A 72,089-nucleotide genomic window follows, 5' to 3' on the forward strand; every position below is an offset into this window, starting at 1 on the left:
AAATGTGTTGCTGTCTAAAAAAAAAAAATGACCTGCTTTACCTCCCTAAAAGTCACTATTTTGACACTTAGCTACTTAATTCAACCTGTGGTTTAAGAGCACCAGGATCATAAAGCGTGTGTGTGTGTGTGTGTGTGTGTGTACATGTGGTGATTACAGCCACTTTCAATCTGATTAGTGGAAACTGTTGGACATGAGAGACTGATCTCCTGCCTTAAAAACAGCACGGAGAGAGGAAGGAAGGTGACTCGCAAGATGGAAAAAGAAAGACAGAGTAAGAGACGGAGGATAGTTAGCATCGATGGTCATCCATAGCAACGTCTCGTCGTGTTAGCAGACGTGGTAATGGACCCTGAAAACTGAGCACGAGCGTGGTGTGTGGACACACACATCAGTCTGATGTATTTTTCATTAGTGCGTTATTAGTTTTGAAAGCCGTGCCGGGTTTTGGTGCTCCTTCTCCAGAGGCTCACACAGAGACGTGGAAAAGTCTGTTCGTCAGCAGTAATTGTTATTTAATTATCCTCCTGAAAGCAGCGCAAATATTTAAGTTCATCTGGCCTGTTTGATTAACAAGCTTGAGGAGAGACTTTGTCAGGCATTAAAAATCACTTTCCACTGGGTTGTTTACAAAGAAGAGGTTTTTATCTTTCTCAACTATATACGTGCGTGTGTGTGTGTGTGTGTGTGTGTGTGTGTGTAGGTTAAACAATCCAGAGGTGGCTTAACGGATCTGAACTAGCAATTTAATAGGCTGTGAGTTTAATTCCTGCCAGAAACATCACTTTTTCCAGATCAAGTCCAGTTGCATAAAATTCTTTGCTTTGAAAGCTCCAAATAATCAACTAACACGACACAATAGAGATAACAGTTACCTTTTAACTTAATGCTTATCTATTAGTGATTTGTTTCTCTAAACTATTGAGTTTAGCAGTTACGTCGTGTTTGTCAGTTAAAACTTTTGACTCACACCACTGACTCATCGACACTGGACAGACGAGACACAAGGGATTTGGATGTTATATGGAAAGAATAATCACATTCTTCTCTGATTATCTGTCTTTAAATATTGTTTTCATTGTCGAAAAGTCATGTCTTCAGACCAGATAGGGTAAATAAAGTAATAAATCTACGAAAGTCTGTAAAGACCTCACTTTCTGACCTAATGTCTCTAGCCCTGACAGAAAGAGGGAACACATATGAGAAAAAATATTCCAATGTTAATGATTTTAAAAAAAGTCAAATATTCTGCTTACTTAAAAAAAATTCCTTTGGTTAAAATGTATAAATATATATTTTTTAAAAAATAGGTCAACATGTCTGTTTACTTGTGATGGTGCAAACAGAGGGAAGGAGGATTAAAATGTCAAAATGGCTGTAATGTTGAAATGTAAATGGCTTGGCTATATCTGCTTGAGAAGAAGATCAGAAAATCTCTCTCCTAATATCTAGTCTTAACAGTTCTGTATTTCCACACTAACATTTCCCTGCGTTGAATACAGAATTCATTAATGCTCTCTCGGACCTAATGAGCAGCGCAGCCTATCTCTCCTGTCCACGCTGTCTCTGCAGTAAAAGCTCACTGACAGTGTCGTGTGGATATATGTGCCTGTGTGTGTAGAAAAAAACCTCGTTACCTCTGTGACTGCCCCTGTCTCCGTGCGTTACGGTTAAGAGGGGAAAATATCTACATGGAAGCCACAAAGGCACATTCTTTGACGTCTATTTCATATGATAATGCGCAGCTTTCGGGACTTCATTGTGAAGAAACGGTGTCTGTTCGGTCTCATTGTTTAAAAATGTTCGTCTATGTCCGTCTGCTCAGATGGAGATAAGCCCTTACTGTCCGCCAGCTGTTGAGCCGTCAATCAAACAGCCCAACGGTATGCTAATGCTAATGCCATAGTGATGAGTCATAGCTCCAGCATAATAAACAAAAGACATATTTCTTCCAAAACGTCACTAAAATTGGCAATATTGTAAGTACCTATATGAAGTACCTGTATGAGTTTTAATGTCTTTTTTTTAAATAAGCACTCGGAACCATTGTGTGTGCATACCCATTAACCTCTCTGTGTGAGACTGATTCTTGTGGAGCCATCAGTCTAAGCACGGCACCAGGCATAACTAATCAACCATCATGAAATTAGCCAAACACCACAAGCAACAAACAACCAATCAGCCAGTTCAAAGACAAACAGCAGGACATCCTCTCTACAAGTGTGCATTTGCATGTGTATGTTCTGAATAAACCAGCATGGTGTCAACACACCAGGCGAGTCTATTAGCCCATGTGGCCCTCTTCACGATTCATCCCATTAAACACCATTTACCACTCTCCCTACTGCTAGACCATAATAAGTGTGCGTGTGTGTGTGTCTGTACACATGTGTACCTGTATTTACCACTTTGCAAGGACCAAAAGTGACCAAATACGCTTAAAAAAATATAGGATAGTGTAAAGCATTGTCACAATGATAGGACATTGTTATAAGGACATTATCCAAATAATCCTGTCACTGTGAGGACACTGGACACTATGTGACACACATCCCAATGATAGAATACTATCAAAAGTCCCCACAATGATAGGATAGTATCAAATGACCTCACAAGGTTATGATGGAATCAAATGTCCTCACAATAACAGAACAGCTCCAAATGTTTTAAAAATGAAGGAATATTGTCCAGAGAAAGAGTGATACAATGATAGAGTGTGATACAAGGATAAAGTAGCATTCAATGTCCTCACAAATGATACCATCAAATGTCCTTACAATGACAGGATTGTGTCCAATGTCCTCACAATGTCCCGGTTCTTACAGTGATAGGAGAGTGTCCAATGTCCTCACAATGTCCCGGTTCTTACAGTGATAGGAGAGTGTCCAATGTCCTCACAATGACAGGATAATGTCCAATGTCCTCACAATAATAAGGCAGATTGCAATGTCCTCACAATGATAGGATAATGTCCAATGTCCTCACAATGACAGGATAGTGTCCAATGTCCTCACAACAATAAGGCAGAGTGCAATGTCCTCACAATGATAGGATAATGTCCAATGTCCTCACAGTGATAGGATAATGTCCAATGTCCTCACAATGATAGGATAATGTCCAATGTCCTCACAGTGATAGGATAATGTCCAATGTCCTCACAATAATAAGGCAGATTGCAATGTCCTCACAATGATAGGATAATGTCCAATGTCCTCACAATGACAGGATAGTGTCCAATGTCCTCACAATAATAAGGCAGAGTGCAATGTCCTCACAGTGATAGGATAATGTCCAATGTCCTCACAGTGATAGGATAATGTCCAATGTCCTCACAATGATAGGATAATGTCCAATGTCCTCACAGTGATAGGATAATGTCCAATGTCCTCACAATGATAGGATACTGTCCAATGTCCTCACAATAATAAGGCAGAGTGCAATGTCCTCACAATGATAGGATAATGTCCAATGTCCTCACAGTGATAGGATACTGTCCAATGTCCTCACAGTGATAGGATAATGTCCAATGTCCTCACAGTGATAGGATACTGTCCAATGTCCTCACAATGATAGGATAGTGTCCAATGTCCTCACAATGATAGAATAGAGTGCAATGTCCTCACAATGACAGGATAGTGTCCAATGTCCTCACAATGACAGGATAGTGTCCAATGTCCTCACAATGACAGGATAGTGTCCAATGTCCTCACAATGATAGGATTGTGTCCAATGTCCTTACAATGATAGGATTGTGTCCAATGTCCTCACAATGACAGGATAGTGTCCAATGTCTTCACAATCACCCAGTGCACGCAATGATACACTGGTGTCACATGATAACACAATGATAGGATGGCGCTAAATCTCCTCACAATGATAGGACAGTATCAAATGTCCTCACAATAATATGAAAGTCTTAAATGTCCTCACAATTAAAGCAAAGTGTCAAATGTCCTCATAATAGGATAGTGCCACATGTCCTCAAAAATGATATGGGAGTGTCAAATGTTCACAATGATAGGACAGGGTCATATGTCTTCACATTCACGTGGTTCTCACAATAGCTACGATGGTATTTACAGCTTTTATTTAAAAAAAGAAAAAAGCTGAAACAAAATATTTCCTTCGGGTTACTGAGGTTAAGGTTAGATAATAATTATGTGAAGAGAAGGTCCTCACAAAAATAGAAAAACTAACATCTGTGGGAGTGTTTATATGTGTGCGTGAGAGTAATAATGCTTAAAATGTTTATATAATATACTATAATATTCATAGTAAACCAAATGGGAATAATGCCTTCAGTTAAATATAATTCAATACAGCCTGCACATTAAGTTAATTTCATCAACAGTACTGCATACTATTAGCCAGGAAAACGCATTAGAGAAATGAACCGGTTCAAATGGAGAATTCTGCATTTATATCTCCATTTAAGTTCATTTGAGCAGTCATTTAAAAAGTCACACTTCTCCTGCACCATGCTGCAAGACAAAATGAGCTGTACTATCGACTGGATTAATAAAACCACATTAAGGCTTTCCATTTTGTATTCTTCTTAAGGCATTTCTGCATGGACAGCTAATAGCAAGTGAACACCAGGGAGTCTAATTAGCACTATGTCTATCTATAGCATGTGTACATATCTAACAGCCTAGAGGACTAACATTACAACTATAACAATGATTTCATGGGTAATGTTTATTTTTCTAGAGTTCAGGGTTTTCTGTCCAATTCGCTAGATGAACTATTGAAACAGAATGGGTCAATTAAACAGGTTCACAACACCGAGTAATATGCAAATGACAGGACAGAGCCTGAGACAAGATAGGATCACAACACAAGACAGATGTCAGACATAATCACATGACATAAACAAAACCACATGATATGAACTCAAAACAAAACAGAAATGCAGTGCTGAGAGTGCTGTGAACCGCATCACGCAGAGGCGAAATCCACGACAGGACCCCCTCCTTAAAGTGTGGCTCCCAACAGGCAGCACTATAGTTCAAAAGGAGGTGAAATGGAAACATTCTCAAATGGCGCAGAAGAAATGATGCCCACTGTGGAGACAGGAGGCAGAGCGATGTCTTCTGTGAGGCCAGGAGGTGGACACACGTCAACCAGGCAGGATGGCTTGGCAAATCAGGACAAGGAGTCATCATCCATCCACAAAGGCGGGTGACATAGTGACAATGTCCTCTGTGGCTCCAGGAGGCCATCACCAGGGTCATGAGGCAGAGCAATGACATCCTCGCTGGGTCCAAGAGGAAGATCAGCAACATCCTTGCCAGGGTCAAGAGGAGGAGCGACGATGTCCTCGGCGAGGTCAGAAGAGGCCTCAGCATAGGTCTCGGGCTTGGCTGGGGAGGCTGTTCCGTCTATCATCCCTGTCTCCAGAACAAGAAAAAGTGACTCAGACCTTAAACAATACAAATGCGTAATAAGTCTTCACATTCAGTCCCAGACAGGATGTGGTATAAATGGGCAAACTAATCAAGAACTAACTTTGTGTTGGGTAATATGCCAATGACAGGACAGGAGCAGAAACAGAAATGAGACAGAAAGATGGAGAGATGAGTGTGAAAAGACATGAATATAACTGTGGCAATGTCGAGCTACAGTAACTCATCACCAGTCATACAATTTGAAGTCTATCAATCAAGATTCACATTAGCAAATTTCCTCCAAGTCCAAAAAGAATGGGACGCACCCTTTCTGTTGGTATGGTGCAGTTTAAGTGTCTTGGGATCTTATTCATGATGGAATAAGAGAGTGTGAGGTTAACAAATTGACAAATTCCACTGCGGTGTTCCTGGGCTTACCCCCAGAATGTTTTTGTCACTGAAGCAATCCATTAAAACAAACCCATCAGAGACATCGCAAAAACACTGGGCGTGGCCAAATCAACTATTTGGTAAGAAAGAATGCACTGGTGAACTCAGGAACATAAAAAGACCCCGAAGACTGCAGAAAACAACTGTGGTAGATGACAGAAGAAGTCTTTCACTGGTGAAGAAAAACCTCTTCACAACAGATGGCTGGATTAAGAACACCCTCCAGGAGTGTGTCAAAGTCAACAATCAAGAGAAGATTTCACCAGAGTAAACACAGAGGGATTACCACAAGATGTAAATTATTGGTAAACCTCGAAAACAGATTAGAATTTGCCAAAAAATGCATCTAAAAAGAGGCCATGAGGCCACAGATGAGACGAAGACATCCAATAATGGTAAAAGCATCCAATATACTGTGGTAGACAGCTGAAATAACAATAACTTGGTCAGGTATATGTTGTATATATACTATACTTGACTGTATATATTGCATATACTATACTGTACATAGCATTGTATGGGATACAAAGTTTCCAGAGAAAAAAAGCCTGACAAAAGGCCTTCATCAGCTGTCCAAGCAAATTGCTTTTATTTTTTTTTATCATTATTAAGAGTGGCAGCTTTTAATCTGAAAGAGTCACCTCATCACATGAACTGCTGTCAAATCACCCATCCCCATTCACACTCACCTACTACTGGAACTCATCTGTTATCTATCTGTTTGCAGTAGTCCATTTTTTTCCCTTACCCGTACAAATAACCTGGAAAATATGTAGAACGTGATAAAAAATAATTCCCGTGGCCTCAGCAGATAATGCAAATAAGCCATGGCCTCAGCACAAGTGTATTATTATGTGGCTGAGAAAACCTGTTAACTGTGTGATGGTCTGTAGTTTTTTTTTGTGTGTGTGTGTGTGTGTGTGTGTGTGTGTTTGCGTAGGCCACTTGTCAGTTATTTTACAGACACTCCTCAGTGCTGCGTGGTATGTAAACACAATCTGTAAAGCTTTGAATCGTTCATATGGCCAGTTTTTTCATAACGAATCAAATAGATATGTTTTTTCTTCATTACAAACACAAACAGGACAGATAAGGCACTGATCATTCTCATAAATCAGCACGAGCCGAATTTAGCGTTATAACTTTTATTTCAAGTGGGTGAATTGTGTAGTTTACACTGCTAACAGTGCTGAAGTTGTTAATACCAGAGCGTAAAAACTCATAAACCTCATTACAAAGAAAAACAGGACAGCGAAGGCACTCTTGACCATTCTCATAAATCATGAAAATGAGTGGAATTTCGTCTGCTTATAGTGTTATAACTAAGCCATTTGCCTGCCATGTTTATGAGTGTCTCCTACCCCTTTTTGGTTTTTATTGCCACACTGGTTAAAAAAAAAAAAAAACAGAAAAACTTCACTTCTTCACAGAAAACTTCACAGAAAAACTTCACTGTCTGTCTTCTTCGTTTTATTTGTTTCATGCATCTGGCCTTTTTCTTTTTATAACCAATATAGGACTTGATTCAGATGACATAGCAGCTTTGTTGAGCCTACATTTTAAGTGTGTGTGTGTGTGTGTGTGTGTGTGTGTTTGGTCACAGTGTCACATGGAAAGTGTCAGTAGAAGCTGATTCTGGCACTGTAGCTGGGTTCGTTAGGGTTATATTTGACTCACTGAAATATCTCTGGTTGAGCTGAGTGTGGATGCGCATCAGTAGGCGCTGATTGTGAGCGAGGCGGCGTATAAGTGTGTGTGAGTGTGTGTGTGTGTGTGTGTATGTGGTCATGTTTGTCAATAGGCGATAATTCTGATGGCAGGTGCTCTTTTCTCTTTTCCCTGCCTCACTGAGTCACTTCTGAATACCACTGATTCTGCACCTCGCTTTTTAGATACGACTCACATAGAGACGCACATCGCGCCAGTCGCATGCACACTCATACACACACGTACCTTGGATTCAAGTTGTTTGTGTGATAAAGCCGTGAGAGTGTGGACCGAGAAATGTGTTGATTTAAAAAATTTTATGCACCTTTATTGTAGGCGCAGAATCATACACGGTCTGTGAAACTTCAAAGGTCAGCGATGAAGTGTATTATTTATTTTTTTTCATTTAATTATGTAAAATAGACTGAATGAGATGATGAGTGACACTCTAGCTATGATAGGAGATGAGCGCGAGAGGATGAGAGAGCGTGACAGACAAAGACGAGTGGAGAAAAAAAGATAATGAAGAGATAAAAAGGTTTGATTTCAGTTTGAGAAATGGATCATCCTTACCATTACTCACACAAAATGTCTGCAGTGTATTTTTTATTTTTTTTCCAATTAGCCAGCAGATTTCTGAAGGGTGAGTCAGGATCATGATAATGATAATGATGATGATGAATTGAGGATTGACATATTTAGTTCCAGCTTCTCAGATTGTTTTATACAAGATGTCTATACAAGTACAGTATCAGAGGTGAAAAAAAAAAAGAGATGAATTGAAAGTGTGGTTAAAGATCCGTATAATAAAAAAATACGCACAGGTTTTGCACTGTGACAGTTGAATGTTACACTGTTATCCAGACCAGAGTTTGTGTAATATCTTTTCACTTCTCTCTCTGTTGTATAATACTGGAGATAACCTCAAAAGGCTATGAATGACAGGAAATATGAGATAGAATGATAGATGTGGGATTCATGGGAATACTGCGCTCTAAGCTCATAATTACTCTTCGTCAAAAGTAATGTAAAGTAATAATTGTTGTTCCTTGTCTAAGACTTAGCCAGATGGTGATCAATCAGGTAATGAGTTGGTCATCAGAGACACCTGTCTCTCACACACACACACACACACACACACACACACACATAGCTATCATGCTTCTATCATCTGCAGAGATGCTCATCCTTCACCTTCATCCATATTTAGAGTAATGTTAAGCACATGTACTGAGAACATTTGTATTCAGACCTACAGAACTACAGACTTGTAGCGCTATTCAGAAGTTCTGTGAGAGTCACGATGGCATGATGGAGTTGGATGTAAAACAGAGACGCGTCTCAGCTATGCACATTTTTCCGAACTTAAACGTCACTCATTAGTTTTGTGTGAGGAGCAATTTTTTTCGATGTATAAAGTTATAAAATAACTTATATAAATAATAATGCACTGTACGTGTAGTAGATGAGTGCTTAGTCAGCTTATCCTTCAAACCATCAGCACATTGGCTTCTCTACATCCTGCAGATGCGTAAGGATTTCATGACCTGCTTTTAAAACAGGTCTACAAAACAAAAGTCTATTTAGTGCGCCAATAAAGTTTAATGACCACAACTGAGTTCTTGTTTAGCTGATCAGTCCTGGAGAGAATTACTGTTATTCATATAATAAATTATGTCATAATATTAGATTATTATATTGCTGTTGAATGGCATTTCATACTTTTGTGTGTATATATATATATATATATATGCTTTCCTAAAATGGTGTCTGCTTGCTCTTCAACAGAGTAGATAAACAGTATAGGCTTATATAAGCAGGCTTTCATTATTGTAATTATTCATGTATGGATCAATGTCCAATCATCCTGTTGGGAAGCTCTTTGCCTGGCACAATAAATATTTGTGTGAATCTTCTACATTAAAAATACCCTAATAATCCATTATACTTGCATTTTATACATGCAGTTTAGGGAAATTTTTCATTTTTGGGAGGTTTTGCTCTAATAAAGTTCATAGTAAATTGTCTTGACAGCTACTGTGTTTCACTTTTTCATATTTTTAACAGTTCTTTACAAGCCTCATTAAGTTAGATTTGAGAAAACACAGACTATGCATCCACGATGTCCTGGAAAAAAAATGTGCCATGAGAAACACAATGCAGAAATGCAAAATTCCACACAGACAATAACACAAGCTCCGGATTGAATACATATATATATATATATATATATATATATATATATATATATATATATATATATATATATATATATATATATATATATATATCAAGAAAATGTACTATGAACTTTATTAGATTAAAAAAATGATTATTTCCCTAAACCCCATGGAATAGCAGTTACAAGACCAAACTCAACTTACTGTAAAGCACTCTAAGGAAGTGTAGATCCTTTCATTGGATATTCATACACTTTAATATTTCCCATCCTGCTCTCTGGCTTCGGAGTCGGTCGTCCAATCAGAGTCCATTTACTTCCACTTCAATCCCTTTTCTCATTAAATCTAGGAGACATGTCAATTCATCAGCTTATCAAATCACTACAATGGCTCCTCAGGCCTAGCTTTAAGCACTTTAAACTGACCAGAAGATCTGTGTGTGTGTGTGTTTATGTGTGTGTGTGTGTGTGTGTGTGTTATTTTATTGTCTAACCCCAGATACACATAACTCACTCCACTAAGGTAGTTAGTTAGCTTTTTTAAGCATTAACCTCCAATTAGCGATAAAATATCTATGCATCTTAAACACTTAACACTGCAGCAAACATTATAAGAGGTTCACAGAGGAACAAGAACTCTACAATCTGACACGCATATAAACATTCCACATTACACGCACCCACACACACGCACACACACATTACACAATACACACAACCCTCCCAACTCTGGTTTAATAGTTTAAATCCTTCCTTTCTGTACCCTACACTATAGCTTTGCCTGCTCTTTGTCCAAGCTTCAGCTGTCCAGTTTGTACTCACTGTAGCCTCAGGTTCCTGTTCTTGGTCTTCTGCCTCAAGGTTCGACATGTTGCGATGCTTTTCTGCTCGGCACGGCTGTAAAGAGTGGTTATTTGAGTTGTCAGCTCAAACCAGTTCTCCTCTGCCCTCTCATCAACAAGGTGTTTCTGCCCACAGAACTGGATGAGGTTTTGTGTGTATGTTTTCACACCATTCTGTGTGAACTCTGTGTGAATCCCACAGGATCAGCAGTTCCTGAAATACTCAAAGCACCACCAGTCATCTCCCAGTCAAAGTCACTGAGATCACATTTTTCCCCCATTCTGACATGATTTCATGCATCGTGCTGCTGCCGCCACGTGATTGGCTGATTGGATAATAGCATGAATGAGCAGGGGTTCCTAATAAAACTGATGATCATTTTTCATTGCTCATCCCTCCATTGCTCAGAACTGATGCATCAAGCTGTAGACGATTGCTCATGCTTCATTCTGATGCTGATTCCAATCTATGGTCATGCTCTATTCTGACACAAAAACTACCTTGGTGTTCTTTGCTTCCATGCTGCCATCACTGTGGTCCCGGCTGCATCCCCCGTAGCTCCCTCCATCCTCTGTTCCCATCTTTGAAACTCAGTTCTGTTGGAATAATATGCTCACACAACTTGAGCATCACTAATGTCCCCCATCCAAATCCATCAGGGCAAAACACACCACTTGCCTTTCTGCCATTCCTTAAATACACAAGGGATTACGAATGTGCACAAAGCTTTAATAATTCACACGAGTTATAAATGTATGGGCTTGTTCATTAAAATTATTCACGCTGATACATGCTAACTCAAACAACAGACCACCTGTCACACCAGAATCTGAAACACAAAAGTACAATTTTTTTTTAAATAATGAAAAGAAACACTAATATGATTACATATAAATGAGATGTCAAGCATTGAAATACACATCTAATAAAAGTCTAGTATATCGGCAAAAAATAAAAGGCCTAATCCTAGTAATTATCACATTAATCACTGCAAATTTGTCTTAATTCAACAATATGGCTTCCGAACTTCATTATTCAGCGGCTTACAAATGAATGTTTCTTCTCTCCTGTTTGCAAAGTCCTGTAATCTGTCTTTTTAATGACATGAAAAGGCAATATTCAGAGTGCTCTTCTTTTTTTTTTTTTTTTTTTTTTTTTGCAGAATGCTTTTTGAATACTTCTTCCCTAATTGCAGAAGTAATCTCTTTAAAAGAAACACCACTAATACCAGTTGATTGACTATTTAAAAAAAAAAAAAAAAAAAACACCACACGCACCTTCTTGAGAGCAGCATTAAGCGGCGACGAGGCGAACACACACAAGCGTGTCAGACATCGGTGCCTTGGTTCTCGGTGTCAGATTCACGTTACCTCTCAGTATGGCTCAATATGAAGATGTAGATATGTGCAGTAGATTGGATTTCCCACTTATCTGACAGAATGTTAGACATTGATTCATGCACAGAATGTCTGTTTTTATGTGATTTAAGAAGATTTGAGAAGCCTTATGTAAAGTAATGTAAGCATACTGTACACTGTGTCATTTTGATTTTTTTTTATATGTTCGATACAAATCTAATGATCTGATATGAATTAGACTAGAACACGCTGAAGTTCTTACATCTCCATTCCATTTATGTTGATCTCTGTGACTATTCAATGTCTCACATGAGTGAAATATGAGCTGGCCAGAGAGGATTTTTGATCATGTTTCTAAATATACATGATTTTTTTTACTGCTAATAAGTTATTTGGTAACATGAGTTAATCTGTCTTAGAGAACTGAAAGGATTTTTATGCTATATAACATATCAAATACAAATTATTCCAAGGCATTACCTAACATCGGACAGATCAGGTGATGCACTATTGTGTTACACGTCCCTACTCTGTAAACTGCACATAGGCTGCGAGTCTTACAGCTCGATCAGGTGATTCTGAGTTGATTGCATGTGGCAGGTCAGTAAAACGACGCTGTGATGAAGATGAGCTTAAAGCCAGGAACAGGCTACTCCCTGAAATCAGAGTAAAGGCATGAAATTACTGACTGTTATGCAGATTTAGCATAAAACAAAATTACAAAAAAAAAAAAAACAATCCAGAGTTCTGTGCTACGTGTTGTTTTACTTCACTGAATCATTTATTAAACAGCACTCTTTGCTCCGTCGCCATGGAAAGCCTAAATCCTGATTTATTTCCCTTTTTTCATTTATATTGTGAGTGCAGTCTTTGGTGCCATGCAAGCAACACAGCAGCATCGCATTAATACACTCCCAATGGACTATTCAGGTCATGCTGTGTTTAAAAAAAATATATATATATATCTAAGCTTTCATGACATGAACAAAACAAAATACACCAGCACATGAATCATTTCTAGAATCCTCAAGCAAAAAGAGTTAAAAACACCATTTTTAATGATGTTTGGTCATTTGGGACACTTTTTTGTTTTATTAAGTTAGGCTTTTACTTTTTTATCCTCAGTGATATGTTTAAAACATGAATGATTTATGGTGTCAATAACAAGACTTGGAAAAAAATCTCCGAAATTCATCATTAGCATATTTGAATATTGTCAGAACACAGGGGACTGAGTAAAATTGACTGCATAGTAAGATGATGGCTTGTGTAACATTCTATAATTCATCAAATTCATAAAATCTTTAATATTTTCCAAATTCATAGCCAATCTTTTCTAAAAAAAAAAAAAAAAAATTACTTGAATCAAAAAGGAAATTACAGAAGAGTACACGAATCATGTACATTATTTGAGCTACCTTTAAATGCAGTAGTATATTATATATATATATATATATATGTGTGTGTGTGTGTGTGTGTATGTGTGTGTGTGTGTGTGTGTGTGTGCATGCATCATAATGATGTGTAATATATTAGTCATGACAATTTTATAACCCAGTGCAACCTTTTATAACACACTGGCTTGAATCAACAAGGAAATTACCAAAGAGTAAATAAATAAGTCGCTTGCTGAAAAACTACTTGAGCAATTACTTTAGAAATGATTTTTTCATGTGACTATAATGGACTCCTTGCGTTTAGTGCTATGACACGTTTTGAATTAACATGGCTCTTATAGTGCGGTGTATAATTATCCAGCTTTAACTGAAGACACTCCTTGTGTGGGCTAACATTAGCATGGAGGCTGTATTTGTTATACACTGTAAAATAACTGACCTGTAAATTTTACAGTAATTTACTGTCAACAGGTTTGGCAATAAAGTACGATAAAAAAAAAACGATAAACAACTGTGCATACATTACACAGTACAAAATAAGATAATCCATGAACGCAGGATATAATCGAGCACAAGGTTACTTAAGGGTCTTACACAAGGACCCAGACAAACCTTAGAAGTTTGACCTTCTGGTCTGTAAATCAAAGCCGTAACCACTGAACCACCACAACTAGCTCAACTAGCTTGCATGGATTTTAGTGCGTGTTTAGTTTGTTTAGTGTAAAACATTTACAGTACTTTATTCGCACTAACTTACTGTAAAATTTACGGGAAATATTTTACAGTGTGTATTTTCTTTCTTTTGTAGTTGTATGATGAGGCGCACAGTTTCTCCAGCTTGCTAAAAGAGGCTTTTCGAGTATTCTTACATATCTGATGAACGTTCATCTGTATCACTCGACTGTAAAACACCGCTACTGCGTTTACTGAGTGTCACGACAGACCCGAATACGCAGGAGCGGTAGTAAGAACAAGAACACGGACGAGTTCGTCCATTCCTCCAGGGTGAAATGCATTATTGTTTCTTTTTCACTGTGTAAAAGTGATGAAAAAAATAAATGTAGTAAAAGTGCAATGATAATTATATTAAAAAAGGACTGGTACAGTGGACCATGTACTCAGGTACTGTAACAAGAGTACTTCATTACCTTAACTTGTTCATTATCTTAAACTTCTGACTTTGTGGGAAAAAACTAGCTTAAGCATTTCATTTCATTTTCTTTCTTAAGTTCCTGTTTGATGCTGGCCACGCCCACCTTATATGATCCTGTTCTTTTCCATCAAGCACTTCCACTGCTTATCAAACCAGAATAGATGCTGCTAAGCTAAACTGTGCTAATATCTCCGAATTCATCCTATTACCCAGGAGATATAAATACCGTGTCACCTGAGTGGGTCCGTATGTTCTGTTCCCTTTTCTCCTCATCTTAAACTACGTCATAACTTTCCACTCTGGCTGTGCTGGTGGTGTTAGCTATCAACACGGCTGACCTCCTCCATCTTCCAAACCCTTCTGACTCGGAACAGGAGCACAGCAGTCCGCCAGTGTGCGTGACTCTGCGTGGTCGGGGATCTATCAGCATTCATCATAAAGCGTGAAAAATAGCAGCTCGTGCGCGCTGTCAGCGGGTCCATGGCACAGCGGATGTGACGCACTAATCAACGAGTTTTCCTCAAACATCTCCAACACCACCGGATCACCAGCGTCTGTCTGCTGGCTGGTGACGCGCAAAACCGGAACACGAGACCCCCTGCTGCGGGACGCACTCAACCCGCGAGCGCTCGAGGCACTTCCCAGAACAGTGACATCAACGCACGTGCACTCACTCCCTCACTCACTCACTCACTCACTCCCTCACTCACTCCCTCACTCACTCCCTCACTCACTCCCTCACTCACTCACTCCCTCACTCACTCACTCACTCACTCACTCCCTCACTCCCTCCCTCACTCACTCCCTCACTCCCTCACCCACTCCCTCACTCCTTCCCTCACTCAATCACCCACTCACTCCCTCACTCACTCACTCACTCCCTCACTCACTCCCTCCCTCACTCACTCACTCACTCCCTCACTCACTCACTCACTCCCTCACTCACTCACTCACTCCCTCACTCCCTCACTCCCTCCCTCACTCACTCCCTCACTCCCTCACCCACTCCCTCACTCCTTCCCTCACTCAATCACCCACTCACTCACTCACTCACTCCCTCACTCCCTCCCTCCCTCACTCACTCACTCACTCACTCCTTCCCTCACTCCCTCACTCACTCCCTCACTCACTCCCTCACTCACTCCTTCCCTCACTCACTCCCTCCCTCACTCCCTCACTCACTCACTCCTTCCCTCACTCACTCACTCCCTCCCTCACTCACTCACTCCTTCCCTCCCTCACTCACTCACTCCTTCCCTCACTCCCTCACTCACTCACTCACTCCCTCACTCACCCACTCACTCACTCATTCACTCCCTCGCTCACTCACTCACTCCCTCACTCCCTCACTCATCTCCTTGAACTAGAATCTGTTCCTTATAGTTTCCACGTAGTGAAAAGGTGATCTGGCAATTCATTTCCAGAATTTAAATCCTACACGTACACGTATTCACGCAAGCACTGAGAAGCCTGTCACGCGCAATAAGTTGGAGGAGTTTTGGTCACGCACTGTGCGTAAATCCTCTTATAGGCTTTTAGTGGGATTTTAAAGACGTGAATTATGTGCAGTACAGTATCACACACACACACACACACACACACACACACACATATAAATATATATAAATATATATATTAAAGGAGTGCAGGTAAGCTATCATTTGTCCATGTCAGTTCCCACGCGCGCGAAGGAAACCCCCCTCTCCTCTGACGTCAGACTGAGAGTTTAAAAAGGTGCGTTTCAGGGGTGGGGGAAGACCTGCGGCAACTCACAGCAGAAGTAGCCTCAGCAACGACAGCACTGAGAACTGACGCTCCTGGGCTTTTCTTTTGCTTTTGTTTTTCCTCCATCACCACATTTTTTCCAGCAAATCCAGATTTGTGAAGATGGCCTCCACGCGGATCCAGTGCGCTCTGGCTCTCCTGGCCGTCGCGCTCGCCGTCTGCAGCGTCTCCGGCGCGCCGTCTGACGCCAAACTGCGCCAGTTTCTTCAGAGGTCGATTCTCGCACCGTCCGGAAAACAGGTGAGGGGGAATTTTTTTATAAAAGAAAAAGAAAAGAAAAGAAAAAGAAAGAAAGAGGTGCATGCGATATAGGAAAGAACGATTTCTAGAGCTGTCCAAGGTGCTGGAATCTGAGCCGCGCGCGCGCACGCACGAAAGTCCTATCATTGGATTTTTGGTTTGAAAATATGCTCACACACACACACACACACGCACACACACACACAGAATCACACACTTCGAGGTCAGTTATAGGAACTGAAGCCCACACTGAAGATGTAATGCATATCTGCGTTTAGAATTGCTCTTTTAAATTGCATAAAAATTATTATTATTATTATTTTTTTTTTTTTTGCATTTTTTTTTTCCTACGCAGGAGCTCACCAGGTACACGCTCGCAGAGCTGCTCGCAGAGCTCGCGCAAGCCGAAAACGAGGTGCTGGACTCGGACGAGGTGTCTCGCGGCGCGGAGAGCGAGGGCGCGCGCCTGGAGATGGAGCGAGCCGCCGGTCCCATGCTGGCTCCTCGCGAGCGCAAAGCGGGCTGCAAGAATTTCTTCTGGAAAACATTCACGTCGTGTTAATCGTCTAGTCGAGATAAAATCCTCAAAGTCTACATATATTTTCTTTCTTTTCCCCCCACATACACACACACACACACACACATACACACATACATATATATTTGTTTTTTTCATTGGTTTTCATGCTCACACCATCATGTCGATAAAATGTAAATAAGAAGAAAATAAAAAAAAAACAGATGTTCCATTTATTGTGTTTAAAGTCAATTTAAAGTTTTATGAAGGAATGTTTTCTGGATGTATGGAAATTCTGTTCGAGATCTGTGCTTTAGATGGAAGAAACATATTTTTAATTGTTTGAATAAAATCTATGTTTCACAGCCAATGAATAATGCAGTTTTATTATTATTATTATTATTATTATTATTATTATTATTATTAAATGTCTTTTCTATCCACAGAAAGAGAGATTAAATTTTTTTAAAAAAAGTGTAGCTTTAGTCCAGGTCTTGGTGTGATTTTGTCTGGAGAAGCAGCCTGTAATGATGAGAATGAACATCTGATTAAGTAAAAGTAAGAGAAAGAGAGTGAGAAGAAAGGATTTGGGGTTTGGAGAGCTGGTAAACTAGCAAGCGAACTGATTTTATGAGGTTAAACTATACATCATCGTGACTGATTATGACAGTTTAGTTGTATGGCTCTTCTCCTGACAAAGATTTATCTATTTTTCTCAACACAAAAGTTCCAATGAAGAGTCATCAGTGCTGTGATCATTAATCATTAACCAACATCACACATGCTCCTGGAGAAGGGACTTGTTTTTCAGACAGATACTGACTGATGGTTTATGAGATGATGATGATGATGATGATGATGCAAGGCTTGAATGAAGAGGATATAAGGAAAAGTCTGAACCTGGTTACAGACTAGAAAACGGCTGTGTGTTATACTAACACTCGCATAATGTAACACTAAACTAACACTTCTGCATTACAACCTGATCTCCACTGTAGCTGTAGCTGTACTAATTTGGTCCAGAGAGTTTGCTGAGTACATACCGTACAAATGGCGGACTTGGAAAACGGAGCAATATTCTGGAAAAATCAGGTTTTGACCAAAAGTGAGGATTTCTGCTCATGTAGTTTGCTATCTCTACTTTAATACAACATAAATACTTTTCATTTCCATTACTTTCTACTTTCTGACTGTCTTCCTGCAAAGATCATGTTGTCTAAGAAGCCAGTTTATAAAAAGAGTCAGAGTGCCTAAAGATGTCTAAAAACTCATGAGTGCTTGACTCATGATTTAATCACGTTTTGGATAGTTACACGCCGTAACGAAACAGACATAAATCGAGTCAGTTCCATTTGTGATCAGATACCAGCTGTCAAAATGTGCACTGTCACATCATCATCATCATCATCATCTTCAAAATATGAGACCCACTCTATATACACAAGGTTGTTGAATGACCTAAGTGAATGAATCAGCAATTATTTGAGAGAGAGATCAGTGGAGTGAAGAGATGCTGGTGTTTAAAGTTTCACAGACACTGATGTGGATGATGCTGATAATCAAAGTGAGAACTGATTTCGTTTGTAAACTTATAATTGGCAGTAGTGTTGTTTTTTCCGTAATTAGATTAGGTTTTAAATGTAGAGATGAGCACATAAAGCAGTCAAGAAGAACTTTTCTTAAAGATGTAGAACAGCTGAAAACAATGGATGCAGAGTAGAACCTGGACTTGATGCTAAGCAGTTTGTGCAACGTGCCATGTGAACTAATAAAAGACACAGATATAAATGTGGCTTTTGCATAAGATGGCATTTTCACTCAACATCACTACAGCTCTTAAAGATGACAATGTGCCAATGCCAGCCCTGTTCCCACTGAGAGCGCTCAGGCACGATGTGGAAGTGACTGCCAGCTGGCAGGTCACTGACAAGCTGTTTTAGGGAGAACTAGAAACGAGCTCTGCTGTCTGAAAGTAGGTTAGCCTACTGGGCAAAGGAAGTGATTGTGGAAGTATACTTGAATGCAGGACAAGCGTACCTTCTTACATTAAATGCTATTTGATTCGTGCTATGGCTACCTCCATGGTCATGGGCAGCACTAAGAGTAGAGTCACTTGCAGACAATTGTAAAGCAGCGACACGGAACACGGAGCTGATTAACTGCCTTGACTAGATTTTAGAAAAATAATAGTTGCTTCATAACAGACCATGTGCTCTGTAGTGGGTCTCTGGTTCTCACCCTCGAAAGCCAAAATGGTTCTCTTGTCTGATAAGACCAAAATTGAACTTTCTGGCCTTGGCACAAAGAGCTATGCTTGACGGAATCTCATGACTGCTCGTTAATCTGAAAACACCATCTCTATAGCGAAGCGTGGTGGTGGTAGCATCATGTTATGAGGATGCTGTTCAATGAATGGAAACAAATACAGGGCAATCCTAGAAGAAAACCTATTCCTGTCCACAAGAGACTTGAGACTGGGGGTGGAAATTCATATTTTGGCAGGACAACATACAACCAGGACCAGAACAACTAAGCATACAACTAAAGCTACACAGAGGTGGTTCAGATAATAATCTATTGTACCAAACTTTGAGTACAGCGTAGACGTGTGAAAGGTTTTTTTTTTTTTAAAAAAAAGGAAACCTGGTAATGAATAATGCTTGTTAGTAAATGAGAAAAAACTGTAATCAGCCTGCAACACAATGTTTCAAAGACTCCAAGGCGAAAATTATTCTGTGATTGCTGGAATTGTTAAAAATATTGCAAGTCGTGCCCCGTGAGCTGATCTGGATTGAAACAATGTTTAAATAAGAGATGTCTGAGAAGAACAACCGGGGTTGCCAGGTTTAGGGTTTTGACGTCAAATTGGGATACGTCTGTGAAGATGCAGTCATGGGTGAAAATATGTCATGGGAAGTTTGCAGACTACTTTTAATATTCTACACGTTTGACAAAAGTTGTTATTACAGGCATACAAAAATGTTGATCCTGGTGTGGGTGGCACGGTGGGGCGGCGGATGGCAAAGACCCCCAGCTCCAGGGTCTTTGGTTCAATCCCGAGTTCAGGTAACTGTCTATATGGAGCTTCTGTGCATGTTCTCTGCTTGTTTGTGTGGCGTTCCTCCCACTATCCAAAACGCAAAGTGTATTGACTACACTAAATTGATGCATGAGCAAACCCATATGAAATCCGTCATTATTTCTGACATTTACAGTCATCCTAAAATGGTTTTAAAAAAAAGTGCAAAAGGGAAACAGGTCATTGTACACTTACTCTTTCCTTTCTCTTCCTCTTTCTCTTTTAACACACTCTCGCTTTTTGACCATACTTTATTTCTCTCTTTCTCTCCCACACACACAGAGAACACTTTGTGCTTTGTCTTTTAACTATACTTTTATTTCTACCCCTATGCCCTCTGTAGTTGATTTCCAACGTCAATCATGTTTCATGTCTCTGAGAAGTCGGAGAAGGTCTCTGATCTTCCAACCAAGAGTGAATCCGTATGTCTCTGCACCTGGATCTCTGCACTTCTTCCTTTAAATTATTGGATATCTCTGTGTAAATGTATGCTTGTAAGAGTATCTCTGTATTGGGCATGGTAATATGGGCAATGATGAGTAGTTTTTAAGGAACTCTAACAACATGCCTGTACAAATTCCTAAGAAATCTGACAAGACTGATTCCAGAGACAGCCACTAGACATAGATACGATGCAGAGCAATCAACCAATGGTGGCAATTCTAGCATGTTCAGCTCTGCCCTTCATCAAGCAATTCAAGAAATTACAGTAATATATGATATTTTATCAAAATGACAATTGTCCATTATCCCAAACACTTCAGGCTCACACTTTAGAGCTGCAGAGATAGAGACAGCCTGCGACAAAGCATGCTCTCGGATAAAATCTCCTGAAAAGCATATCACTACCTTGAGAATATAGCGGCCAGAGGTACATAAAAACATAAAGTATCAGTTTGCCCAAGAGTACAGAAGCTAAGCTTTTGCATTACCATCTGCACGGAATACATCTTTTTTTTATTCTCTCAACATTGAAACAAAACGCGGTCATAATATATTTAAAAGCGCACATCATACACATACTGTCATCTCTGAAAAAAGGAAAAGGTTTAAAACCTCAACAATGCAGCGTTTATCAAGGTATTTTTTTTTTTTTTTTTACTTCTACCACTAAGAGCAGGATAAAAGATACATATAGACAATTTGTGCTTATTAAAGCTTAAATACTAGGAGAGAAATTTGGTAATTCATCCCCTTAAATTTTTTAATGAAATCGAAATGAAATCTAAAATCTGCCTAAGTTATTGTTGGAGAATATTATTATACACAGGGATTTTAATTGCCTCATGAACCTGCTGATTGATAGGTCTCCTATGGGGACATTTACCCTGTTTAAAATATGCAAAGCAAATTATTGGTCTTTGTGAAGAACTGTATAGACGTGCGGAGCGTACTCTGCAATCCTAACATAAAAAATACACATTTGTATGGTAGTTAATTATTCATATTACGTTTCACACATTGTCATGCATGGCCTTGTAGTTAAGAAAAGATAAGATACGATTGTAGACATGTAGGTAAGAAACGGTAAGAAAAGAGACGATTAAAATGTTAGAGCAGCATGATAATAAAAACTATAACATAACAGCCATCTAGTAAGAATATGATCATATTTTGATGTGATTTTTTGTGTGTTTTTTATGTGGTTTTATTTATCAGATATTATTTGCATGATATGTAATTTCAGGACAGCACACTGAACAGCATTTTCACATGTAATCATATATTAATCAGGGGGTTGCACAAGAATTGGCAACTTCAATCTTGAAAACTGTTATATTACTGTGATATTATTATTATTTTTGATCATGCCAAGTATATCCGGATGTCATTCAAATTCTAAAGGGCAAGAGTCAGGAGTGTCCATTATCTGCTATTTGTGGTATATATACGAGTTACATGTGAAATATAGAAATATATGGGTTACATGTGGGACTTTGCTGAATAATATACTGTTAATATATTAATATTTGTAGCAAACTCTACTGTAAGCTCCTCTAGTAAATTCCCTATTTAATTCAAACTTCTGAAAATCTCTGAAAATCTAACACTATGCCTTTGGGTATCCTGTTACAAGTATTCAGTCTCCTTCAGGATTCGTTTGCCCGAGTATATTTATCACTCCAAGATTTTGTATAAAGCCAACTTTGACAATGATTTAACACAATTCTACATAAGGCGGAACACCGTATTTCACTTAAAAAAAAATCACCTGCTTCTACAACAAATTCACATAGTCCCTGTTATATTCACTCGAGAAAAAAAAAACCCTAAACAGATGGCTCAGTTCTTTTATTTGACATAAACAGAAACCCCTTATTAAGATGTCAGTGCTGCAATTAGCGAGTGATGTGGGTGGTCTGGATCATTCAACTAAGTGCTCACTTACAATATATAAATGACTGAAAGCATCATGACAGCTCCTATACAATGTGTGTATAGTTGTCGAAATATCGCAATCAAAATGTTCCCTTAGAAAGCCACTCAAGGCTGTCGAAGTGAGACACTGAAGCAAGATTCAACCTGTTCAACCTGTCTAATCCAGATTTCTTACCAGGTGTCACATATCAATTGTGGTTATCTTTTTGAAAATGCACAGCTGTTTTTATAATGATATACAACAGTTTTTAGTGGAACAGCAACCAGCTGATTGACACTTGATTGGACTTCCAGCAAATATGAACCTTAGGTTCAAGGTTTGACATCTTGGCACATTCTGAGATGCTTTTCTGCTCATGATGGTTGTAAAGAGTGTTTATTTGCATTGCTATAGCTTTCCTGTCACCTCAAAACACTATGACTATTCTCCTCCGATCTCTCTCATTAACAAAGCCTTTCCGCTTGCAGAACTGCCGCATGCTGGACGCTATTTGTTTTTCTGTTGTGACTGTTGTGTGTGTGTGAAAACCTCAGGAGATCAACAGCTTCTGAAAAACTAAACCAACCCTTCTGGCACCAGTAACCATGCTGTGCTCAAAGTCACTGAGATCACATTGTCCCCCATTTCTGATCATTAATGCAAAGTGAATATTAACTGAAGCTCTTGACCTGCATGATTTTATGCATTGTGTTGCTGCCACGTGATTGGCTGATTGGATAATTGCATGAATGTACAGGTGTTCCTCAGGAAGGAAGTTCTCGCAGAACTTTGGAACACTAAAGAACGAACGTAATGCATGACAACCACTACAACATCGTCAACCATTTGGATTATCTCTGCTAGCTCACCTCCTCCTGCTCCAGAAGCACTTTGAGCTCAGATGATAAAGGACTTTTGTCCATAGCGTCCTGTTTCTCTGGAAACTATGAATTTGAATTTATATACTTCAGATAAGATATTTTCCCAATCAAAAAACAGATGCTATCTGAAACAATCGGCAATTTTAAACTTTGTATATATAAATAAATAAATAAATAAATAACTGTAAATATCTGCTTTGTAAAGCATCCACATTTTTTGAAGTTAATTGAAGTTTGAGGAACTCGTCCTCCATCAGGGTAACCAACTAATAACGAATAAACAGAAAAACAAAGTACATAGTATAGATTACAGAAACAAAATTTACAAAATGAAAGGAATCATATTAAAATATCCAAACAGTAGAATAAGGCTGGTGAATATAGCAAAAAAAAAAAAACATATCTCGGTATATTTTCCATTTCATTCCATATTGATAATTGTTAATCATCATGATGGAAATGTCTCAGTTTTAAATGTGAATTTTATCCAATTTTGGTTTATTCTGGTACAATATACACAATGTTACAACACGCTAATGCTAAATTATGCTCCTTTTCCTGTTCCTGTTCCTATCTTTTATTTGCTGTTTTTCTATAGTGAAATACCGACTTTTTTAGGTTGATTTCTTAAACTAATCATCTGCAGATGTCCTGTTTGCTGTCCTCTGGCACAGAAATAATCTTTTTTCCTTGGCCTTGCTTGAGCTAGTTCAGTTTTAACACCATTAACTGTTCTGGCCACTGCTCCTCCCCTGAGCATGGGGCAGCGTGATTCCTGTCCCAATGGGCCTCTATTAACACTTGTTGCAGTTCCTATTTTTGACCACTGCATTAATGAAAGCTACTTGAGGCAGTAAGTATGCTTTTTTAAATCAACATTTTTTAAATCATCAGTGATTCGCTGATGTAGCAATCTTTGTGTTGTGAAGCAGAATTGTGATGCACAATGACATAAAAATAAAGGAAAATGAAACCATTGCTGATTTCAAACAAAACAATCGTCTAAATGCTTTGTCAGCTTATAGATACACGTATTAATAAGAGGATTTTAATGCACATTTAATTAGAGTATCAGTTTACTACAGTGTACTTTGCTACATCAGGAGTAAACTGATGTGAGCATTTAGATTTTAGTTTCTGCGTAGTATAAAATCCTCACTTTCGTTTTCATTGTATTATTTTTTTATTATAATAAGACATCATGCAACGGGTTTTTGTCTATGATTGTACCGTGAAGACTTTTACATCAGCAAATAAAAATAAAAGTCTTCCCTTGTCACTATACAAGCAATACAGGTGTGTGGACATTTATTTCATTGTGTGTGTGTGTGTGTGTGTGTGGGAGAGATAGCAAGCTCCTCCTGTTCTTTAATAGCATTCAGTCACACTTAATCTCTCCAATTCACTATTTTGTTTCTAACACTTTAACTCAGTCTAGTAGTGACGTGACTACATACGCTTCAATAGCTACTCAGAACACACACAAGCACACACAGACCCTCTTTTTTTTTTAGACTTCACACGTCATGGCACTAACATCCGCTGCGGAGCTTTTAAGTGTAATTAGCAAGCCTTCAGCAGATTAAAATAGGGAGCACACTTCTTCTATTAAATGCCTCGAAAGGAAGCCGTAAGAACTCTGCAGCTTTAATCTCAATCTTTAATTCCCACAAATTGGGTGATATTGTGTGCTACGCTGACTCTTTTCTTCAGCATGAAAAGGTGGGTACGTCTCAGAGACGTTCATTTTCCTGCCTTTCCAGGGTTATTTCCTGTGCCACTGGTAATAGCAGAGTTGCATAAGTTTTAACACCCCTTACACCCTTCTCTCTCTTAAAGCCCAATGACACCACATTTACATATTTACATGCATACTGTATATATTCCTTCTTTCATTCCTACCATAGCAATAAGTCCATTATGGTGGTATGAAGGTTCTCTTAGTGTATCAACTATATAGTTCATTTCAAATTTGTATCTAGGACTACCTCATCTCAAATCAGGTTTAGGTATGTTGTCTGAAAAACACCATCCCTACAGTGAAGCATGATGCTGGTAGCATCCCCCTGGTTGCTTATCTGACTAATTCTCTCCTAAACTAGTCACTGGTCTTTTGTTTGACTCAACGTAGCGTCACCGTTGTGCTATATTATTTCCATTTGTTTTATTATTATGAATTAAAATGGGGCTCACATGATTAGATTTTTTGTCTTATAACCAAACCCTTTCCAGAACAAGAACAAGCTTGTATGAACAAACAGTAATTACCACAATCTTTTTTTTTTATTTAATTGTTTTATAATTAAGTGTAAAAGCAGATGTGGAGAATCTAATCATTAAAGCAGCTGTGTTTCTTAAGATTTTCATTTACATCAGGAAGCAGAATGCTTACATCTGAGGTGTGCACTGTGCAGATATTTTTTCTTGGAAAATGCAAATCTGGATTGGACAAAAAAAATCAACAGATGTTCAATTTCAACTTAATTTGTGGGCAAAAATCTATGAAGGTCTGTCTCTACACTGGAAGAGCATATCTATAATGTGAAAATGGCCATTGTAGAATAGTCTTTATGGAGATATGATAGGGATTTTAACCCAAAAAGAATGGAACAACAAAGGGACGCATACAGTGTGGCTAAGAGCCTCATCCAGGTTAAACAAGTTTATAATACTGTACAAAAGGAAACATGCGAGCTATAAATTGAATGTTAAAATCAAGAAGTTGAATGTGACAAAATTTATAAGACTGGTATCAGAGAGCCATGGAAAGAGTATCAGACTTCAGCGGGAATTTCTCCCGCATACTACATTAGGAGAATCTACCATCAAAACTCAGGGGAAACTTCCACCTATCTCCCATATACTGCTCTGAAAGCATCTACTATCAGGTCTCTGGGAAACCTCCATCGATCACCACTAGGAGAATCTGCCATCATTGGTATCTATTGGTGTCAGACCAAAAAAAGCAGAGGTGACTGCTCCTGGAGGAATTCTGGACTCTAAACAGAACTCTGTCTGCTTAGAGTTTGAGATAAGAAGTAAAGGAGGACAATGAACAAAGGGCAGGGTGATCGAAGGCATCTCATCTAGAAGGAGAGCACAGATCACACTGATGTGTGTGTGTGTGTGTTTCTCATGTCAGGGGTCAAGGCATATGCTGTAAATGCTATTTCCTGGAATAGTATGTTATTATTGAAATCACCACCATGACGTATGTGTTAAAATGATACCAAGACAATTAAGACCTTACTACCCAAGAACAACGAGCTATACAGGGCACTGTTGGCCTACAGGTTCTCGCCTGCCAAACTATTAATAGGCCAAAATCGCGAATGCCCCAGGCAACATCCCGACCACTGGCCACTGAGTCAGCAGTGCGGCTGTAAAAATCAGACTGAGCAGCTTCCATGTTTAGAGGAGCTGATACGAAATGGTCCTATATTGTTCAGGCTGGAGCCGAGGAATTACAGAGAAACACAGCTCACCCTCAAGCCCTTCCTCTGCAGCCGGCAGCTTTAAAGGTGACACAAGCATCTCAGGGGGAAAATGGCACTCAGGAAGCAGAACCAGCAAACGCTGTACACCGTGAATGTGTTGACTTGCCCAGGTGGCAGGTTCAATAGACTGTTCAATAAATAGATTCAGGAATAAAGTGTAAACAGAAAAAGGGCTATGTGGCTGTTTAATGCAAGTTCTTTTGTGGTTACTGAACTGGTAATTGTATGGATTTCAAGACAAAAAGAAAGCTCAGTTGAGCTCAATACCCAGTATAACATTACTCAAGACCATGTACATTGTTTGTCTATGTTGTTTTCTTTAAGAATTATTTGAAAGGGATTGAAGAATTTACCTTTCTCTTGGCTCCATTTTGTCTGCATTTTCTCAAGCTAACTGTTATAAACTATGTGGATGCCGGCGACATAAACACAACCTCACACACTGACCGAGAGACTGAGATTTTGAAGCGAAAAAGACCACTGCAGTAAATCACCAGCTCAAATCTGAGATATTCTGTAGGACATACTATATATTTTTATGTATGCAGTAGTGCATATACACTATATTCCAGAAAAAAATACATTAAATCGCAATGAATCTAACACCTATGCTGGGAACAGCCTGGATGGGACTCCAGTCAATCATAAGGCACCATGCACACACTCAATCAAACCTATCATCTCCAATCCACCAGTCTAAACCCCATGGAAGGAAACACATCTATCTGCTGTATTTACATATGATTTACATATCCCTTTGTCATAGTAGATTGGCAAGGCATTACGGGTGATGAGATGAGGCAGGAGACGAGCAGTGATTGCTGAAAGCCTCATTTCTGCACAGTATGTGTTTAACGGCCAGCAGCAAGTCTGATTTTCTGTGTGTTTAACTGATATAGACAAAGATTAAGAAGTAATGGAGTTTATATTTGTCCTGATCTCTCCTCTCAAAAAATGATTATTACAGAGCATTACCGACCCACCAGCCAGCTGCACCCACTGCTAACCCGCACACACACACACACACACACGCGCGAACGCACACACACAATAACACTCTCTGCAAGGTCACAAAATGAAAATGAAAATCCATCCATAAGTCTATTTGTAAGCAATTTTTCTTTATAAAGCTTATTAAAAACAATGTGTGTTTACTGTCTATATTTAAACAACACAACATTCCAACAGGTACTGCTCTCACCTGCTTTAGACAATATGCAGATATAAATATATCAGATATTAATACAGAAGAAACTTCTGGTCTTCTGGCCTACCAGTAGACTGTCCCAGAGCTTCGGCACAAGATTCAGGAACACTCAGCATTAGCTGTACGGTGGACATTAAAAGTCTAGAAGCAGTACGTATACAAAGCATATCTGCATATCTAAGGTTTAAGTCCATTTAGGACCTTAAAAACAAACTATAGAACCTAATACTGAATCCTAAAATTAACTGGAAGCCAATAAAGATGTAAAATATTCACTCTTCTTTGTACCTGAAAGTAGCTGCAGCTTTTTAAAGTTACTGTCACGTGACAAATGACGGACTAATCCCATTAAAGTGCTTTTTTAGATTATATGAGAAAAGAAATGGTTAATTTTGTTGATTAATTTGAGCTGAGAGAAGCTGCTTTGAACAGCTGAACTGATTTGCTTTTTAAATTTACATTTTTTAAATTTTGGTCAAAAAATTACCCCAAGATTTTAAGATTAAAATTGAAGTAAGTAAGTAGCATAAAGAATAATTATTATTCCCCAAAGTTTCTGTCCATGCTTCAAATCTCAATAATCTCAATCCAAACAAAGGGGCCCGTGACTGACTCTTGCCCTCACTCTGTAGATTTTCCATCTTCTTTATTTTAAACTTTATTTATGTTATTTACAAATTTGAATATTCTACTCAACAAATGCACACAAAATGTGACATGGTCAAAAAAAACCACACACACTGCTTCACATGGCTGCGTAACACACAAAGCGCTATCTACCCTCTTCCTCATACATGAGCTCACAGATGCTTATGATTGGCTAGTGAAGGAGGCATCATTTGTAAAACTTATGCATAATAGTTAATAAACAAGACAATTCATAGAAAACACAGATATTTGGCTCCTACAGATGTTTTTGTTTCATGTACCTTTTTTGTCCATTTTCTATTTAGAGTCTTTGGTACTCTAAAAGCACATCAACACATGCAATGCAGACATTATTAAACATACAGTCAATTTCGAAACTGAAAATGCAAAAAAAATAAATAAATAAAATCAAATAAACACTTCATTATTCAAATGTTAGGTTTAAAAGTTTGGGAAAACTGCTTATCTAGTTTTATGTAGTCAATTAGTTTTCTCACACCCTAACTCTTTACTTTCCTTTTCATAGACGTCTTCTTTAAATATTTATTGCACTGGGCCTCAGAAATCTGGTATGAAGAAAATAAAATCTGCTAATTGCTTCTGCTCATGTTTGAGCCGAAATCATGGATTTTTTTTTTTTCTTTACAATAACTGCACATATAATACACTTTGCTCACAGATCCTCCACATTATCTTGTCTTATAGGAGAGATTAGAGAGATTATATAAAATACAAATATAAATTCTCTCGAAGTCCTTGATCCTCCCTTAAAAAACCTCTGAGTTTGAAGATGAAGATTAAAATCTGAGCTAAATCTAAAAATTTATCAATCAATCAACAAATCATTGATCATTTTTTACGAGTGTAAAGAAAGTTTAAAAAAAAAATGGTTTTTAAGGCATCATGTTTTCCTTTAGAGTGAAAGTGAGGCAGATGTAGGAAGGGATGAGAAATGATGGAAGGAGTAAGAGAGGGTGAGAGTGGAGGAAGGAAGGAAGGAAGGAAGGATAGATCTGCATTGTGGAGCTGTCTATGTGAAGGAGGCCATTATTCTCACAAAAGGAGCCAAAGTCCTTTAATTCAGCTATTCCCAGGACAATAAGACCACTGCACGGACAGAGCAGATAGCAGAGCCTTTTAACCCGAGTGCTTTCCGCTTCCATACACACACACACATACACACACGCACACACGCACACACACGCACACACGCACACACACACACACACACGCTTGCATTTCACTCCTTCACACTGAATGTAACCAGTTCCATCCTTCAGTTACAATTTCTAGTCGTGTGTGTCTGTGTGTGTGTGTGTGTGTGTGTGTGTGTGTGTGTGTGTGTGAATTGATAGCCTACATAATGCCAGTCAGTCTGTTTTTAGCCATGGACCCATTCACCCTACAGTAATCCATGTCGACGACGTGTACGCTGTCTTTTTGTGGTGGTAAAACCATTATTGGCAGCCATTGTTTGTACACTAGCAAAACAATTATTAGACAGAACAACACCAGGAAGTGAGAGTATGTACATGTATTTGCTTTTTTTGTGTTGAATATTGACTGGCAGGCAGTTGCTGGATTACAAGGCTGATAGTGATGGACAGAATACGACTAACGTGATTTATTGTACTCAAGTCGCACATAACTCCTAATGAGTAGAGGAAAATGAAAATGGATTTTCTTTTACTTTATCTCTGTATGTGTGTATACTTACTTACTTATGAATAATTTATCTCAAAGCATATACTAATTAGCTTATGATGGAAAGAACACCTGCTTTAGATATAACAGCATTGTAGAGGGTTTTTTTTTTTCATTGTTGCACTTCTAATCCAAGCAGGTTATACTGTATATACAACTGGACAAAATGCAAAATAGTACATCAAAGTATTACGCCACTATACATATTGATACTCACACATACCTGGCATACAGTGTCTTGCATAAGTATTCACCCACCTTGATCTTTTTTACACACAGTAGCCCATACTAATGAAATGTAGGGAAAAATCAATATAGCTTGCAAAAAATATTTACACACAAAAAAGTAATGGTTACATTTGGTGGAAACCCTTCACCCCAAGAACATCATCCCTACAGTGAAGCATGGGGGTGGTAGCGTCCTGTTGTAAGAACGCTTTTAATCAGCAGGTATGCGGAAAATTCTCAGGATTGACAGTCTTGAGCAATTTTGCCATGATGAATGGGCAAAAATATCAGGTATCCAGGTAATATCCAGATGTTCAAAGCTGATAGAGATACAGTATAATCCAGAGGACTTGCTGTAAATGCAGTCAAAGGTGATTCTATCAGGTATTGACCCAGGGAGGAATAAAGTACTAATAATTCAATATGCATTTCATATTCTAAAGTGCGTGTAAGAATTTGTGTGTCATCGCTAATTAGGGACTAAAAAGTGTTAAGAAGTATTTAATAATTCAATGCGTGTACCACATTCTAAGGTCAAGCCCAATTAATATGTTGTTCTGCAAAGCACTGAGCATGAACTAACAGTCTAGCCTTCTGTATCTACAGTAAGGATTAATGAGTGCTAAGATGCAGGTTAAAATCCATTCTTTGGCATGTTGTTTTTTTCTTTTGTAACATAACCACCTGTGGCTTTTAAAGCAATGTTTAATCTATCGTGAAAAAAAAAGGTATTTCCGTTGATTCATGGTTTTGTCTCGGTTGGGTTTCGATTATTACACACTTCAGCTTGGGCAAAAATGGAAGATGACAAGCTCTTCTTTTTATAGTTCATGTTATTATTTATTTAGTTGACGTATAGGCTAATTTAACACCAAGATGAGCAATGAGAGCTCTTAAAGCCATAAACTGTTGGTGCCTGTTAATAAAACACAATGTTTATTGCACATTATCACAACTAATACTGCAATTATTAGTCGTTTTTACATAACAGATCTCCAGATATGAAGCAATGAAGGCAGTTAAGAATAAATACTAATGCACTGTGAATAAACCTTATTTGTGTTCCTTAAAATTAAGTGTGTATTAAGTGTTAATGATACTAGGGTAAGAAATACAGTTAATGTGTTTGAGGGAAGGAGCAAGTGAACAAGTAGAATAGACTGATAATTGGTAGAACTGATGAACTTGCTGTTTCACTGTTTATTCACGTAACCATGTTTCAACAAGGTGAGAACCCAAATACAAATGACAATTTTCTTTTAACAAATCAAATAAGAACATGGATATAGCAATGAGAGGACTGTTTTCATGTGGGGTACAACAGTTCAGCCTCTGTGAAGCTGTTTCTCCAGAGAATCGGCACCAGAAACCCGCAGAATATGGTGGTGACAGGCCAACATCTCCCTCTAGTGGTTAGAAAACTGGTGGACATCAACGCTTGCAGTTTGGTTTTCACCTAAATCATTCTAAAATTGCTGTTTCTGATACACAGATGGCATGGAAACAGGAAGTATTATGCTCATATGTTCAATATTATATCTCTGTGCTGCGATTTAGGGTGTTATCCAACATATGAATAAATATAACCTCATATATAGCACAGGATAAAAATTATAAAAACATGAAGTCTTTTACAGGAGAAAGCCTTGGGGCCTTAGCTCGCCAATGGGAAACAGTTGAGAGTGTTCAAACTTTCTCTCTTTCAATTAATCACACCACATACACCACAAACCACCCACAGCATGCAAAACTGCTCGGCTGATAAGCCAATTAACATTTTGTCCTGTCTCACAGAAGGAAGCAGCTGCCGGCCATGATGGATCACCAAAATGAAAGGGCTTTTGAAGGTCTAAACTGCTCCTCACTAGATGTCTGGCATTAATCCTTACCTAGGGGGTATTCTGGAAAAAGCACCACTTCAGACAGCACCTGTCATCATCAAGGAGGCCACAGTGTGGTTTGTTCAGGGCTTCTTTGAGCACCACCTATGGTTTCATTCGAACGCTGATCTGTGCAGCGTCTCCTCTGCCAAACATGTTATTTTAATTGGACATTTTGGACACCTGCTTGCTGGTTTCATCACACTGCGAGTGCTAATACATTGTTCATCTCTTTTAGTATATGAAGTCTGGGATGCACCAACTGGGTTTGGGTTGGCGAAAATGACTTTGTACCATTTGGATTTGGTAATTTAATGCCAGGGATGGTAAATGACCAAATAATGAAACTTGTGTACTTGCAGAATGACAATAAATTTGTACATTTTCTTGATATCTTCTTGCCAAGGTGCATGCCGAGACCTTCAGCAAAGTCCCAAAATGACCTTATGTCATAGTATTTAGTATGAAAACCATAGTCTGTTTCTTGTTCTTGCCTTCAAGATTGGGAGAATTGCATGTCTTGCCAGTAAGCTTGGCTCATTATTAATTAACCAATTAATTGGTCCGGTACACATGCCGTGATATTATTTGAACCAGACAGCGAAGGTTTGATTAAGTTGATAAAGATCAAGTAGTCATTTGTCACAGAGGAACTCACTGGAGCTCCCTGGGTGATGGATATCTTCAGCATGGCATGCAGGTGGGCCATGACATGCCACTCTAGAAGCATCATCTCCTCATGGGCATTATTTAGAGACCCTCTGGGTCACCACTGTACACCTTCTTCTGGTTCTACATGTTTAACATCACCCCTCCCAGTGGTGTGAGTGTGGCCATCATCTCTGAAAACCTTTCCACTTAGATGTTCAATAAACCTTTGGCCATATGGTGTATGTAACTGTGGTTCGATGGAGGCTGGATAACCACCAGAGTTCCCTGTTTGTTGGAACCAGGACCAATGCAGAAGGAACTTGGAAAGGAGGTTCCACTGAAACAACAGGTCTATGACAACAGTATGTTATAATTATATAATATTATTTAAGCTTTCGGCACGAGTGTGTGCCCACGAAGGTGTGTGACACCTGGCGGTTATCTGGTGTCCATAGAAATGAAGTTACATTCGTAACTAGGTTTTATGGGGAAAACACATACTTTACGTTTGTTTTATGACAAATTAGTTCAATTGATGTGTTCGAATTATTTTACTGCAGTGGAATTAAATGGCGAGAGAAAGAGAGAGCGTATTTTGTTACCTAAAGTAGACACGGCCATGCAAAGGACAGGAAAGGAAGACAGAAAGAGAAAAGAGAATGAATTCCTGAAAGACTATTTGTATGGGGGAAGGTTTATCCCTGACCACAAGACCAGGACCAGTGGCATGACCCGTTCCCATATCGTCCCACTTCACCAAAAGAGAAGCAAGTTTTTTGGAGATGCAAAATTTGTAGCACAAAAAAATGACAGCATTCAGGAAGTGACATCAGTACAAATGGCTAGTTACTGGAAATGACCTGTGGGCCAAAATATTTGCAAATATATATATATATATTTTAAAACAATTGCTTACGTTATGTGCAAAAAGCCCAATTTTTGATCACTTTAGTGACTTTTTTCTTTCAAAAAAGAGCCTAGCAGTAAAACTAGCAACTTTTTCAGGAGACCTTAGTTTCCTGCCCTCGATCAATGAATCAATGAATATGCAAATTAGGTTATGACGTCATTAAGCGACTTCTTAGAGAGTTTTTCAGTATGTATTAGCTACTAGAGACTTTCCCCTGAACAAAAAAAAAAAAACAAAAGAGTTTGCAACGCTGTTTTAAATTCTGCACTGTTTCTTTCTGTGTAATAAACATTAGAGTAACATAACAACCAATCAGAATTATAGTTTCTCTCTCTTTCTTTCTCTCTCTCTCTGTGTCTGTGTGTGTGTGTGTGTGTGTGTGTGTGTGCAGGAGTCACTCTCTCTCTGTCTGTGTGTGTGTGTGTGCAGAAGTCTCTGTGTGTGCGTGTGTGTGTGTGTGTCTGCAGGAGTCTCTCTCTCTGTCTGTGTGTGTGTGTGTGTGTGTGTGTGTGTGTGCAGGAGTCTCTCTCTCTGTCTGTGTGTGTGTGTGTGTGTGTGTGTGTGTGTGTGTGCGCGCGCGCGCGCGTGCAGGAGTCTCTCTCTCTGTCTGTGTGTGTGTGTGTGTGTGTGTGTGTGTGTGTGTGTGTGCGTGCGCGCGCGCGTGCAGGAGTCTCTCTCTCTCTCTGTCTGTGTGTGTGTGTGCAGGAGTGTGTGCGTGTGTGTGTGTGAGTGTGTGTGCAGGAATCTGTGTGTGTGTGCAGGAGTCTCTGTGTGTGTGTGTGTGTGTGTGTGTGCGCGCGCGCGCGTGCAGGAGTCTCTCTCTCTCTCTGTCTGTGTGTGTGTGCAGGAGTGTGTGCGTGTGTGTGTGTGCGTGCGCGCGCGCGTGCAGGAGTCTCTCTTCACACATCGCAGCTCATGGATCTAACACGGTAAGAAGACTTTACTCTTTTTACTCTCTGCACTTTCTTTACGCGTGAACATGGAGTGAGAAACCTGACAGTCAGCAGGCAGCGGTTCCATTAGACCTGCTCTCTGTTCTGGAGAGTCTGTGAGTTCACTTTAACCTGGAGAATGGACGTTTGTTTTTTATCCCAAAACTGTATCAAAACAGGACTTAGGCTGTAGCTTAAGTTTAAAAGCAATAAACCTGTGAAAAAGTATTGTGTTAAAAAGGAAATAATGTTGTTGTTGCTGTTATATTTATTAGTAATTATTTATTATAAGTATTAATTTGTTTGGTTAATGTAGTAATAGTGAGTGATAATAGTAACAGTTTATTATTTAATCCAATGTTTTTGTTACAAAGTTTTGCTGCTCCTTTATTAGTAGTAGTAGTAGTGTTGCTGTTTTACTACTACTACTACTACTACTAATAATAATAATAATAACAATAATAATAATAATAATAATAATAATAATAATCAGTCGGGCCAATAATAAAAGTTAACAACAACAACAGTAATTATAATAAATATTTATTATTATTATTATTATTATTATTATTATTATTATTATTATTAATAGTAGTAGTAGTGTTGTTGACAACAGTATAACAGATAGATAGATAGATAGACATATTATAGATTATATTAGAATTAATAATAATAATAATAATAATAATAATAAATGTTATTGTTTATAGTGGTTTACATCAGGAGATTGCACACTGTAAAAGAATTTCTACACACCCTCTCTACACATATTTATTTTATGAACATAATGTTCAACACACTATTCATATATTACGCTCAAATATTATTTCAATGTTTATTGTGTACAATAATATTTTGATTACTTAATAGAGTCAAAGAGCGGTTTAGAGTTCTGATCTTTCCACAAGTTTTTATTCCATTTGTCATTAGATTCATGTCGACATTATTAGTGCTACCTGTTTATTGAGTTAATGAGGTTTAAATCCATTCAATTCCATTCGAGTTAATAATAAAAGGAACTCAATTTCTGCCATTACAACAAAAAGATATCACTGATATGTTTCCCAGATCTCTGGGGTCCCTGGACACTCTGCACTCTAGATACACTAGATAATACACTCTAGACGGGACTGAACATTAACATTCTCATGCTTTTCTACAGCATTATACTGTCAGTGCTTCTCCAGTGTGTGAGCGCAGTGTGGGCCCGAGTGCTCCTGCTGACTGACATGTACGGAACCATGCACTCGCCCAGCTTTCCCGAGCCGTATCCAAAGGACAGCGAGATCCAGTGGAATATCAGTGTTCCGGAAGGATATCAGATTCGCCTCTACTTCATGCACTTCGACATCGAGCCGTCATACCTGTGCGAGTATGATTACGTAAAGGTGAGCTCATTTGGAAATTTTAACCGCTATCTGTATTAGGGGTGTAACATAATGCCACTATCTGTATCTGCGTCTGTTTAGTGCTCCAAACATGTGTATCTGCATTCAGATTTAAACTCAGAGTTGGCATGGCCTAAACCAGGAGGTTGTGAGTTCAAATCCCACAACGATCCGTGCTCACGAGCCAAGGGATGGAATACACTCTCACCTGTCAATCAAAGCGACACTAGACAATCGTGTGCGTCTGTGAGTTCATGTATGCGGAAGAGGGCAGAAAGCATTCTCTCCTGAATGTGTTGCGCAAAAAGAAGAGTTGGTTGGCTTTACGAGTCTCAGAAGATGCATGTGTTGAGGTAGCTGTCTCAAAGGAAGCACGTGTTGAGGTTGTTGTTGTTGTATGATAGAGAGCTGGATGGTGGGTGGGGACCAAATGTCACCAAATTAACGAGGAAAATCAAAGAAACACTGGGAAAAAAAGCAGGTAGAAATGAAGCACTGTCACTATGGTGTGTGAATTCTGGCTCTAACAGTTCCTCAAGTTCATAATTGGTTTCCCCTTTTTAATCCCGCTGACGCAGGTTTTTTTTTTTTTTTTTTTTTGTATGCACAAAAAAACACTTTAGAACATGCTGTTTTCAGAAATAATCAACATTGGGATAGTAACATGAACTTCGATTTGCGTCAGGCCACATCACACCACTCCATTGTTGATTATTTTCCTATAACAGCGAGACACCAACTGTTTTAATCCTCACTTACTTCACAGAGCCTCTTAACCACAGGGGCGATATTTATATTCAAAGGGTAAAAAAAACCACAAACCTGCCCTCTCACTGCCCCTACACTCAAATACCCATCTCAAAACAGGTGAAATGACAGTGATAAATGGTATTATGATAACTCAGCTCATTGTGTGTGTGTGTGTGTGTGTGTGTGTGTATCAGTTAGCCATGCATGACCCATCGTTCACTGACGCTTAGTGTAAACACCCAAACCAGGCAGATAGATAAGGGAAGTTTGTGTGTGTTTGTGTGTGTGTGTGTGTGTGTGTGTGTGTGTGTGTGTGTGTGCGCCTGTTAAAGAAACTGATAGAGAAGCTTCCAATATTTTGTATTTTATAGTGACATATAATATCTTAAGAATAAGTTTTGAATTTTTTGTGTGTTTGCTTGTATATGTGTGTGTGTGTGTGTGTGTGTGTGTGTGTGTGTAGGTGTACTCAGACAGCGAAGAGCTAGCAGTGTTTTGTGGAAGAGAGAACACGGACACAGAACGGGTTCCTGCTGGCGATGTTATCTTATCACCGGGGAACATTCTCAGTGTGGCGTTTCGCTCAGACTTTTCCAACGAGGAGCATTACTCTGGATTTGAAGCACACTACAGTGCAGTGGGTAAAAATCACACACATACTCACACACACACACACACACACACACACACACAGATACCTTACAGGGTTACACATATTGGGCCTCATATGTGAAACTGGATACGAACAAATTTATTCAGAAATCTTTCGCAAGAGCTTTTATCCAAGAAATTCAGGAAAATTCAGGAAAATGCATTTAGTTCGGAAAAACGTTCGTGTCCTACATTTGCTCCGGAGTTTGTGTAAATTTGCATGTAATGAGACTCACTAACATCAATGTCGTTTGATTGGCTTCAAATTGTATAATTGTTGTAATTCGGATGTTTCATATTAATGACTTAAAAGAAAGAAACACAAAAGAAAACCATAAACGAAGACAAATAAATTCAATTAGGATAAAAGAAATGGCACCCCTCTAAAAGGAGTCAATGGTAGCCGATGCTCTGCATTGGCTGAGCTGCATTATTGGAAGATTTAGTGCATGCCCTGCTTATGAGGTGTTCTTTCACTGTTTAGTCATCATGCTGTTGTTTTCAGTTCTATTGCCTTTTATGGAGTTTTGTGGGTGTCACTAAATTTAAATCAGCTGTGCTATGAACACAATTGATCATTTACAATTTACGAAGAAAATCAGTGAAACTTTTACTTCAGGTTTGGCCAATGAGAGCAATTACACACAGCTTTATTAATGATTGATAAAGTTATTATGATCTGCCTTTGTTGTTTTTATGACTGTCCACAGATATAGATGAGTGTAGAGATAAAAACGATGAAGTTGGGGCTTGTGATCACTTTTGTCATAACTATATCGGCGGCTACTACTGCTCCTGTCGATATGGACACCAGCTTCATTCTGACAACCGAACGTGCAAAGGTATAAAGATTTTTCATTAATGTTCTCATGCCATTAAAATACAGACATTTATAACCCAACACCTTCCTCAAAACCGAAGTAAAAATTTAGGTGCGTTTAGACGAACTTGTATGAGCCAGTCAGCCAATCATGCGGCAGGTCAAGGTCAAGGAAAAAAAAGTGAACTCTGTATCTTTGGTCCTAAACAGGCTGGTTTGAGTGTTTCGGAAACTGCTGATGTTCTGGGATTTTCACACAATAGTCTGTAGAGTTTACACAGAATGGTGCGAAACACAAAAAACACCCAGGGAGTGGAAGTTCTAGGGGTGGAAACGCGTCAGTAATGAGAGAGATCAGAGGAAAATGGCCAGACTGGTTTGAGCTGACAGGAAGGCTATGATAACTCAAATAATCACTCTTTACAACCGTGGTAAGCTGAAAAGCATCCCAGAATGCATAATATGCCAATCCTTGAGGCAGGTAGGATACAAGAGCAGAAGATCACATCAGGTTCCGCTCCTGTCAGCCAGGAACAGGAGTCTAAGGCTACACCGTGCACGTGTTCAGTGAAAATGTACAGACTTTTTCCAAACTGCTGTACAAGTGTTCCAGTAGCGAGTGAGTGTTCATGCATTCAGAACAGTTTAAACAATTTGCCACTGAATGCCTTTGAATACCAACAGCTTAGTCTTTTGCGATTTTTTTTTTTTATCCTTCTTTGTTTTTTGGAGTTGGAAAGTTGAAACATTTGTTATGTGCGGCTTTGGGAGAACAAATCCTATAAGTGTTTAACGCAAATACTTTAAGAAATGTTAACTGACTCAGTTTGACCCTGCTGACATTGAAGATTAACAAGACATGGGATCCAGTTGCTCCCACACAAAAATATCCTTTTAATAATAATTTTTTTTACCCTTTCCTTATGGCTGTAGTGATTTAGATGATTTAGAGGATTTAGTCATCTGTACACACTGATGCATGTTTACGTTATGTAGCTTTTTATTATTTCAGTTATTTTAAATGTATAGCTTAAGGAATGTACAACGGTTTTATATAAATCATAGGGATTAGCTAGCTATGAGCTCAGAGAGACCTTGATTAAATGGGATTAGTGGTTGGAATTTCCTAAATAAGTTCAGCTTTAGGAAAGCTGGGGTGTCATTTAGTTGTGTAATTCAAAGTAATCGTGTTTTTAACGATATAACAATTACTTGAATAACTTATTTTCTTATTTCATTTTACACATCAAACTTTACATTAAGATAGAGTAAATGACTGGTAGAAGTATTTCTAATGTATATGTGTGTTTGTGTGGGGTGGATTGTGCATCTGTTTTATGTCCACACTTTGGCCCAGCCACGCTGATCATATCTGAAAGATAAATGGCAAATATTTACATTTGAGCTGCCAGTGAAATCTGCGAAATGCCTGTGAACCTCAGTCACCCTATTAGCACTGTAGCAGGAGCAGGAAAGAGAAGTCTTGTGATTCATGGTTAAGCCTTTTGCCAAAGAAATGTCATATTTGAGTAAATATAAACTGACAAATTAGAATCGCTTAGATGGGTATAATACACCCACACTGTAGATCTGTTTTCTTCTTGCAACTAGTGGAGTATTCCCGTGTTCTCCTCCTTGCCGAGTGCTAAAATCAAAGTTGTCACCTCATGACCATGGCCCTATGGACAGCCTCTGGACATGGGAAGATTCAAAACTTCTGTCTTAAGAGCTGTCTATCTATAGGGCCAGTGCAATCTGATGGTGAATATGTTGAAATGCCAGCTTAGTCTGACCAGCTCCCAGTTGCCTGAGCTGTTCAATCTGGTAGACCATCTTTGCCAGCTTTTTATTTATCTGGATTATCGCTACGGATGCTACATTTCTGACAATAAAATACAACAGTAAGGCAATTAGAAAATCTCAAACATTAGTTTGCTGGCAAATATGTCTGGACTTGACCAGGACTGACGCAGTCTTGTGCGCAGGCATTGGCAAACTCACAAGGAAGTAGTTCATCTAATTTGGAATGCCTATTGAAGAACAGAATCTGATCGGTTTGCAAGCCAGACAGACAGCTCACTGTCCACAGTGGTTCACAGACGAGGTGGAGACAATCACTTTGGGCCATGATGCACTGGTGCAGGACTGGCCACTGTTACCGCTGCTGTGGAAGACTTTGGCAGACTTTGCGACAAGCTTGATTCTGGCAGAACAGACCCATCAGACCGGACCTGCTGTCCCAGATGCATGGGTCACTGTGGCACCTCACTGCATGAAATAATAGGCCTAACCTCTGAGAGTGACCCCAGGAGACTGGTATGTCCACTATGGGTCAGACACATTCTTATGCTCTATCTGTGCTCCATTTGTGTGCAAGCAATAGGAAAGATTTTTCATTATGGTGAATCACTGTCCAGTTCAGCTGTCCAGTTTCGATGAGTCTGTTCCCACTGTAGCCTCAGATTCCTGTTCTTGACTGACAGGACTGGCACTCGATGTGGTCTTCTCTGTTGTAGCCCATCTATCTTGAGGTTCAACATGCTGTGCGTTCTGAGATGCTTTTCAGCTCCCGATGGTTGTAAAGAGTGGTTATTTGAGTTACTGTAGCGTTGGTGCCAGTTTGAACCAGTCTGGGCACTCGCTTCTGACCTCTCGCATCAACATGTGGGAACTGCCACCTACTGGATGATTTTTTGTTTGTTTTTTGTTTGCATTCTAACTTTAGAGATTGTTTTCCAAGAAAATCCCAGGAGATCAGCAGTTTCTGAAATACTCAAACCAGCCACCAACAGCCATGCACCAGTCAAAGTCACTTTATAATCGTGTGTGTGTGTGTGTGTGTGTGTGTGTGTGTCGTCAGTGGAGTGCAGTGACAGCTTGTACACCGAGGGTTCTGGACTGATCACCAGTCCAGATTTTCCCAAGCCATACCCTAAAAGCTCAGACTGTCTCTACCGAATCAAGCTGGAGAAAGGTTTCTTGGTCACTCTGGATTTCGATGATACCTTTGACGTAGAAGATCACCCCGACGTCACCTGCCCCTACGACTACATCAAGGTGAGGACCACAAGGAATTCCAAGGCTACCACTTCTAATCCTTATGGTTTTTCAAAAATATTTACAATGCCAAGGTGTGTCTAAACTGTTTAACAGCAAGAGTCAATTCTCAGCTGCTTTAGTTCTAGCACAGAGTTGCTGCTGGTGTGGAACCAAGAACCAGTGATAATAGTGGCTTGGGGGGGTGCCACCATTTTGTTGTCATGATGAAGACTTGTATTATTCTCAAGACTGCTGTTTATGGAATAAACCACTTGGGAGAACATTAGAGCATTAATCAGCACAATCTGACCAATCAGATTCGAGAATTCAACACCGCTATAAATCTATTCAATGCCTCTATGCTAGTTGATGCTAGCAAGCAAGCTAATATTGTGTACAAACAAATAAATCATTCTGTCTTTAGAGTTATACTAAAGTTAGGATTTTGGCAAGTTAGGTTGATTCTGTGATCCTTTTTTCCTCTATGAAGTTAAAATAAAATAAAGAATTAGGAATCATTTGTAGCACATAGCATGTAGTAGCACTTATTACTTAATACGCAAAAGGATAAGTACCTTTATTTCAATTCAAAATCAATTAAAAATGACATTCTATACAAGTTCATATCATTTTATTGTGCAGGGAAACATCTTAATGTGTTCTCAGTGTCTGTTTTACTTGGAGATCTCCCTGAATGCCCAAAAAATCTAGAAAATGCACATTCCGAAACATTGCACAATCTTTTCCACGCATATGCTATGAAGTATGACTGCCTCCTCGCTGTATTTAGACCAGTGGTATCAAATATGAAATGCAGTAAGACTGCTCCAGCAGAGACGACTCATTTGGATTCAGAAGCTCAGCTGAAAGATTTGAGAAAACATCACACTGAGCAGTATTTCAGTGAAGGAAAGACGCAGAAAGAAGTATTTAGGATGTGGCTATATCTGACTCTGAATATCTCTCTTGTATGAACGTGGCCACTGATTTGGATTAAGTGTTGGGTGGGCAAAAAATTGTACAAGAGTTAAATAAATGATCGTCCAATCCTGAAGCGTCTTGTTGAAGCTGTCCCCAACTTCCTCCATATTTAAGTCATGACCTAGAGATTGAACACTCGCTTGATCGCAGGCTTGTGGTTCAGACTCAGGCATTAATACCTGTATTGAGGACACATTTAGATCTGGATATGAACTGAGGTTGAAAGGAGTGTCATGTGACTCTTTTTTTTGTTTTGCAACTGAAACTAATAAAAACTCCACTTGTCCAAATTTGTTTTGAAATGAATTAACACGAGGTTATGTGTTAGCTAACTAGCTCATACTGATGAGCGCATGCTTTTTAATGGTCCAATGAGAGATGATAAAATTAAGGGGGAGGGGTATTGATGCTTTTCTGTACATTTGTAAAACTCTTTCCCTGGTTTAGTTTTTGGATCCAATGACACGATGCACCTCCAACCCCCTAGATGGCGCTAATGTCTATGCATATTTAGGGAGAAGATGATAAGGATTATTAACAGATGCTGCTGTTGATGACATTAATGATGACGACATTCTCTTTTTGCAGATTCAGGCAGGAGAGAGAGTGTTCGGCCCGTTCTGCGGAGACAGATCACCTGGCAGGATCCAGACAGGAAGTAACATTGTGAGCATCTTGTTTCACAGCGATAACTCCGGAGAGAACCTGGGCTGGAAGCTCACCTACACATCTACAGGTAACGGCACTGGACTGTAGGGACTGAGAGGAAAATGTTTTAAAATTAAACTATAAATTTAAATTCTGTTTATTTTATTGTTGTTGTTGTTGTTGTTTGTAGGCAGCGAGTGTGCAGTTCCTCTGCTGCCACCTAATGGTCATTTAGAGCCACTACAGTCTAAGTACTTTTTCAAAGAGCACATCACGGTGACCTGTGACCCTGGCTACTTGTTGCAAAAGGTGATGATGCAGATTAGTTTTAAAGCAAAACATACACACTAATCTTTATCATTAAAATGATGTGATGTTCGATGGTGTCCAAGATTTATTTTGTCAAGATATTTTTAGTTTAAACCTCTTTCATCGACATGCTCTATTTTCATGTTGGTTCACAGTTTCCTACATTACCCACAATGCCACTCGACTACCTGCTGATAATGGTGCAGTGGGATTTAGCCGTTGCGTCATGTCCACCTAATGAGTGTATGCAGCAGCGCTTTAGTCTTTTAGTCTAGCAGTGATGAAAACGGCTAATTTCTCACAGCACCTACCCAAAAATTAGCACCAGTATCGCTAAACACGTCACAATCATTTCAATATAAACATGTTTCAGAGTGGAGTTTTCCTTTAATCCGTGCAACTCCAAATAGACTCGTACTCTCTGATTCTCAGGATGGAGAGGAGTTTGAGCATTACCAGATAGAGTGCCAGGCAGATGGAACCTGGAGCAGCCGTGTACCTCTCTGTAGAAGTAAGCACTTTTGCATGTTTTTTTTTTTTTTTTTTGGCTTTGTGTACTGTATCTGTGCACTTACCTATCACTGAAGGTTGCCAGTGTGTGTGAAAAAGGTGCGTAGGCAGGTGAGTTGTCATAAAATCATGCAGATGCAGGTCAAGAGCTTCAGTTATTGTTCACATCAAACATCAGAATGAGGGAAAAGTGTGATCTCTGTGACTTTAACCGTGGCATGGATGTTGGTGCCAGATGGGCTGGTTTCTGCAGCCTGTATCTGCAGGATTTTATTAATTGCTCTACTGCCACATGATTGGCTAATTAGATAACTGCATGAATGTGTACAGGTGTACAGGTGTTCCCAATAAAGTGGACTACTTTAGTAGTGTATACTATGGTTCTGAAAATTACAAATTTTCCTGAACGGAAATATGATTCTCTTTTCCATGAAATCAAGTTCTAGCATTTTAAAAGTCCAATACTTCTACATTTATAACCTGATCTTATGGAAATAATCGCTGATTCAATCAGTCACTAGTTTTCACTAAATTTCTTGATATTTATGTCTTTTATTAGCTCATTTAACATTTTAAAACATTGTCTGCTGTCGTCTCTACAGAGTGTGTGAGCACTCTTCTCTGTTTTGATGATGATGTGACAGCTTCAGGAAGTTTTGACAACTGCAATCTGATTACAAACTGATTAAACTTCTGTCTATTTCGCTAAGGAATGTAACTATTCAAATACTTGATCAAATCATGAGAAATGCTAGCAAGGTTTTAGAGCTCTTTAGCCAGATTGACTGCACTGCACTGCAATATTTGCATGCAGGTGCCAAAGCAAGGGTAGAAAGTATATAATATAATAAAAGTATATAATATGAAAGAAATATAGAACGTGTATAATATATAAATAAGAACATTTTCACACTGATTTGGGAGACATAATGCATATTTGTTTTCTTAAATTAGAGATGTAAAAGCATGCATTTAGTTAGAAAATTCACTTTTGGATAAAAAAACAGGATTTTTCATCATTTTTTCCAAAATTGACCTACAGTGACATGCGACGAGTTTTTATACATATATGTTTTAATTCAAAGTCCTGTCACTGACCAATTTAATTCCAGTATATTTATTTAAACCTTTAAAAACTATATAGCTGCATCATACACCATACTATATAGTGTATTGCTATGTAGCCATTTCTTAGCTGAGAAATATTTCTGCTGCTATTGATTAGTTAGTTTACTTCTTTACATATTTTACATACATAAGTCAATTCTGCAATCAATAAATCAAATAAATTCGTATTGACAAGAACAAAAAATATAACTATACTAGACATCTCATGTTTTTTTTTTTTGTTTGTATAATATATGGAGTTTATGAAGTTGTGTTTTTCAGTAATGGCTACAATACAGCATTTTATTGAGACATACACATTTTAAATAGCTATTCACATGTCTTAAAAGTCTGTTGTCTTTCTCACTTTTTCCTTATCTCTTTCTTATCCCCTCCTCCTTTCTGTTCCCTCTTTCTCTCATACTGGTTGTCCTTCATTTCTCTCCACTGCGAACCAGAGAAGGAACCTCAAAGGAGCCGCCGTTCTGTGGTTTAAAATTATTTTTTTCCCTAGTACATTTGTAAAACAGTAAATTCCAATGCTGAACACAATTCGAGTCTGGTCTGTTATTTAACCTGTAGTTATAGCACACACTCCGCGATAAGAGATAATCCAGTAAATGTTACAGTAGCATCTTTAGCCTATGGATACTACCGTCAAGCTTTTGAGGTGACAAAAAACTTATAGAAATCCAAATTCTAAAATAATATCACTGTCTTCATAATAAATCTTTGATGCATTCAGAGCTGTATTCAGAGGTGATGTTCATGCAGGGAAAGTTCCTTGTATTCAGAGTCGGGTTACGCACTCACTTTAGTGGATTTTCTCAGCTCTGCATTCAAATCATGCAAAATAACCTGTGTGTAGTTCATGCATCCGAGGGTGCCAGGTTTTTCTTGAGAAGAAATCAAGATCTCCAAATACAGCCCCAAGATTTTGCTCAACAAACTGAATGCTAAAACGCGGAGTTTCATATAACAGGTTTCGTTTGCCAATAAAATAGAAATAGCTCAGATTTACTTACAGTAAGCAGAGATACGGCCGTCTGTAAACTGATGAACTTCTCATGGACATGGACAGAAGCTACATTTGAAGAGATGGATGCAGCAGAAGTAGGTATGGTTTTGGTTCAGTTTAATTCTGTCCATGGATTAATTCAAAAAACCCATCCAAATTCCCACTGGAAATCATCTCTGTGAACATTTTAAGCAGTATGGACCAATCCAAATGAGTTAATTAGCTTTCTTCTTGACAAAATGATCGTGCTAATTCAAATTCTTGTGCCTTTCTAGCAGACTAACATCTTTCATCTGGTGTTAATCCTTCAAATCCTCCTCTTCAACAAACATATTATGCTTCTCAAAGAAAAGGAATATTGATTTCCATTATGATTTATGTTTAAAACTCTCTCTCTCTCTCTCTCTCTCACTCTCTCTCTCTCTCTCTAGCGATTGACTGTGGTCCCATAGATGTATCTTTAGGAGACGTGGTGTATACTAACCCCAGCAACAGTACTACCGTTGGATCGAGGATCCTGTACAGCTGCAAGAGCTCTCCTGGAGAACAGAGTTTGGCTTTCACTCTCGCTAGTCACTGAAATGATCATCCAGCAGTTAAACCACTTCTTTTAAACATTATTTTCTTTGTTGCTTAATGCAGGTACATATACGTGTGATTGGAGTGGTGTATGGATGAATGAGGATGGAGCCACCCTACCTACATGCCAACCAGGTGAAACTTTTCGTGCGACGTTGTTTTCATGCAGCGTGATTATTGCCCGGCATGTTGGTCTGTCGTTTAAACAATTTGAGTGAAATCTTGTGTTCGGTATCTATGAATGTACAGTATATAGCCAACGTCTGCGATTTAGCCATAGCATTTACAGCGTCTGGTCCCTTGAGGTGATATGGGAGTTGCCTGAAAACTAGGCTTTTCTGTTTTTTCAAATAAAGCAGCTGTCTAGATCAAACATGAAACAAATTCACCAAAGGGGAAAGGACAGGGGATGTGAAACACAAATAATTTTTTTCTGGTAGTGGTTACTTTCTCTTCATGGCAAGTTTATCTTAATTCACCTAGAATTCACAAGCCTCTGTCTTGTTTGTTTGATATAAAAAATATAAAACAAGAAAACGGGACTGTGTACTCTTTGGTCGTTTTTGTTCAGTTGTTTTCTTACTGTTCTTACATCTGAAAAAAAAAATTAGCCATTTGTCCACCGATATACAGTATGGCTTTTATGTTGAAATTTGTTTTTCTCTCTACCTGCTATGATTTTCTTATAAGCAATGGGCCTCATTTATCAGTCATTTAGTAAAGTTGTGTGTAAATATTTTCTGGCCAAACCGAACTAAAGAAATTCCACCAGACTTACAGAAGTTTCACAACTAAATAGACATATGTTGATAAATACCAATCAAAATGCGGGAACTTACCAAGTGAGTTCAAGGGACAGCTGATTTACATTTTGCCACACCCACAAAACTCCATAAAAGGCATAGCTCACAGAAAGCTGAAAAGAACAAAATGGCAACTAAATGGTGAAAAAGCTCCTCCTAAGTGTAGTGTACGCTAAATCTGCCAGTAATGCAGCTCAGCCATTGCAGAGCGTCAGCTTACTGAGACACACACTAACTCTTCCTCCTTTTATTTTCATCCTGATTGAATGGTTAGTCCAATTTGTCATCATTTACGGATTTGTTTTGGGTCACTTTTTTCAAGTCATCAATATGAAATGATACAAATTGTATATATTTTGGCACTAAGCAATGGGGATTCACATTAGTATGTCTCAAACTCAGGAGTTGTCATAGGATTTTTTCCAACTAACAGGATTTTATCTTTTTTTTTTTCTTAATATCGCATTACTCTGCAATTTTTTAATTAAATTCCTTCATATAAAGCTTGATAAATGAGACTCAGTGTTGGCACCTCTGATGTATAGTACAGTAGCTGTCCTTTATCTGGAGCCTGGTGTCTCAGTTTTGTGGTTTCTGGTTGGACTTTCTGTCAGTATTTTGTATTAAGTAAAAGGTTTTGGACTAAAAACTTTACTCCGTATGATGTAACAGATCTGGAGAATAACACACAGTCGGATTCTGAATTCCAGTTGCCTACTACAACAGCTAAAGCCCAAGCAGGTAAGCTAAACCCTGTGACACGCAATTGAATCTCTAAGGTTTATATGCTTTATCCTTATCCATGCATGTTTATACTGTGTGTATGCTGGTATTCATACGCTCAAGTCAATACATGTGTGGTCAATGTGTATTGTAAGTTTGTGTGCATTTGATTTGTGTGTAAGCATGCGGAGAGGAGTCACGGCCCTTCCCATCCCTCCAAAAGCGGATTGTGGGCGGACGCACAGCATTTCCGGGTCTTTTTCCCTGGCAGGTTCTCCTGTCCGTGGAGGATACGTCCCGGGTTCCTACAGGTCACTGGTTCGGTAGTGGTGCTCTCCTGTCCCCATCATGGGTGCTCACAGCTGCACACGTGCTCCGCAGACAGCTCAGGGACCTGTCTGTTGTTCCCGTGGCTCCCGCGCATGTGCACGCTACACTGGGGCTCACGGACGTCCGGGATAAAAGGCTGGCCATCAACCGCTCTGTCGAGATGCTTATCCTCCATCCAGAATTTGACCCGCACAACTACAACAACGACATCGCCCTGGTCAAACTTAGCCAAGACGTGGTACTGAATGAGCTGGTGAGGCCTGTTTGCTTGCCCCCACCATGGGTCAAAGGTCAGGCTCATACACCCTTGCCTAACACACTAGGCGTGGTTGCTGGTTGGGGGATCAGCATGCCTAATTCCTCTGCCTTGTACAGCGGGATAACCTTTGATCTTGGTGTCGTGTCTGAGGTGCTGCAGTATGTAAAACTGCCGGTTGTGGCGCAAGAGGAGTGTGAAGCCAGCTACACCTCGCGTTCTGCAAGCTACAACATCACCGAGAACATGTTCTGTGCCGGGTTCTATGAAGGAGGACGTGATACGTGCTTAGGGGACAGCGGGGGCGGATTTGTAATAAAGGATCCCCACAGTGGGAGATGGGTAGTGCAGGGTCTCGTGTCTTGGGGCGGGCCAGAGGGATGCGGCAGTCGGCAGGTGTATGGGGTGTACACCCGAGTGGCAAACTATGCAAACTGGCTGCACAAAACGATGAACACAGAGTGCTGGTGGTGAGAGACGCAGGGATCCAGTGGGATTTTTTGTCTCTGCGTCTTTCCGTCTTCATGTCTATCTTCATTTCTCTGTCTGTCATTCTGTCTTTTAAAACATGGCTTCCTTTGTGTTCTTTTACCAGCCTCTATATTGTATAGTGCACAATTTTTATTTGATCATTATTTATGACTAATCTACAATCTGTAAGCACACAATGTTTGGGTGTGTAACTATTAACAGTGTAATGTGATTTCTAACTAATTTACTTGCATTTAACAGAAAGAACAATAAAATTAAATGTAAGGTTTGAATTGCATAGTGACAACATTTTTTACGGCCGAAAGTAAAACACAAGGTGACACTTTACAATAAGGGTATATTAATAAACATTACTCAATAATTCAATACCAAAATTGTGCACATTGGTATTCAGACCGCAGATGAAACTACAGCACTGTTCAGAAGTTGTGCAGGAGTTACGAGTAAAACAGATGCGTGTCTCAGTTGAGTGCATTTTTCTTGCATGATATCTGGAGCACTGTCTGAGAGTTTGATGTAAACACAATATATTATGCTGAAATACACTCAAAATACACTCCAAATGCCATTTTAGTTCAAAATTATAACCATAAATATGACGCTATTAATTAATTAAGAGTATTAACAGTCCCTTTAAAGTCCATAAAAGGTTTGTTTTCACATCTTTATCAGAGACGTTGCTACACTCGAGGACTACATTTTTAATGGATTAAATAATGAACAACACTAGAAGACATAAGTATAGCAGACGAGCGCTGGGTCAGCTTCTCCTTCAAACTTTACAGGAGAGCACATCGAATTAAAGAAAACGATGGCATTATTTTATTCACTTAAACCAAAATAGCTAATTATCATGCACACACACACATGACCATTTCAAAACTCTGATTTAGTGCAGTATCTTGTAGCTTCATTAAATTGTGTGCATATATAAAATAATATATACAAATCAAATCAGTGTCTTTTGTTCAGGCAGGTGACACAAGCAGGAGAATGTTGCTTCATCTGGTTGGTTGGGCCTCACAAGCAAGGATTTCTGGTCCATATGAGGTTGAGAAGCAACTCAGTGCAATCTATTATGTAATTTGTCCTCTGGATAGGAAGTGTAAGACTTGTGTCTGACATGTAATTATGTTGAAATTGTATGTGGTTAGACATTTTAAGCCTGAGCTTGCTACACCCTGTTTGTGGTTTCATATCATCAGAGCCTGTGGTGCTCTGTTATGCTAGTGTTGTTATGCTAGTGTTGTTATGCCAGTGTTGTATCTCCTCTCCCAGATCTACTCAAGTTCGGCTGGGGATTCAGCTGCAAAACAATATTTCAGTCAGCGAAGAACTTTTTGTGGAGCGTGTCTGTGATTGCTGCTGCTGACTTTGCACTGCTATTTAAGGTAGACGTGGAGGCGAGTGCTAGTGCAGAAGGTGTGGTGATGCTGTTGCAGGAAGACAGTGCTGATACTGATCATCCAATTTGTTTCAAGTAATAGCTAAACTACAGCACATTAACGTCACCTTTGATAATGAAGCTCTGAAGTATGTGTAAAAAAAAAAAAAGCTCAACTCTTTGCTTTGAAACACTGTACTGGTGCTTAATTCGTTCTGCCAAAACCATGTCATCAGTGAAGTCCGAAGCTTGATTTCGGCACACGACCACGTGACTGTTCTGGAAATGTTTTGGAAGTCATGCAAGGGAATTTAGATGTGTGATTAGTGATTAGAGATACAGAGATGCTTTGTGGTTATGGAACAAAGAAATGAAAGCATTCTGAAGTTTGGGGAAATTTTTTTTTCCAAAACTTTTCCAAGCTCGTATCAACAAATGTATTAATTGTATTAATAATGTGTAAGTGCTTAGCTTTGCCTATAAAACAAAAAATACATATACAGGGATTGTCTTTAGTTTTACACACAGCATTACCTAATGGAACCAGTTGACCTTATTGTTTAAATAATAAAAAATTCAAAGCATTGGAATGCATAAATTTATTTGCTGGAACCCAAAACCTGGTGCATGAGCTACTCGGAGATGCACTGCGTCATTTGGACCACCAGATGCCACTAGCACACAATGTGTTGAAAAGCTTCAAGTAATGACCCCTGGTTGAAAAAATGGTTGAAAAAGAGACTTTAACTCTGTTGGTAGCTTTTTTCATTATTTTTTCCACTGGGATGTGGCATAGCCAATGTAATTGGTGGAAAAAGAAAAGGGTTCCTGGATTTTTGGAGGGAAAAGAAGCAAGGAGGAGGAAGTTAAGCCTTAGACAGCTTATGTTAAGCAGATAGTTTCTCTTTTACCCATTTCTGTAGTCAAGTAGCTTAAGGCTGAACAAAAAAAAACTTGGGAAGTTGAATCCCAGAAGCTGAAAATCGATGGATTAATGGACGAACTGCTCTACTTGGACTGTGTCCTGAAACAAGATTTTTTGCATTTGGGATGATGATCTGATTACAAGGTGAGATCAGTCCTTTTTCTTTTCAGTTTTTGGCTTGGTCGAGAACTGAAGTATTCACTCCCAGTTCTGGTGTAAGTAATTACCTTCAGAAATCACATAATTAACTGAATGTCACATGATCTCAAGATAAATTTTCCTGGAAGGCCCTAGAGTTCTTTAAAGACCATAGCAAAACAAATAGGATCATGAAGAACAAACAGCTATCAAAACAATTCCAGGACAATGTTCTGGAAAACTACTAATCAGTATTTGGTTTAAAAAAAATCCCAAAGTTCGAACATCCCATGGTGCACCATTAAATCCATTATTTTAAAAAATGGAAAGACAATAGTACAATGTGATTCTGCCTACATGTGTCCCTGCACCAAATATCAGTGACCAGGTAAAAGAGGGCATTAGACAGAAAAGCAAAGAAGCAAGAGGCTAAGGGTAGCTATCAACTATCTACCACCACCATGCTTCACTGTGTGGATGGTGTTCTCAGAGCGATGAGCAGTGTTGGGTTTCTGCCAAATGCAGCACTTTGTTCCAAGTCCAAAAACATACTACAAATATAAAGACAGTTAAAATTACTTTTCACAACATTTTTTTTGTTTATTCTTAAATGGTAACCATATAAAAGCATTAAGAACTGCTTTTCAGATATTTTTTTTTTTCTCAGAAAACAAGAAAAATAAACATGAACACAGAAAACGGATCATGCACGTAAACTGGACATGCTTTTTTGCACATCTATGACATGCAGAACAGCACAGTGCAAACACATTTCTAGTAACATCAAATGCCAGATGACTTAGTGGACTGAAACATTACATTTAAGGCAGTACATTTAAACAACGCATGGAGCTAAGAGACCCATGCTCTCACATTCTTTAATTCACACGAATGAACCCTGCAAAACACCTTTAATAGACAAAAAAACAGCTATGAAGGAACATGGAACATACTTGTATAACTTGAATAACTTTTTTTCAAGAATCAAATAGCCTTTGGGGCTAAGTGTATCATAAATTGTGTTTTATGAACAGGATTAATTAATTGATATTAGAAAAAAGCAGATTTTTTTTATAGAACAGATTTGGAAATATTTTTCCAGCCCATACAAATCTACAAATCCTGTAGAAATTACTAACAAGGAAAATTACTGGAGTTGCTCGATATGTGTGTGTGTGTGTATGTGTGTGTGTGCACGCAAGAACGAGAGATATAGAGATTTATACAAACAGAATAATATAGTTTTCAGTTCAATTTTACACTATGGTTTCTTTTTAAGCAAGTCAACATACTAAGTGTATCTAAATATCTCAGAAATATCAATCAAAACCATTACTTCCATTACATGACCTCTAAAATTTAAAGACACATAAAAATTGGAAAATGCGTATTTAAAGGGTTAGAAATCTATATAAACATGTAATACAAAGCATGACATTAAGGGAAATAAATTAAACGTGACTTTGGTAAACTTAATAAAGGCTGACATCCATCTACAAACCTGTAAATTTGTTTAACTAGGCCAATGAACACATGAATAATTATTGCATTTGGGATGACTTTTTTTTTCTATTAATAGTTTTGTACATGCCCTCAAAAAAAAAAGTCAGGTTTTATATTGCACTTGTTGTCTCGATCCATTTGGGTTCCTGTTGTGTCCAGAGAAAAATAGCAGAACCTATAACACAGTGCTGGTACATTACACAAGTAAAACACATAAAAAAATAATAAAACGAGTCCCTATGGCAATAATCAAGTCACACAAACATACCCGAAATAAACAAACCAAAACAAAAAGGATTTCATTTAATTAATAACAGTCTGTTTGAACTGATCGTAATTTACGCGCCAAGCTACAGTATGACGTGATCATTTTTTGATAAATGGGCTTCGTGAATTTGGCAGGTTACATTTTTTATATTACAATTCAATAATACAATTCAATATTGGTGACATTTTTTTTTTATAAAAAACATCTCAACCTTAACATATAATTATTACCTAAAAGGAAAAGCTTAAAATGTTCTTATAAAACCCTTGACGTTAAAGGGCACTTTAAACACTTGTATGAGTTACGGCATGTTTCATTTTCAGTACAAAAAGTCATTCTACTCCTTAAGATTTCAAGGTTTGAAATGTCCTTAAAACCTCAGACATGCCTACCACGACAAATAAGACAAGAAAACGCAGGGGAGATTGATGTAATAATCTACTAGCAGCAGCAGTTTTCTGCAACACAAAATGCTAAAACACTTGAAGGGTCCAGACAACCATAAAGCAAACAACAACGGCAAATAATTATAGTGCCTCAACACATTCAGGGTGAATTCTAAATGGCTTTCTGGCTTTCTCTATATATAGTAGTGTGCTCAATACATAGGTTACAGCATAACAGCACTGAAAAAGCTACAATGCCATTAAGGGGCTAAAAAATGACTATGTGCCTAGAAAGGAGAAACAATCTTTTAGGGCATATGTGTTTTTTGTTTGTTTGTTTGTTTGTTTTTTTAGTAGATATCTGTTTTTTCCATTTTTTGTTTTATTTTCCCCCATTTTCTCCCCAATTTGGTCATCTGTCCATTCCCATCCATTAGCCAGCTCTCCGCTATCTCACGACAGCTACTAACCCGGCCACGGATAGCTGTGACATCATCAGGATTCAAGCTTGCGATTTCCCAACAATAGGGCAAATACTTTTCCGTTGCACCACTCAAGAGCCCTAGACAGCAAATTTTTTTAATGAAAATTGTATTTGTAAAGGTTTACATTATCAACTGGCTATAAAAGGAATGTGCTCTTAAAGATTAGAATGTGGATTTTGCCTTTTATGAAAACGTAAACAGCACTGGTGGCACAGTGGCACAGCTGGTAGCATTACTGCTTCACAGCTCCGGGGGTTCGATCCTGAGCTTGGGTAAATGTTTGTGCAGAAATTCATGTTATGTCAGTGTATTTGTGGGTTTCCTCCGGGTTTTCCGGCTTCGTCCCACTGTCCAAAAATATGCCAGTGTGTGGATTGTGTGTGGATGCCTATGTGCCCCTAGGTGTGAATGTGTGTATGCATGGTGCCCTGCAATGGACTACACCATTCATGGTATATTCCCACCTTGTGCCTGGTATTACTGGGATAAGCTCCAGATCCACCACAACCCTGACCAGGATAAAGTAGTGACTGAAGATGAATGAATGAATTAAATAGGAACAGAACAGAAAAAAATCAGAGTGACAGTTCTAAGTGGAAGGCATTACCCTAGAAGTCCCAATTTGTTGAATTTTTCTAGCTGTACCTGTAACGCTCTTCATTCGAGTTCCAAATGAAACCTGAAAATTAGTATGAAAGAGATTTCAGGACAGGCAGAACAAGATTATAGAGAAACACTAATCATTGCTATTGCTAAGACCAATCCATTTTGCAAGTGCCAACCACACCTACAAGCGATATGTCGGGTAGTAGGACATGGGGTCCCAACACGGGTCCTCGAGTACCCCTATCCTGCACATTTGAGTGTTTTGCCTGCTGTACCACACCCACTTCAACTCAACAAGAGGTTATCAGCTGGTTGAATCAGGTATGTTGGGAGCAGGGACAACAATAAATGTGCAGGATAGGGGGTACTGCAAGACCAGGGTTGGGAAAAAAATTTTGTCACAGGAAACTGAAGGGGTATATGGTATTATAGGGGAAGCTAGCTAAGAGGGGGGTAGATTTTCAAGGTCTTTTATCTATTTTGTGAGTGTAGACCATGCAGCCATTAATGGTATGAGGATTTCTCTGTGAATCCTGCTTTTTGCTAGAAAGCCAGACTCCTGAACTTTAATATAGTTAAATTGATGAGACTTTTATAGGCTCATGGGATAGTCTAAGGTCTAGGATATAGCTGTTGTATGCTTGGACAGATTAATGCCCAATACGTTGGACAGGGTGAGTCTGAAGCACTTCAGAAGACCAACACTCAAGGAGTGAGAAGGTACCTTCGAGAAGTCCTTGCCTGGATGCTGAGGACACTGCACTAATCCCGAACAAGACTTTCGGAAATTTGCCCCAACTTGTTGGGGAGATGGCTCTGAAATCAGTGATGGGCAACAATGGAGCCAATTTGAGAAAGGCCAGACCATAGAGTGCTTTGTGAGGTTCTGAACTGGAGGAAGGACTGTATGATTTGAGAAGCAAGGATGGTATGAAGGTTTACATGCATTTAAAGTTGGTTTAAGGGCAATGCCTTTAAAGGCAAGAAGAAAGATGGTTTCTGTGGAAACAAATGCATGAGGGGATTCTTCCATATGATAGAGAAGTAAATGCCAAATTTGAACTGGCAAAAGTTTGAAGGGTGACAGTGAAGGCTCAGTGGTTTAATCTCTGGGCTGTTGATTGGAAGATTGTGAGCTGGGCTCTTGAATAAGGACCTTAAGGTAACAAAGTTCTGAAATTCTTCTGAACTTTTGAGTAAGCCAGGTACAGGTCAATATTAGAAATAACTATATATTCAGTTCCCTATGTAAATGGAATAACTGGTAACTGCTGGCAAGTTTGATGACCAACAAAAGGCTTCAGGCTTAGGGATGTGGTGGAGTGTCCATTATTGACGTGGATAACTACGAAGTTATCAGAATGTGTCTAAGTATACACCCAAGGAAGGAAAGCAATAATAGCGTGGAAGAAATTGCACAACGGGAACGGATAAAGCAGTATCTGTAAAGAGTGTTAAGGGGCAGCAGAACATGCTGGTTGATGAATGAGATACTGTTCAAGTGCTGAACTTGAAGGAACCAAACATGAATTTCCCAGATAACGAAGCAAAACTAGGAAATTGGTATAATGTGGTATAATGCAAATCACACAGTTGAGGTGGACCAGAGGGGGAAGACTTTGGTGTATTGGGGGCATCTGAGGATGTAAGATAACGAAAGGACAATCCAGTTGGGAGGTCTGAAAGAAGACAGTGATCTAATGCATGAACAATTACAGCATGGTAAAGGGGCCCCTAGTCTCTTCCAAAGAGAGGGGGAATGTCAAGATGATGGAAGGCTAAGATCAAGGTGAAAAGGCCTGCAATTGGAAAGAAATGAGGGATGAGAAATGAGAGTCATCTAGAAGGTGGAGAATCCCCAATGGGTCATTGGCAACAGCTGTAGTGTAAGCAGGCATGGGGCAATTTGTATAAAGAGGCAAAGAGGTAAAGTTGTTACAGATAACTTGGATAACACAAAGGCCATCTGCATCTGTCATGTTCACTGGAGGTGGTTAACAGAGGCACAGCGGAGGAGGCAGTAGCAACTCGTGCAGGAGGAGGTTAAGTGGCAAATTTGGCAAAAAACACAGTAATACAGCACTAAATCCTAACTCTATTTAGGTTGGGTTACACAGAAATAGTTCTGCCTGAAAATCAGTCATCACAGAGAATCTGTTATCTAACAGCTGCTAAACTCAAAATCTTTAATCTGAAACAAAATTTGTATTTCAGCAGAAAATCATCCAAAGCACACTGCAAAAGCAACACTGGAATGTCTTAACGGTGTCCAAATTTTTTTTTCTTAAATATACCCTTCAGTTGACAATTTCTGACAAGACTTTCTATCACGTCACCCGAATAACTTGACCCAGCTTTAAGGACTAATGGACAAATATTGCTTTGAGTTTAAAGTTAAAAAAAAAAAAAGATGTATTCAAATACACTTATTGCTATACTGATGCCCAAGGTGGCACTGACAGAGGCGGAAAATATTTGTTAAATATGCATAAATTATTCTTTTACATAACACAAGGACTCACAAATAGAGGGGGGGGAGACATTGATATTATCACAAATGCAGGCTGAATACATTTTCAAGCCACCATAACATGCACCATGCTAAACTTGGATCTAATTGTGGAAAAAGTCAAGGCATAACAGAGGCTGTAATTATGACTGTGTACTGATTCCAAAACTGCTATATCTGTTATATCTGCCATTTTAGAGGTATATACTAGACAGATTGCCTTCGAGTCATAGAACCTGTACTCTGGTGCAGTGCATATTGTCTACTGAACTAAATTAAAGCACTGTACATTTTATACAACCACCCATGCATGTCTTTCAAGTTCTGTCAAATAGTACTCCTACTGTACATGCATCTTTATGCGTAACTACTCAACAGATAAAACACGACCAAACATACAACACGGGTAAAGCCTAGTCTTGCACAGAGAATAAAGACTGCCAAGAGCATGGCTTGGAGCTTAGCCTAGCACACCGTTCATTACACACAAGAATAGACAGAAGAATAGATTTTTTTAACCTTGCTTTATACACAATACTAAGTCCTGATACTGAGTGCTTTTATAATAGAACAAAAACTGAGACACTGGACCAATCAATACCCCACTTATTACATCCTACATTAATGATTCATCATGCTTAACAGTGCCGGGACTGGAATCCATGAAAATGCAAAATCAGTGTAGTGCACAGAGCAGTTTGCGTACTACACTGCAATTGTTAATCCCTCTACATTCCTTACTAAAATATGTGGTGCAGCAGGTAGCTGTCCCACCTCACAGCTTCAAAACACAGATTGGCTATGCCAAATTGCCCCTGGGAGTGTGTGAATGTCAATGTGTGCATGGTGCCCAGTGATGGATCCACTGCATCGCTGCTCAAGACAAAGCTGTTAATGAAGATGAATGAATGAACATGTGTGTTCGGCTTTATTCCACGTGGGCTACCTCCCAGAAACACGCCAGTAGGTGGATTAGCTATGCTAAATTGCACCTAGATATGAGTGGGTGTGGGAATGTGTGTGCATGGTGCACAATGTGGTATTCCCCAATTCATGTCCAGTGTTCTCAGAATGGCAACCATTTGAGTGGTTTTAGATGTACCTTTGTTCAACTGTGTTCCATACAGCAGGTCTGTTTCTCATCATCTACAAGGTGCACACAGAAGAGCTAATATCTTTAACCAGGTTTGGCAGGTTTCAGCTAAATTTCCAGCCCAACTACATCTCAAAAACCACACAAAAGACCTGAAACAAGCCTAACTTTGTCTTCTTTTTCTCAGCCTTTGCATGGGAAACAAGGTCAATGTGTCTCCCCTTTGCAATATATCTTAAAATAGAAATGGCTCTTGGCGGCAGAGTATTTTTAAACTATCTCTATTTGGCATTTAAAAAAAAAACTTGACCCTGGCAACCCTTTTATTCCCTGCGTGATTCCTGCTCAAATGGGCCCGTTAGCATTTGTTGCAGTTCCAATTTTTGACCACTAGGTGCAATAACTGCTAAATGGGGCAGTAAGCAAACATCTATGTAGAAAGATCACCAAATCAATGGAATGTCAGCTTGTATCTGTCAAATATCAACAAATATTTGGTCTCTCAAAAGCGGTAATTAGCATTTCAGTAGAGATTAAAATGTATGGACTTGTGAATGAGGACTTGTTTATGGTGGGGTTCTGGACTATCTGCCCCTATAGACAAGCCACAACTGGTTTGAACTGTTTTATGAATTCAAAGTGTTTGAAATAGCATTGCCATGCACAGGTTTATGTTACAGGAAGAACACTAAACTTCAGTTACACAATTCAGGTACAGTAGTATTCATAAAAGACCGCTCCAAGTTTCCCAAGTCTTTCTACACCAGTTCAAAAGCCTCAACGCTCAGAACTCAGAATGTAGAAATTGCAAAATTTAAATGTGCAACAACTCAAAACAACATTCTAATGTGAGCAGATGGCTGTAAAATTAACTTCTGTGGTTCTTAAGACTACAAAACACACTGAACTGACACTGGAGCAAGCTGTCACGCAATGAAGAGCAGTTTGTTAGCGTGTTCTAGTCTTAGAACATTTAGCAACACATTGTTTATAGACATTTTGTATTTTCCAAACTATAAGACCAGCATAAAGATCCTCCCTCTTTTTTTAATAGCATCGGCTCTCAAAACTGACACACCTAAAAATAAATATCAATATAAATATTAGATTTAGCTAACTGTTTTCAGTACAAAAATAACAGATGATTACTGAGCTGCATGAGTCGGGTAATGCTTATAAAAACACATAAGCAGTTAAACATACCATTAAGCACTGAATAAAAAATTCCAAAATCTTGACCAGTTAATTTTTCAGTAAGAGGACACATGAGCATTCTGACTCCATAACAACACGGGGGTTGGAGTAAAGAAGAACCCAAAGACCCAAGGTGTAGGTCATTTTTCAGGGTTGTGAAGTTTCAAAACTACCTGTTGAACACTAACTTCAAATAATCAAATAAATACAAAAAAAATGGTCATGAGAACACAAAATCAGTGTTTAGCAATGACCATCTCGATCCTTGTTACAGCATCCTTAGTAACTGCCTGGTCAGGGTCACAGTGGTTTAAGTTAGACTAATAATTTGTATATGTTTTGGGAAATACAACCAACTAAATTCGCTCACAGGAACAAACAAAAACAATAACTATGGAATTTAAAAAAAAAAAAAAATAGTCCCACTTATACATCTGTATTTGAGACCAGTTATGAACTGGAGTGATGTAGCTGAGGTTGAGGAACTGTCAGAGCCAGAATTCACAGACCATTCTCACAGCGCTAACATTTCTACCTCTGGGTTTGGTTTGGTTTTGTTGTTCAGTCTTACCAGGCACATAGTTTAAACCACTTTGGGTTTAAATCTGAATACAGACACACAGATTTATATTAAGACTGTAATGCAGCAGTACACTTATAACGGGATAAAAACTAACTTGCCTAATAGGAGTCTCTGACATACCTTTTGAGAAGTAGTACATTATGTATTATGTACTATTATATTTAACATTATGTATCAAATTTTCCTGATACATTTATGCAAAATATACAATAAAGTGACTCAACCATACAATAAATGAGGGGTTTTTACGCTAGGTGGTGGAGTGGGGCGGGGCTTATTGTCTGGAAAGTAGAGTACTGCTAGTTTATACATTATTGTAGTTCATAATTCCTTCATTCCTTCAACCGTGGATCCTGGTGGATGACCATGACTCCTTGGTTTTCTTTTCTCTTTAAGCAGTTTTAATTAGGGCTTTATATCATATGTTTTTTTAAAAGGATTTGTTTTTATTGATTGTGGGCCATATTCAGAGTTTAATTCCAGTTATACTAAAAATTGCACACGAGTATTCAGACTTGGGAAGTTACACAAGAGTTGGGCATGCATGGTGGAGTTTGCCGAAAACAGAGGAGTTTCATAGTTAAGCGTAATTTTGAATTAGAATTTTAATAAGTGCATTTTTCTTGCAGGATATCAGCTCACGCGAGGAGCAGTGTTGAATCCAGTGCTTCTGTCTGACGGTTTGATGTAGTCACAATATGTCATGCTGAAATTTGTTTTGGGCTGTAATTTAAGAGGAGTCAGCATCTTAATCTTTGACACTGCTTATCTTAATGACCAAATATTTTTGTTTACAATTATCAAATACATTTACTTAAAGTGAGCCATAAGCGTAGCAGATTAGTGCTTGGTCAGCTTATCCTTCAAACTGTGGGCATGTCTGCTTTACGGGAGAGCATATCGACTTAACATAAACAATGGCTTTATTTGATTAATTTGACAAATCAAAATAGTGGAATAAAAGCTTGGTAAAATCGATTCTATCCCATGCACACTTTGGCGGTTTCATGTCCTCGATTGAGAATGTTGTGACTTCGTTAAATTGTGTTACTTCAATTTACAGTAACAGCAAAGTTCTGCTTCTTGAGTCTGCACTTTCTATCCCTGATTTTTTTTTTTTTTGGAGGCTTAAAGGCAAGTGTTTGTGTGTAAAGGTGGTGGTCTTAATACTTCTACTCAAGACAGATTTGCATACATGACATCGGAATGACACACCCACAAAATCGACTTCACCATGTGCGTAAAACGGCTCTGAATACGAGTAACTTTCCCCACGTAAATACTAATGTCACTTGAACTTAAGTCAGAAAATCTGAATACACCCCTTCATACACAAAAAATACCAGTATAGTTTATACCAAATATACCAAATTAATATTTTACCCTGCCTTGAAATGACAGTGAGAATGTAATTCTGGTTGTTTTCGCATTTTGGTTTGTACATATAAACGGGAGAGCTAACATACTGTATCTTAGCTACCATTTTCTGTTATATTCAATGCCTTTTTCATTTCCATCTTTGCTCACAAGACCCCAAGTTCAAAGTTTGTTTATTCTCTCAAAGTTTTATGTAATAAATGTGGGCAATTTAAGCATTCTTCATGCGTTTTTGTGTGTCTTGTGTTCTCTTAGCATTTGTGTGCAACTTTCTTTTAATTTTTTTTTTCTTTTCATCTTCAGAAAGTGCTCCAGAAAGCTTTGTAATTCACCAAGCTTATCTTGGTACTTGGTATATTTTGATCTGAGCCGTCTATATGGTGTGTAGTTTGTAGTAAATATCTGATTTGCAAATCCTTTTTTTGTATATGACCCAGAAGATTTAGAAGCCCTTGATGTGGCAGTAGGCCTCCAGGCTGGAGAAGAGAATGTAAAGAAGCCACAGACCCAAGAACAGCAATGTGGTAATGAGGCGTGAAACTCGAGGACCTCCTAGCTCACCCCCGATGGACGGCCGTCTCCGGAAGAGCAAAACAGCCATGCAGATGAAGGCAAAAATAGTGAAGAGGGTGACGGAGAAGGCCAGGGAGCCTGGCTCCACTTTAAAACTGTCGCCTTTTATTGACCAGTAGACTGCAGCGACTGACCATGCGACACCAATTCCCAGGAAGACGTTGACGGCGTTGCTGCCAGTGACGTTGCCAATGGATGCATCGGCATACTGGTCCTGGGTAGCAGCCACTTTACTAGCAAATGTGTCTGATAGCAAGACAGACAGAGAAAGAGTGGACAGGAAAGAAGGTGAGTGAGATGGAGTTCGAGAGAGAGAGAGAGAGCAGTGTAGATGAAAAGAGAAAGAAGAGAAAGGAGTTATGTGTGGCAGCTTGGGAAAACCCTTCAATTCTACTTCATTAAAGCTAGAGTCCTTAAACATTGCAGGCAGACACCAAGGAAGGGTTAGAAAGTAGCCTAAATAAAAAACAGCAAAACATTTTGTAAATTTTGACTTTTTTCCAAAATTCAGCCATAGAGACATCTGGTCTGTTTTTCCAAAATACGTTACATATATACCACTTCTAGTCTTAATGCCATTAATTGGTCAAATGCATCAGTTATCTTTAATAATATTTATGGTGTTTGATGCAAATATGACTCACCTGGAATGGAGGTCCCCAGAGCTACAAACACCACAGCCGTGACCGTGTCCTTGAGCCCCACGGTACAGCCGAAGTGGGAGGCCAGGTCTCCGATGATGGCTGTCAGAATGCCGATGACAGTGATGGACACCATGAAGCACGCCCATCCGTTCCAGTACTCGGTGGGAGGGACGCATGCAAACACGACCTTCCAGAACACCGTCAGAAAGTGCATGACATAGTCAGAGCAGGAAGGCGGATGCTCGCGTCCCTCTACTTCATCTTCTCCATCTCCTGAAGGACACGAACATACCAACAGGGTCATGAGCGGATAATGAATGATTAGATTAGCTTCAATTTACCCTTAAATATTTGAGAAACAGATGGGAAAGGAAGCAAGAGAGAGAGAGTGAGTGAGAGAGATAGTGTGTATGTGTGTGTGTGTGTGTGTGTGTGTGTGTGTGTGTGTCAGTCACCGACCTGCACTGACTGTCACCGCGTCCACAAATTGCTCCCTCCAGGAATGGGTGCCAATCACCAGGGCCAGGTTAGTCTTCTTTATCAGCTTATCTACTGTGCTCTAGCAGTGACAAGAATGAGAAAGCTGTAATACATAATTTCATGCCCTCAACAATTACAGCATAATATAAGCGATAGTCTGCAGTTTCCGACTTGTTTTAGTGCCAAATATTTGCAGCACTACTGAAATTAGGAATATATATACATATATATTTGCATAATTTTCATTTTCTGCCTGTCAGTGCTAAATATATGGGCCTATTTATTTCTAACCAAAGCATATTGCGCAGTATGATTCCCGGTCTTTCACACTGCCTGTGGGTACAGTCAGGTCCAGAATTATTGGCACCCTCGGTAAGCCAGATGGGAGGATATTTCTTAATCTCACACTGAAAATAATGAGAGAAATTTAACCTTTAATTAAAATTTTAGTATATTTAATACTAATAATAATATAATAAAAACTATTAAGAATATATTTGTGTATTTTTGTTCTTATGAACAAAATGTAACTGAAGCACGTTTTATTTATATTTTAGTAAAATCTTGCCCAGATTCTATAACAGACCGTGTAATAATGTTAATTAATATGATAATCCTCTAATGAAAGGCCTGTAATTAGAGAAAATTGCTGTATTCTGCTTATACCATCAATCAACTTGATTAGCTCTGACTGGACTGCAGATGACTGATGTGTTTGCCATTTGGCTTCATTATTGTGTGATATTTTCCTTATTTTGTAGAGACAGAATCAAGTGGTCGTAGAAATCTGTAAACATTACGGTAGGGGTTGGGAAAAGAGCCAAGTGTGTCAACTCCCTGATAACCAAAAAGGATTCACATACTCATCATAGGAATATGAGAAAAGCGTGTGAAGGTGCATTTCAAAAGTCCTGAAATTGCACACGAACATAAATGAGTCGTGTAAAGAAAAAAAAATCAAACGTGCAACTAAATTAAAAATCAGGTGAAAGTAAATGAATTGTGAAAAAAGACATCGACAATAAAACCTACTATATGTGATGAATATGTGAAGTTCGTGTGACTTTTCTGTCATAAAAGGGTTTTTGTCCCACCAATGAAACAAGAAAATATTTTAAAGTATGCCTAATTATTCACAAGCAAAATGACATTCATATGACTGGAAATGATTTCATCAGATGATTTATATCTCAGGTTTATAGAACAGATGCTTCCGTGAAGAAGAGCTAGACACTGGTGTTATAAATGGAATGTTACCTTAAACTCATAGGACTCCTCGATGACCACCTCCAGTCTGCTGTGCTCACCCAGAATCGGCTTCCCCATCTCAGCTATTCTCTTCGCTTCCTCTTCCTCAGCGCTGAGCTGCCCTTCCTGGTCCTCTGGATAAGGAAAAGCAGACAGAATGACATTGGGGGGAAAAAAAGAGGTGAAAGAGGTGAAAACAGAATGACAGCGGGGGGAAAAAAGAGGTGAAAAAAGAATGACAGGAGGTCACAAAGCAGGGGAAGAGAAAAAAGAGAAAATAAGATAAGAGGAACAGGAAGGAAGAGGCAGAAATAAAGACTGGAGCAAACGAAAAAGAAATATCAGAACATGTACACTGATACAACATGCAAAACCCAAAGGATTTAATAGATAAATTGCACACGTTGGTATTCAGACCTCTTATGTAAGCACTATTCACAGTGTTGCACAGGAGTTACAGACTGGGCGGAGTTTAATGAAAAAAGAGGCGTGTCTCAGTTACATATAATAGCAGACTTTTTCTTGCGCACGGAACAGCATTAAGTCTAGCGTCACTGTCCACCATAAAATGTCACTTATTATTATGAAATTTATGTTTTGAGCTGTAAAGACGCTTTAAAAAACTATGGAATGCCATTTGAGGTAGATTTTCTGGGCTCCCCACCTTATGTGCGTAACCTGGGTCTGAATACACATAACTTTCCCCACATCAATATTAACATAACTTTTGCACTTATGGAATATGGAATACGGTCCACTATGCACAAAAAAAAAAAAAAAAAAACACAAAGCCTTGAAAACAACGGACAACTCCTTCTCAACAGACAGGACGTGAAATGAAAATAAAACTGAAAGAAAAAGGGAAGTGTTGGGAAAAAATAATCCTAATAATCACAAATAAACAGCCAGACTAACCACTGCAGCATTACACAGCTCATGGCAGACACACACCCAACACACAATAACTATCTTGTGTAACTACACCTTAAAACACATTAAATACAGCGGATACAAAAAGTCTACACACCCCTGTTAAATGAGATGTTAAAAAATGAATCCATGTCAGAACTTTTTGCACTCTCAATGTAAAAATTACAATGTATAGAAATTAAGTGAAAAACAATAAGAAACATTTTAGGGATTAAAACAACCTGGTTGCATAAGTGTGCACACCCTTTTATAATTGAGGATGTGGCTGTGTTCAGAATGAACCGATTACATTCAATCTCATGTTCAGATGTAATTATCATACAGCTGTCATCAATGAAATTATTCTGATTAAACCCAAATAACGATCAGCTGTTCCTGTAGGATTTTCTTCACATCTTCTTGGTTTCGTCTGACTGCTGGTCCATAAAGAACTTACAAATCACGCGTGGTATCTCACTTGTTGAAAGATATCAATCAGGAGAGGGGTATAAAAGAATTTCTAAAATATTAGATGTACCATGAAACACCATAAAGGCCATCATCAACAAATAGAGAAAAAGGGGGCACCACAGTGACATCACCAAGAACAGGACGTGCCTCCAAAATTTATAAAAGGACAAGACAAAAGCTTACCAGGGAGGCTACCAAGAGACCTACAACAACATTAAAGGAGCTGCAGGAATATGTGACAAGTACTGATTACTTTCTGCACGTGAAAAGAATCTCTTGTATTCATCACATGTCTGGGCTCTGGGGTAGGCCGGCTAGACGGGAGCCGTTTCACACAAAGGCTTCCAAGCTCAACTAAATCACCCCAAACCATGTGGCAAAATGTGTTATGGTTTGATGAGACCAATTCCCAAAGGTATAATAATTCCATAATTCCAAAAGGTATGTTTAGTGCAAAGAAAAGCACATCATCAAAAGCACACCATACCCACGGTGAAGCACGGTGGCGGCAGCATCATGCTTTAGGGCTGTTTTTCTTGATCCAGATCACTGCTTGCAGCTACATTTTTGGAGTTTGTCTGGATTGCTCTTGAATATGATATCATTTTTATGACCAATTTTGTTTTGCCCCTTTTATCTGGCTATACATTTTGTTTTCTAGATGCCACAACATGTATTAAACTTTTTGGAAATGGATCCCTATTCTACTTCCCATGTTACACTTCTTTTCTCACTAACCGTTTTCTGGCAACATTCAATTTCATATTAATGAGAATTCTAAATTAGAAGCAGTCGAGACAGCAAAACTAGGACACAAGGTCCCAGAATGCAATACAGCTATAAGACACAGGTGTGCTGAGTTACAGCCTAGACTCTGCTTGGCTAGTTAGCGATCTATGACATGATGATGAGGGCGACGGCACTGACGATGGAATTAGCATGAAAGTTGAAGCTTTGGAAGTGTAGATGGGGATCTGCGAGAGCTGGACAGACTAAAGTACTAAAGAGCTGCTGCTACGCTTTCTAGATAGACGAAGTGATGGCTAAATCCCAGTAGCATCACTGTCAGCAGGTAATCCAGTGGCATTGTGGATAATGCAGGAAACCGTTAACCAAAGTGCAAAAAGATCAACATGCCAGTCAAAGAAGTAAACTAAAAAAAAACGTATTAAAAAAAACTAAAATAAATTGCCATTTGGACACCACTGAAGATCTCATGTTAATTAAAAAGATCATTAAAAAGTCATTCAGGGTGGTTTTTCCCTTTAACCATGGTTAGAGTCTGAAGCCTTACCTTGATTGAGCAGCAGAGCTGTAGGAGCGTGAGAGACAGAAGAAGAGATAAGAAGGACAGGCGGAAGAAAGAATGTTAGTTTTGTTAGTGTATTATTAGTAGTATTGTTAGGATATTGTTATTAGTAATAGGTGCATTGCTTTTATATATGCTAGTGCTTATTAATTTTTCAATAGCACACGATGCACTAATGTAAAAAAAAAAAAAAAACCTATTGCAGTGAACTGAGAGAGAGACAGAAGTGAGGGTGACCCAAGAGATGTCTAATCCTATTGATTGTGCTTTCAGTGCCTTAATCTGACGTGGAATTAAAGCAGCAGCTCAGAGCTCTTGCTTTCTCTCTCTCTCTCTCTCTCTCACACACACACACACACACACACACACACACACAACCCTACCAGAGATTCCTCTCTTCATCCACTGTGGTTCCTCAAGGACAATGTAGAAGTTCTCATGCTTCTCATATTCTTCATCGTCAATGATCCTAATCTGAATGGTTTGCCTGAACACAAACACACACAAGCAAGCACCAAATTATGCATTCAAGTGATGCTCTAAACTGCGGCTAAATGTCGAAGAGCAGAGAACAGGTAACTGCTAAATGAGACAAACACGCTGAAATGTATTCAGAGTCGGCAGATAAAGTTCAAAAGTTGCATGAATACTGACGCAGGGAAAGTTTAAGTAAGTCACATCTATTTATAAATTTACTGGCTTGCCCATTTTTACATTCTGCATTTTTTACATCCCCTTGCACACACTCATGGAGCACTTTATTAGGAACACCTGTACACCTACTCATTCATGCAATCATGCAACCATCAGAATGGGGGAAAAATGTGATCTCAGTGATCTTTTACTGTGGCGTGATTGGTGGTGCCAGACGGGCTGGTTTGAGGATTTCTATAAATGCTGATCTCCTGGGATTTCCCCACACAACAGTCTCTAGAGTTTACTCAGCATGGTGCAAAAGAGCAAAAATATCCAGTGAGCGGTAGTTCTGTGGATGGAAACGCCTTGTTGATGAGAGAGGTCAGCGGAGAGTGGCCAGACTGGTTCGAGCTGACACAAAGGATACAGCAACTCAGATAACCACTCTGTACAACTGTGGTAAGCAGAAAAGCATCTCAGAATGCACAACACGTCCAAACTTGAGTGGATGAGCTACAACAGCAGAAGACCACATCTTCTGTCAGCCATGAACAGGAAGCTGAGGCTGCAGGGGGCACAGACTCACCAAAACTGGACAGCTGAAGACTCTAGCCTGGTCTGATGAATCTCAATTTCTCCTAAGGCACACAGATGGTAGGGTCAGAATTTGACACCAACAGCATGAATCCATGGACCCAACCTGCCTTGAGTCACCAGTCCAGGCTGGTGGAGGTGGTGTGATGGTGTGGGGAATGTTTTCTTGGCAGACTTTGGGCCCGTTAATAGTAAATCAATCATCGCTGGAATTTAGCCATCTTCTTTCTAATGGCTATTTCCAGCATGATAATGCACCATGTCTCAAACTGTTTTCATGAACATGACGATGAGTTCAATGTTCTTCTGTGGCTTTCCCAGTCATCAGATCTAACACCTTTGGGATTTGGTAGAACGGGAGATTCACTGCATGAAAATGCACCTGAAAAATCTGCAGCAATTGCGTGATGCAATCATGTCAATACGGACCAAAATCTCAAAGGAATTTTCCAACATCTTGTGGAATCCATGCCACAAAGAATTGAGGCTGTTTCGAGAGCAAAGGAAGGGCCTACCCAGTATTAGTACAGTGTTCCTAATAAAGTGGTCAGTGAGTGTATTCTGATTTTAGTAAGGTTTTAGTGCATGGGTTTGTTTATTATTCTTTCATTTACATCCAGCACTGATGAATTTGCGACATCATAGACCAAAGCATTACTATCAGTGCCAGTTTTGTTGATGTTCTCCCACTTATATTCCTGCCAGATAAGAAACACTGTCCAGTATGCCACTATGTTGACTATTAATAATGATAGGATATTAAGAACTCAATTGTACCCCAGGCCACATCATCAAGGCAAAAAAAACAAAACAAAATGGGCCAAGCCCAAAGTGGCAAATGTGAAGCTTTTAATGGTCTTAACAAGAAATCACTGGTGAGAAAATGAGCAGGAATGAAGCAGACGCACTCCTGAGAGCTTCTGTGCCTCCGTTCACCGGTTTCCTTTTGCTGTTTGGGGAAAAGCTAGAAACAGGGAAATTCACTTCTATAGTCTTTTTGTGTGCAAAATCATGATAACGATTAAAATGTTTGATGTAAAATTCAAACTAACACGTGTCTGGGTGTGCGAATGTTTCCAAAAATATCTTCTGGGATTTTTTTCTTAAAAGATTAGTGATTATTTGGTTTTCTGCTGCACCTGATGCAGCTCATCAAGAGCCACAAGACTTAAACATTTACAGAAATCAAAGGGAAAAGCTCCCATACTGAGCTCCTTTATCTCTCTGTTTCATTCCTGCTCATTTCCTGACCAATGATTTGTTGTTAAGACCATTAAAAGCTTAATATTTTGCCATATTGGCCTTGGTCCTTTTTTTTTTTCTTTGCCCAGGAGAGTAGATTATTATTAATGCGTCTATTCTCTAATCTCATAATGGGCATGAGGCAGTTTACCTCATTAATTTTTGTTTCATAACGACGACAGAAAAAAAAATCACCCCACCCTTTCTTTAATGTAACAGTACAGAAGAAATCATACTTTCTTTGCTAAGAATGTATTTGTCCTCAGTGTTCTACCTCCTGCTCTCATCTTTGCGCTCCAACACCTTGTTTTTTCAACATTTTTGTAGGACTTTACAGTAGCTGATACATGCAGAGTCAATCATATCGAAGGTCAAACCCCATTCAAAGGACAATCCCCACTATCATGTTTTAATGGACACTGTTTTACATTCAGGTGTCAGCTCTCATTTAAAAAAAAAAAAAAAAAAGCCCAGGATTTTATGTTAATTGTCTGAGAGAGAAAAGCCATCTCAACATTATTGGCAAATAAAACAGAAATAATTTAATGATTTCCAAGCAACATCATACATCATAAAATGCACAGAAGATGATGTGTCAGATTAAAAAGCAATCACAATGGTGAAAAACAAGAAATGCAATATAATATCTCTGAAAACACGCCACGCAAAAAGCGAAATCTTCATGGCATTGCTCTTATATCTCTTGAGATCCCTTCAGTGACTAACAATCAGCATGGTATAGCTATTTTTATATCAGAAGTGAATATAATCCACCCTGTGTATTCTATCTCACTGAGTGATGCTTCCAATTGCATTTCACTAGTGTGTGGGAATCATGTCATACTGAAATGCAATCACTGTCCAATAACAGCATTAAAGCTGTACTCAGGGGTTGTGGCTGTAACCGGAGCAGTGCCTAAGGGTCGGACTGCCTCTAGGAGCTTGGGTATTCATTTCCAGGAGGCGTTAGCATCCATTTAAAATTTAAAGTGTCTTACTGATGAACTCGTAAACATCAAGCTTTTAAGAATTACTACGAAAACAAAGGAAGAAGTGAGGCTGGGGCTGATTTCCTTCTAGCCCAGACTCTAAACTTATGCAACGTTAAAATTAGTGACAGTCGTGTCAGGTGACTTCACTAATCACTAATCAACAAATTGTGATTGTGCCTTTGGTAGATTTTATCCCTCCTATCTATTATCCCAACCAGCCATCATTGAATACTAAAATCTTTAAAGAAAAGGTCTGGGCAGCTACAGTTAGTTAAATGAAGCCTAACCGTCAATTTTCTGAATGTTCCATGAAATACCGGATGAATGCTCACTGTATGAGTCCACAATATAAAAAGGAAATTGCCAGAATAAATGATGGAGCCCAACGTTAGAGCAGAAGCGTATAAACCTGATTCGATCTAATCTGTTCCGTCTCCGTGTCTGTAAAGCTGTATGTGCACTCCTGCTGCCAGATGTGATGAAAACGCCAGATCAGGAACTACTTCTCCTGCAAGGCTCCTCTCCCCATCCCCATCCCCGAACCTGCCTGATTGATCCTAATGCTTTATTCCTGCTTCTTCGCCCGGAACTTCTGCACCTGTGACTCATTTCCTGTCGTCGTATATCATCTCACATAACGTAACCCTGTAAACCACAGGGTGTCAATCAAGCACACAGACAGATAAATGTGTCTATGTTCTAATCTGATCCACCAAATGAATTTATAGTCTAAATTAAAAACATCTTGTGGACTGTAATTAAATTGAAAGACGGGGTGGGGTATGTGGGGGTGTGTGGACTAGGCTCGGTTGTTTCATTAGGGGGCAAAACAGACGAGCAATAAACTCAGGGCCATAAACTCAGCAACTGACAAAAGGTGCTAATGCAAGGTACAAATTTTACATATAATCCCTATTAAGTTCATTTCAGTTCTAGGATTTAACAGAACAAAACTGTTGGGGGGAAAAATTAAACGGGGGTGAATACTTATGCAAGACGTTGTATAGTAAAACGATAATTTGGAGCGTTTGTTTTCTTGCAGTGTGTTCATCTGTTTCATAGATGATATAACATATGTTCATTGCATTTGTGTTTTTTTCCAAATGTACCGTTCAGATAAATGCTGATAAATGAACACATTTAA

General features: G+C 38.9%; 3 protein-coding genes across 8 annotated transcripts in view; 2 read left to right on the forward strand and 1 right to left on the reverse strand.

The window, feature by feature from the left end:
* The first annotated feature begins 16,215 nt into the window (after positions 1–16,215).
* sst1.1 (somatostatin 1, tandem duplicate 1) lies at positions 16,216–17,381 on the forward strand. The gene is made up of 2 exons (XM_034310355.2): positions 16,216–16,499; positions 16,855–17,381. Exons 1-2 carry the CDS (start codon positions 16,362–16,364, stop codon positions 17,059–17,061), a joined length of 345 nt encoding a protein of 114 aa, XP_034166246.1. The 5' UTR covers positions 16,216–16,361; the 3' UTR covers positions 17,062–17,381.
* Positions 17,382–34,830: 17,449 nt separating this feature from the next.
* masp1 (MBL associated serine protease 1) lies at positions 34,831–49,668 on the forward strand. 4 transcript variants are annotated; one of them, XM_026943591.3, is made up of 12 exons: positions 34,831–34,989; positions 36,155–36,380; positions 37,594–37,771; positions 38,492–38,623; positions 41,462–41,658; positions 43,210–43,357; positions 43,460–43,578; positions 44,011–44,089; positions 46,645–46,764; positions 46,856–46,927; positions 48,268–48,336; positions 48,501–49,668. In XM_026943591.3, the coding sequence occupies exons 1-12, from the start codon at positions 34,976–34,978 to the stop codon at positions 49,376–49,378; spliced, it is 2,232 nt and encodes a 743-aa protein (XP_026799392.3). In that variant the 5' UTR covers positions 34,831–34,975; the 3' UTR covers positions 49,379–49,668. The 4 variants fall into 4 exon arrangements, with proteins under 4 accessions (XP_026799392.3, XP_026799394.3, XP_053095709.1 ...); XM_026943592.3 differs by lacking the exon at positions 34,831–34,989 and adding an exon at positions 34,994–35,108; XM_026943593.3 differs by lacking the exons at positions 46,645–46,764; positions 46,856–46,927; positions 48,268–48,336; positions 48,501–49,668 and adding an exon at positions 45,654–45,747 and having other exon boundaries at positions 34,835–34,989.
* A 2,750-nt stretch (positions 49,669–52,418) lies between these two features.
* The window catches only part of slc8a2b (solute carrier family 8 member 2b), a 54,920-nt gene continuing 35,249 nt past the window's right edge, over positions 52,419–72,089 (reverse strand). For 2 of the 3 annotated variants that reach the window (XM_026943588.3, XM_053239733.1), the window contains 6 exons: positions 67,865–67,968; positions 67,467–67,484; positions 64,802–64,926; positions 63,524–63,623; positions 63,065–63,337; positions 52,419–62,666 (listed from right to left, as the gene is read on the reverse strand). In XM_026943588.3, coding sequence (XP_026799389.3) covers positions 62,290–62,666; positions 63,065–63,337; positions 63,524–63,623; positions 64,802–64,926; positions 67,467–67,484; positions 67,865–67,968 — 997 coding nt within the window. In that variant the 3' untranslated portion in view covers positions 52,419–62,289. The remainder of the gene's footprint in view (positions 62,667–63,064; positions 63,338–63,523; positions 63,624–64,801; positions 64,927–67,466; positions 67,485–67,864; positions 67,969–72,089) is intronic. The other variant, XM_026943589.3, reaches the window with a different exon arrangement.

Source organism: Pangasianodon hypophthalmus, chromosome 14, assembly GCF_027358585.1.
Source record: "Pangasianodon hypophthalmus isolate fPanHyp1 chromosome 14, fPanHyp1.pri, whole genome shotgun sequence".
NCBI classification, from domain to species: Eukaryota; Metazoa; Chordata; class Actinopteri; order Siluriformes; family Pangasiidae; genus Pangasianodon; species Pangasianodon hypophthalmus.

Excerpts from the sequence above, each read along its gene's own strand:
- sst1.1 (XM_034310355.2), top strand. The coding sequence starts at position 16,362 with ATGGCCTCCACGCGGATCCAGTGCGCTCTGGCTCTCCTGGCCGTCGCG. Across the intron at positions 16,500-16,854 it reads TCGCACCGTCCGGAAAACAG|GAGCTCACCAGGTACACGCT; the intron begins GTGAGGGGGAAT and ends TTTCCTACGCAG.
- masp1 (XM_026943591.3), top strand. Across the intron at positions 37,772-38,491 it reads AGCACACTACAGTGCAGTGG|ATATAGATGAGTGTAGAGAT; the intron begins GTAAAAATCACA and ends GACTGTCCACAG. Across the intron at positions 41,659-43,209 it reads GCCCCTACGACTACATCAAG|ATTCAGGCAGGAGAGAGAGT; the intron begins GTGAGGACCACA and ends CTCTTTTTGCAG.